Below are 72,089 nucleotides of genomic sequence, written 5' to 3' on the forward strand. Positions count from 1 at the left end.
GCAGAACTATGTAGAGCCAAGCATTTTCTCCCCTAAAAGTTCTCCATTGTGGTTGTTTAATGTTTGTCGGGGGAGGCACTAAAACTTCTAATGTGTTCTGTATACCCCACCCATGTGGTAGGTAGCCCTTGGTAGGACTCTAATACAGTGAGGGATGGAAACACAGAAGCACAGCAAGGCTTTTAACACAAGTGGGCATCCGATCACTTGAGTGGTTACAGAAAAGACAATAATACCCATGGCCCAGAAACTCTGGACCTAAAATGAGGCAGAATAACCAAAAGTTTGTAAACCTAGACAGGAGGTTCTGGTCTGGTTTGGACAGCCACTGGTTGGCAAGCTTCCATCATACTTTCAAACACAATGGGAAAACGGCAGGCTCCCAAGCAGACATTAGTGTATATTCAAAAGAAGGTTCCCCTGGGCAGAGCTCTCTCATTTGGACCCACACTCAGTTTCTGGGTATGAGCAAATTTCAGGAAAGAAGTGTCCTAAGGCTTCTGGCTCTTTTCTTTTCCAGTGGAGCAAATCACTAACAGCATCATCATCTTCAGGAAGCATGAGACCAGGCAGGGCATGACTGTAATCCCAGATCCCCACTTACCAATATAGAGTGCTTTAGATTGAGAGAAGTGGCCTCATGGGCATTGTTTCTTTTATTGTCCACCTATGCATAAGAGAACAGATTTTCAATAATAAACTGATAAAATGAAAACATGGTCGAATCAACTATACGTGTGTAAATTGACAAGCCTGAATAAAAATGCAAGTCAAATAAACCATTATTGTTTTTATTTTTACCTACCTGAATTCTTTAATGCTCTTTTAAAGGCACGCATGTGTCAACATGTTTACCTCTAGTGACCTCTTACAATGTTTCCCTTTACCCTGGAATTGTTCTTCCCATGTTTACAGTGTTAAAGCATCCTTTCCTTGGTAACACAGTAGCTCATTTGTTCATCCTTATGACTAATGGCATGCCATGGCAGGGACGATGAAATGTATCAAGTATTTGGAGGAAGCCAAAATTAGTGGATTTCAAAGTGTTCTTTTGGAATAATGAAAACTAATCGAAAGATGATGGGTAGATAAATAAATGGTGGAATGATGGTTGGGTAGCTGATAGAGATGTTGGGGGCGGAAATAGAGAAAGCAAAAAGGATTTGAAAGAGAGGTAATTCAATAAAATAAAAGGATGAAAATAGAAGAAGAATAATGTCTGGGCAACATTAAAGAAAGAATACCGGGCCATTCTGCAGCTGACATATCTGGCAGTCGTGCCTTCAGGTTCCTCCTCTGAAAGTGAACAGAATGATTCTGGTCCTCCCCAGTGTCCTTCCAACCTACACATCCTTTGCATTGCCTCAACAAATAGAAAAAGAAAGAAAGGGGGGAGTATATGGGACATAATTCACTTTAAAAACTTATGCTGGGGCCTGGAGAAAAGGTCCAGTAGTTAAGTTAAGCACATTTATTCCTCTTCCAGCACTCCCCTGGGACAGTTCACAGATCTTCTAGCCACCATGGTACCTACACACATGACATACCCACAACTACTAGATACACACACACACACACACACACACACACACACACACACATACACAGAATGCTATTTGCCTGAAATCAGCAATCATGAATGATTATCCTTTAATTTATTTTATCTGACAACCTTTCTTGCAGTCATACCAACCAGCTGGGTGAGAAAACATCATGGAAAATGATGCTCCAAAGGAGTGTTTGTGGTCCAGGTTGCTCATCAGCCAGCAGTCTCAGACTGGCTCCACACTCCAGCCAATGTCTCCCATATTACTCACCAACCATGCTAGTCTCTTCTGCTCTGCTTCTGAAACATCTGGTCTTATTAACACACACTCTCTCTCTCCTTTGCAAACTCTCAATGTGGTCTGGGCATCCATGCCTAGATCTATTTTTGTACCCTCATTGATTTCTTGTTCACTCATGTCTTTCACTTCTGCTCTGTATCCCTCTTAGAAATTTTTTATATGAAATGGAATCATTTGTGCCTCCCCAGTCACTCAGAGAAGGACACATATAGGCACCAAACTGCCACTTAACACCAGGGCCAGGCCAGTGGGTCTGCTCACAAGTCTGCCTCCTTTGTTTCTTTCTTTGCCCCATGGAGTTTGAGTCTAGGCTTTCTGCCTGGCTTTAGTAACGTTTCTTAGCATCCCCAAAAGGGTAAAATGGAAACCAATTGTACAAAATCATCCACAATGTGCAGTTGTTGAAGGGAGGGGGCTTTTCAGTCTTTGCTTGGAAAAAAGAAAAACGGCCTGACCCAGTTTTCAACTAGGTCAAGATATGGCAGACTGAGTGAAATCATGAAAGACATAAATGACTCCAGGGCATAGGACCGTGTGACATCACTTCCTTAGTGCCCCGTTGGCAGGCATGTAACTTGCCTTTCCAGCAGAGCTAGAACTTAAGGCCGAGGGGAGGAGAGATGAACTCATAGTTTAAACAGCCCTCCACTTCCATTTTCCCATCCACCTCTCCAGCTTTCCCGAACTGATCATTCCTTTCTGCAATACTTGGTTTTCCCCTGTTTTAATGACTGGGAGGGACTCCAGATGGACAGCCTTTGTGGCGCCTTTCAACCCTATGGCCTCCTTTCGGTTTTACTTTTAACAAAACAAAATGCAAGTAGCACTGGAATTTAGAAAAATCTAGCAGTTTTGTTATCTGCATTTTCTTTGTGTCTGTGTTTGTGCAGGTGCGTGTGCACGTGTGTGGAGGCCAGAGACCAACCAAGTTCATGTGTCACCAGAAAGATGGTCCACCTTGCTCTTTGAGGCAAGGTCCCTTCACTGGCTTGGAACTGGCTGATTTGGCCTAGGAGTTCACCTGTGAGTATGTCCTCTGGGCTAGTCACCGCCTCTTGCTTTTTGGGTGTGTTCTTAAGGTTAGAAGTGAAGGCCTTCCTCATGTTTGCAAGGCAAGTATTTTAAGCCCTGAGCCATCCCCCTGGCTCTCTTCTCCATCTTCTATGGATGGCAACATTTGGTCTTTCCCCCAGTTAATATCTCTGCCAAAATAATCCAATTGTGAAGCCTTTTGGGTCATTCTTATTTTCCTATTACTTTGTTGTGTTGAGCTTTGAAGCCTGAACCCTCTGTTTTCCTATAAACGTTTCTTGTAAAAAGAAAAAAACAAACAAACAAACAAAAAAAACATGAAAGAAAGATAGCTTCGTTTCATTTTTTTCCTTGTGAACTTTTGATTTTCATGATTCTCTCAATTCATTGAGTAATTTCTCTTTTCCTAGCCACACTGTTTTGTTTTTTGTTGTTGTTGTTTTGTTTTTGTTTTGTTTTCATTTCTTTTGACCTTTGTCCTGTGTTCCTTTGAAAAGGGAATGACCTTTAGAGCCTAGCTGCAAATATTTCTTCTGCTTCTTGTTTTCTTCCCCTCTTGCCACAGTTCTTCCTTCTGCCTTTTCTTTTTCTTTTTTTTTCTTTTTTTTTTCTTTTCTTTTTCTTTTTTCTGTCTTTTTTCTCTCCCTCTCTCCTTCCCACCCTCATTCCTTCATTTAGTCTCTACTCTCTCCTCCACATGTGTCTATGCCTTAATTCTTTTATCCAAGTTTCCCTTAGCCTCTTTTTCTGTAGATCTTCCTGATTTTGCCAGTGTCTTGTATTTGCCTGTTTGTTTGCAGAGGGGAAAACTATTTTAAATCTTCCCTTTCATAACAGAAATTTCTATACCTCCAGAAAGCCTGCAGAGACTTCTCTGTCTCTGACCCATTTCCCCATTTTGCTCATACCTTCTTGCCAAAATCACTTGCTTTCCTGGAGTAAGTCTTGCCTCTCCCTCAGTGTCTCAAGAGCTTTATCTAGTCTGTTTGTTTGTTTGTTTGTTTGTTTGTTTTCCTTCCACCTGACCCTGCGAGCCTGGTCAGTATAACTTCACCTGTGCATCCATCAGCCTTCTGGTTAAACATCTTATCAACCTAAGATCAAACTGAAATTGTAAATTCAATCTTCGGAACACAATTCTGGATATAAAAGCTTATGAAACGCATAAATAAATATATGTAATATTAAATAATTAGTCTAAAATTTTCTAGAACCTCCGTAAAAATCAAAGCTCTCCAAACCCCCACACATCCTGTGTTAGCCACTCTCTGCTCACTAGTCCCTTATCATAAAGACTTTCCTGCCTTCCTAGCAAGCACTTCCACACTCTTCTCTACTCACTGCTTTGGCATCTGTGTTGAAATGCACGAATTTACTGTTAACCATTTTCAACTTTCCAAAAAATGAGATTCTTGTAAGTCTTCTGTCATCTTGCTTCTCCCTCAAAGCCATGTTTAAAAGTCCAGGGTGTTAATCGCCTCCATTTAGACTGTCCTGTGTCTGATAGTCTGCAATTCACTTCTCTATTGTAAGCTGCTGGACCAGTTTGGAGCTACTGTAAACAATGCTCCTGGAAACATTCCTGAACAAGAATCCTGGCCCACATGCGCGTGTCTCTCCACAGAGCAGCTAGAAGAACTGCTGAATCACAGCTGTACACCTACTTTTCTACCAAAGGCCAAGCTGATTTTTCCCCCAAGGTGTTGCCACAGTTCGCACTCCCATTAGCAGAGCATGGAATTCCTTTCACTCTACAGTTTGGACAAAAGTGTTGCTCCTCCTTCTCCAGTGGGCAGGAATGGCATTTCCATCTCTCCATGGCCAAAGCTACCAAATTAGCCGGCGTGTAGGAAGACCTTCCACCTATTTGTTCGTTCATGGAATTCCTTTACCCTTATGATCCTTACCAACCTGTTTGGCATCTGACATTTCCCAAGGACCAGCTTTAGGAAGTGTTAGGGTTGAAAGCATATGGACAAACCTGGTCAGAAACCTATGTCCAGTCATTCATAAAATACTTGCTTTAGCGGTGCTGAAGATTTATAGGGGGAAAGTGGACTAACTTTCATACAGTACAGTGTATCTATCACACAGTCAATCTGTCTCTGTCTCTCTCTGTCTCTCTGTCTCTCTCTGTCTTTGTGTCTCTGTCTCTGTCTGTCTGTCTGTCTCTGTCTCTCTCTGTCTCTCTCTGTCTCTCTCTCTCTCTCTCTCTCTCTCTCTCTCTCTCTCTCTCACACACACACACACACACACACACACACTGAACCCAAGTCAATGAACATTAAGCAAGAACTCTATAAGAGAACCACATGTCTGGTCCTGAATTTCCATAATCCTGTGCTCAGGAGGAAACATTCCACTCACTGTACCTTTACAATGTGGTTCTGGGGCCAAGAGGTTTGAACATCCCAAGGACTTCCAAAAAGTTCTGCTAACTTTGGGAGCAAGATACAAAGCTGAGTAGCATATGCCAACCACTTCATGGAACCTCTGCTGAATTCCTCACTGTCAGTGAATTAATGGAGGCTCAGCAGCAAACTTCCTGAAATCATAAGTCTTTAGGTACTGATTTTATTTTTAACTGAAAGGTGCTCAAGAGACTCTACAGATAGGTCTCTCATTACACCTTCACTCTTCGTGGAGGTCATTTCCTATGGCGGAGAAATAAGATGGAAAAGTTCCATCAAACTTGGAAATACGTGTTTCATTTTTCTCACCTCTAGAGTGTGTGTGTGTACGTGTGCGCGCACGCACACACACACAAGTGTCTGTGTAAGACACTGTGCATTATTTTCTATCGTGTTTTGCCTTATTCCCTTGAGACAGAAAGGCTCCCTCTAAAACTGGAGCTAGACCAGCAGCCAGAAAGCCCTGGTAATTTGCTGCCCCCCCTGCCCCCCCCACCCCCCACGCCCCTATCCCCCCACCCCCCCACCCCCGCCAATCTCACTCCTCACAATGCTGAGGTTAAATGTGCATACACTGACCCCTTGCTTGTTTTCCCAGGTGTTGGGAACTCTACACGGCAAGCACTCTTTCCCATTTAGCTATTTTCCTTAACTAGACTTTTTTCAATGGTAGTAAAACAGTGCCCCTCCCCACAAAGAGAGAGAGACAGAGAAAGAAAAAAGAAAAGGAAAAAAAAATCCCTCTACCTACAAATGCTTCCTTTAATTCAGATGTTTATCAAACATGGGTATTACTGCTGTATTGCCTTAAAATGCATTTCTATTAAGGCTTGTATGACACATTGGCTCAAATTCTCATCTTCAAATCTCTTCCATCTCAATGCACATTTAAATGATTCTTCAAATCAAATGCTATGCAAAGTGCCCCTCAGAGAAATTTCTTCCTGTAAGAACTTTATCACAAATACACAGGACAGGAGTATCCCTGCCATTTGGAAATTTGTGTAAATCATCCTAACGCCATCCAAAATCAATATTTGAAGCTTACTGTGTAGGTAGCAGCTCTGCAAACTCCGTCAGCTGTCGATGGATTCCTGTCGCCCGGCTATTCCGATGAGGGAGCAGAACTCAAAAAGGCACGGATCACACTGGGTGACTTCTGCCCTCCCAGCTGCGTTCTGCATTGAGGCAGGGATAAGAGATTTCTCACCAAAGGAGAAGTGTCAGTAGTTAGGAGAGAGAAGCATATCCTCAAGCAGCCGCCATCTTGATCTTCTGGGAACACAGAGGGCTCAGAGCTGAGACCAGACAGCCCACAGCCCACAGCTTCAACAGGCTCTCTAATCCTCGGTTGGCTCACCTGCAAAATGAGTGAAATTAGAAATGCCCCAAATCAACTGGGTTTGACGGTTCTTATCTGTTATCCCCTGCACTCCAGAGGCTACAGCAAGAGGATTATTCATTCAAGTCTAGCCTAGGTTATGCAGCAAGTTTCTATTTAAAAAAAAAAAAAAAAAACAGAGAGAAGCCAGAAGTGGTGGCACCTGCCTGCAATCCCAGCACATTGAGAGGCATAGGCAGGTGGATCTATGTGAGTTTGAGGTCAGCCTGGTCTACAAAGTGAGGTCAGGACAGCCAAGGCTACAAAGAAAACTCCTGTCTCAAACAAACAACAACAACAGAAAGAAAAATCAAACAAACAAATAAAAACCCCATTACACACTTGCCAAATGGCTAAAAATGATTAAAGCCAACAGTAACAAATATTGGTAAGTATGTGGAGCTATTGTACTCTATGCATGGTGAGTGCTATTTAAAATATTATAAATATTTGAAGAAAAGATAGATTTTTTTCCTGATAAAACTAAAAACACAGTTGCCCTATGACTCAGAAATCTCCCTCCTATTTATTTACCCAGAGACATGAAAATATGTCCTCAAAAGAAATTGGGTAAAAATGTTCAAACAAACTTTGTTCACAATGGTTGGAACCTAGAAATACCTTTCATATCCACCAACATGTAAATCTACAAACAAATCATGGGACGTCTATACACTAGGTGCTTTTCAATAGTAGAAACATAAACTGTTAATCCATGCTACACATGCTAATATATATTAATACATGTTACATGTGGATGAGCCTCAAAAACACTGTGCTGAGTGAAAGAATTCAAATAGTCATGGTAGCTCAGGCCTGGCTAATATATATTAATACATGTTACATGTGGATGAGCCTCAAAAACACTGTGCTGAGTGAAAGAATTCAAATAGTCATGGTAGCTCAGGCCTGTAATCTCAACACTTGGGAGATACAGGTTAGGAAGATGGTGAGTTCAAGGCCAGTGTGAGCTACACAGTGAGTTCGAGGCTAGCCAGGAACAAAAGAGCAAGACATTTTTTCACACAAAGAAAAAGAAAAGAAGGAAGGAAAGATTAAAGGGTGAGGGAGGGAAAAAGGAAACAAAATGAAAGAAGAGAAAGGGGGAGAGGAGGAGGAAGAGGAGGAGGAGGAGGAGGAGGACAAAGAAGAAGAAGAAGAAGAACAAGAAGAAGAAGAAGAAGAAGAAGAAGAAGAAGAAGAAGAAGAAGAAGAAGAAGAAGAAGAAGAAAGAAAGAAAGAAAGTGAAGTCTGGTTTCTGCCTCTGTGGAGTTTTGGAACTCATCTATGCCTGTCTTTGCCCCTAGGACTGTTGGTAAGTATTGGACAGAACTTCTAAGTCAAGGAAAGTTACGTAGCTTTGACTTTTATAGAGTGGTACTCTTAATGTGTGTGCTTCACAGCTTAGTTTTTAATACGTTTAAAAGAAATGAGACATTGCAAATAGAAAATTGAGCCAGAAGTTGAAGGGTTTAGGTAGAGTGCCCTGGCCTTCGCAACTTGTTTTTAAATTCATTCTAAACCATGCTGGGTTGGAGGGTGCATAGACACAGGACACAGAGCAAGGATGTATAAACATCCACGCCCAGCACACTGTGCAGTCTCTCTAGCTCGCGAGCACTAGTGTACAAGAAGGAAGGAAATGAACCTAAATACTTATCAAATCTAGTATTTCAAGAAACATTTTAACATAGCATTTTGTGAAAACTTAATGGTCTTTATCTCAAGAATAAATAAATTTAAAAGCCGAGTGTGGTGGCGCATGCCTTTAATCCCACCACTTGGGAGGTAGAGGCAGGCTGATCGCTGTGAGTTTGAGGCCAGCCTGGTCTACAAAGTGAGTCCAGGACAGCCAAGGCTACACAGAGAAACCATGTCTCGAAAAACAAACAAATAAATAAATTTAAAATAACAAATAAACAACTTTACTCAGTGCTTTAGTTTTTTATTTACAGAAACCATCTATTTATATATTACTTTCCTTAATTACTCCATAATAGATTTTTTAAAGTATACAAATGTATAATGCAACAAAAATTTTGACATATGTATTTTTAATTAATAAATCAACATAATTAGCATATCTGCTACCTCAAACATTACTTAACCGTTTGGTTAAACATTAGTACCCTTTAATTTTTGTATTTGCTTTTTTTCCTGTGGGAGATGAGGGAGTACACACATATGGAAGTCAGAGGACAACTTGCAAGAGTCCACACTCTCTTTCTGTACTCAGGTCCTGAAGAGTACAACTCAGGTAATCTGGGTTGGCTGGCAGCAAGCGCCTTTAACTGCCGAACTGTCTCCTAGGCCCTGAAGCCTTTGTTTTAAGAGCACAAGCCCTGTGTCTCAGATACCCAAATGTTGCTATTATATAATATACATATACATACACATTATACCTGAGCTACATAGCAAGAACTTGTCTCAAAACTGGGCGTAGGGCAACGATGAATGACAACATGGGACCACCGTCACCTGCAGTTACCCTTCATCCAAAATTTCCTGCTTTGAAAAACAGCAACTTCCTAAGGACGACAGATTACCTCCCAAGGGCTAAAGGAAAGCCCAGCTTTACAGAATTTGCAAACAAATGTAGAAGAAATAGCAAGATATTTTAACCACCAAAGAAGTAACTGACCCAGGATCATCAGGCTTACAAAACTACCAGTAAAATCATGATGAAAGCAGGATGCGCTGTCTAAGTGTCACCCCATGGGTTAGTATTTGCCAAAGGGATGACACCTCCCTGATGATGGAAAGATCTGCCCTTCACAACCCTGGCAAGCAGTTGAATTAGCATCACTAATGGCAGGACTGGGTGGCATAATGCACTTGGTGGAGCTACGCATACAATCCAGGCCTCTCCCAGGAAATCATGTCAGAAAAGTCTACGGAAAGCCAGACAATTATTAGAATTACCTTACAGCTTGAAGGTAAAAGACTGAAGAAAAAGAAAATGACAACAAAGCAATTATTAACTACTCTTTGTGAGAGCCAGAGTGAGTTGCATCAATGGTTACAGGGTGTAAGTCATTATGGGACCATAAAGCTAATAAAAAGAAGTGTGGAACACCAAATATGGGATATCATCTATATACTAGAGAGGGGTAATATTGCATTTATTAGATGTGACATTGTGCAGATTATACAAGAGAGTCTCAGATCTCTCCATCTCTGCTGAATACTTAGAGGGGAGGTATAACCATTCCTCCAAATGATTTGAAGAATTCAGGTCAACACATCAAAGAAAAAGCACAGGAGCAAGAGGGCAACGTGGTAAAAATGTGTGCAAGCATTGAAGACTGCTTAGCACAACAGTTCTCAACCTGTGGGTCTTGACTTCTCAACCTGTGGATCTTGACACCTTTGGGGTTGAAAAACCCTTTTACAAGGGTTGCCTAAGACCATCAGACACCACAGATATTTACATTATGATTCATAATTCATGACTGTTATGAAGTAGCAATGGAAATAATTTTATGGTTGGGGGGGGGTCACCACAACGTAAGGACCTATAGTAAAGAGGAGCAGCATTAGGAAGGCTGAGAACCACTGGCTCAGCAGATATGCAGTTGGTCACTTACTTTTCTGTACATTTGAAGCTTTTTTGTTTTTTCAAAAATTTCAACAGAGAAAATGGAAAATAATAAAGAAGAGCTTCGTGAACTCCTACTAAAGTCTGAGGTTTCAAAATACAGCAGCATCAAACCACAATACATTTAAAGTAGAATTAAACATCAGTCAAGTTTGGTGCCACGTGCCCGAAATCCCAGCTACTCGGGATGAGCTGAAGTTCCAGGACAGCATGGGTAAGTTAGCCCAGGAAACTTTGCAAGTCCCTGTTTCAATTTTTTAAAAGGCTGGAGAAACAGCGCGGCAGTAGAGCGCTCACCTGCTACATGAGCGGACGGAGGTCGGTGCAGCCCGCAGTACTGCTCCATTCATGAATACATCTGACACCTGGTGCTAAACTCATCTAATAGATCAATATCTAATCATCAGATTACTTTTCAAAGATCGGATCATGGATCCCATCCTGTGTTTTAGCGATAAAATCGCAGCTTCCTTGGGACACTTCCTGACTTGCGCACTCCTGCTCAGTCGGTCAAGTGACTTCCGCCCTGTAGAAAAGTGGCCCTTTGCATCAGATTCCTCTGTGCTCAGTCCGTGGTGGACGCTGTAGATGGCTCTTTTTATATGCACGCTCTCTTTTCCTCACTTTCTGAACCGAGAAGCTAACAGCAGCAGTCTGCAAACTCTCCGTTGGCTAGAGAGCTGCTGTGAGTCAGGATCAGCCGTCCGATGATCGGCTTCAAGACTTGAGATACATACATACATACATACATACATACATACATACATACATACATACATACATACATACAAGTAACATTATACAGACTGAGCAGGCTGTGCTTCTGTATTTGGGAATAGAGAGGTATGTACATACGCGTACATTTATGTAACAACAATCAATGAAAAATTAAGCCATGGATTTGAAAAAGAACACAGAGGTGTACCCGAGAAAGTTTGGAAGAAGGAATGGGATTGGAGACGTGATGTAATTATATTATAATCTTTTTTAAAAGGTAAAAAGATTTGAGATTCAGAAGTGAGATGGCATCACCTTTATCCCTGCCTCCCCTCTTTTTCTAAATTTTGCAAATTCTTTTTCTAGGTTTTCATGTCTGGAGAAGCCACAGAGGGTGACATTTTTTTTTTTCTACCATCCCACATTCACCTCAGCTTTCTGAGGCCCGGATTGCAGCTGGGTGTTCATTTTCCAAGGCTCTGGTCACACAGAGGTGGCTGAAGTGGTGTGACACACGCCACACAGACGCTGTATCTTCTCTGGGTGCTCTGAGCTTCAGATCTGCACTTGTGAGGGATCTGTTTTTTCACAGCTCGAAAACCATCTCTAAGACTCCCAACTGTACACTCCTTCAGCTTTTCCGGTGATTATTCAGTAACCCAATACTAAACCCCATCTTGATTAAAATTCTTAAAGCAGTTTCCATTTCCACCTGAAACTCTGACAGAATTTTGTGAGTCTTGGAAATAAGCATTAAAAAAATTTTTTTAATATATACCACTTTGATAAGACAGAAACTTACCTATGAACTTGCGGGGCGGGGGACACCTGGAACCTGAAAAAAATCCTTAGACAATTGTTGGGGGAGGCGGGCAGAATACATTACTCGACTCCACCCTGGACCCATGGAGTAGGAGTCTCTCCAGGCAGAGTACCGGATACATTACGTTAAACCTCCAGGCATTAGTGACACAACCGACCCAGTGTAAAAGTCTGAAAGCTGTCATGTAAGATTATTAAATGCGAGGTCACCTGGGCGTCACGAAACCCAAGCTGTTACCTGACTGACGCAAGAGTGTCAGTGCTGACATTTTCTTATTTCCCAACCCTCCCTCCTTCAGATGATTACAAACACTGTTGGCAGCAATTTTCTCAGCCCGGCAGGAACTCTACTACTGGAAGCCACCATCACAGAAAGAATGAAGTCACCACTTTCAGAGCTATAAAAGCAAATTCCCCTGGTAATGTGTGATTTAAAATTTGCGTGTTACTTTAGCCTTGCATGTATTACACAACCCTTTGAAAGGATATTTATTAGCTGTCGTGGTTTAAATGAATTTATTTCTTGTCATGGTAAAGTGTCCATAACTGGCTCACGCTGTTGGCACTGTTGGTGCGTAGCTGGTGATCCTGTTTTGGGAGGTCTGGGGACAGGAGCTCTATCTGGTGGGGCGGTGTTATAAAGGAAGGGTCTTCTTTGTATAGTTGCTTCTGGTTCTAGCTGAAGCTCTCTGCTTCCTTGTCAGCTACCCATGACATCCATGGTGGCACAGACAGTGTCACCGCTTATGCCCAGGCCTTCCCCACAAACTGAGATCCCCCGAAATGGGATCCAAGGTCAATTCTCCCTCTCTTGGCTGCTTCTGTGTTGGGTTTTGTCACAGCTTTGAGAAAGCAATTGTTCTGTTAGCTTAAAACACATCCCAGAGATCGCGAATATGCCAAGCACAGTATGAAAGCAGCTCATCATGAAAATATGGAACTACACATGTGGAAACAGACATGAGGATAGCTACTTGATAACAGGGGTCTGTAGTGGAAAGCACAATTTGAAAGCAAGTACATTGTGGAGGAAAGAGAAGTTGCGGGCCCTTGGGTTTGTACTCAGTAACTATTGAACAAAAACAAAACAAACAAACAAAAACAAAAACAAAACAAAACCCAAAAAACAATGTATTTAACAGGACATTCCAGGGTCTTTTCAAATAAATGCCAATGCATGTGCAGTCCCCACTCCATCATTATTTCACATTTACTGAAGCCCTTATTTGAGATGTCTATTGGCCTCATCCCATTTGTGGATCGTATTTTAACATAGAGTCAGAGATCTGACCAGAGCAAAGCAGGAAACCAATTTTTGTAAAGTAGCAAAAACACAAAAAACAAAAACAAAAAAAAAAACCTGGAATATTTGGCGAGACAAGCTTATAGCAGTTAGGGCAGAACGCTGAGGTCACAGCATGGTTCCCCCAGTTATCACCTCTTGAAGCTTCCATTCCAGGAGTGTCTCTATTTTCCGTGTTAGTGAGGACACTTTTTCTCTCATTTATAAAGGTGGGGCACAGATAGACCCGAGTTCATTTAAATTTCTCTTCCCTTCTTTGAGAACTACATAGAGTCCCTTGAAAGCAGTAGGGTTGGACAGTTCATTGCTAGTTAAATAGCACAAAAATAACTTGAACTGACTTTTAGGACTAGAGAACTTACATTCGTATACAAATAACCGTGTTTAAAGCCCATTGGATGTTTTCAGAAGTTCATGGCTAACAGCTTTGTATAAGAAGAGTTAGGCTCTCAGACTTAAGAGTAGAAACTGGGTGCTGCGTCCTATGGCCTAGTAACTGGAGAAGGCCTCCTCAGCACATAAGAAAGAAAGAGAGGAGGGGGGGGAGGAAGAAAGAAATGCAAAAAAAAAAAAAAAAAAAAAAAAAAAAGCTTTCATTCAGCTGTTTGAAATGTAGAACACATGCATTTACTGTGTTGTCGCTAAAGCAGTGAATTCAAGATGCTCACTAACTTAGATGATGTGTACTAAGTGTCTGGCACGTGACAGGGACTCTGCCCAGCCTGGGAATAGTGTGGTGAGCATTTCGGGCATATTACATATATCTGGAATGCTATTAGTGGCCTACAGGATTTCCTTCTGCTCAGATGCTATAAAGATGTAAGCAGTGGGACCACACTGGCCTGGATGTTATTCTCACCTATTAATGGGCAAACAGTCCTGATAGGCACTGTCAGATAGTGAGTCCAGTCTGCCCCCTTCCTTTTCTGTTGCCCAGGATGGATGCATTGGACAGTAAGGTACCAACCTTGGAAACAGCTTGATCCTACCTCATAGAGACAGTTAACTCAGCATCCTTCAGATGAAGAAGGGTAGCTCTTGGGGAAAGAAAACAAAATTCTTACAAACTCCCTTTTAAATGTTCTGCCTTGAGAGCCTCATCCAGATGGGATGTCTGCCAGCTGACTCTGACCACCACAAAAAGAAGACCTATTCACTTCCCTATGGTTTTGGCCCAGACACCAGACTCATTCAATGGTAAGAATCCTTTGGTGCAGATGCCTCGGCTCCAGACCTAATGATCAGAATCACCAGGGATTTAAATTTTTTAGACAAGAATATGGAGAAAGCTATTTAAGGACCACACAGCCCCAAACAAAATCTAACTATGAACCAAAACCAGGAGGCTTGTTAAGCACAGGGAGAGTTTTTCTCCCAGGATGCTGACGGAAAGGTAACCATGTAATTTCTTTGATCATCACTAGAATTAGACTTTTAAAATAGAAGTTACCAAAGAAAGGGAATTGGCATGTGGTACCTTGTTAAAACTGCCCCTACTGTTTGGGTTTTCTCTGAAATGGAAAGATTTCTTCTGCCTTTTTAGATTCTGAAACATTTATCTTAAGTATCCTGCAAATCATACTGCAAATTTATCATGATATTCCATCAAAATTTTAGAAAGCATTCTTTTTGAGAACTCTTCTAATTAAGAAATTAACACATGTATAGTTAATATATGTATACACTATTGAATTCATTAAGACAGATAAAAGTTGCTTGTTAACTGACAGTTTAAAGATTTTAAAAATTATTTTGATTATTTTTTTTCTCCATTTTATTTCCTATGCATACTTATTTTCTCATAATACTTTAAAATAATACTACATATTCTGATGTTTTCTTCTGTATGTTTTCACATGTATCTATATGTATTTGAACACGTATCTGATTGTTATTTCACAGAAATCAACAGGCGGACACTGTTACAGGTGTTGGGAATGCAATGGTGAGCACGTAGGTTCTTAATAAACTTGTCATGGTGGGACATGTTCAAGAGACCAGCTTTTCAATGCATAAATAAATAGTTACAGGCAATAAGCTTGTCAGGCATGACAACATATGGGTGCCTTCCAGGAGTCAGGAATGGTTCTCAGGTTAAATTCATTTCATCCTTCCCATTTTTTCTTTTCAAGTGCAAAGATAAAGACCGTGTATTTACTTATTAAGAAGAAACTATGAAATAGATAACTAGGAAACCCTACTGAGGTCAAGCGGCCAGAAAAGTCCACTCTTGTGGAGACGTTTACTTGCAAATTATAATTCAGAGCGGGGGTTCTCAACCTGTGGGTCCCGACCCCTTCAGTGGGCCATACAATCCTTTCACAAGGGTCACCTATCAGATATCCCGCATGTCCAAATTTTACATTATGATTTGTAAGAGTCGCAAAATTATAGTTAGGAAGTAGCGACAGAATAACTTCATGGTTAGGGGTCACCACAACATGAAGCACTGTATTAAAGCCTTAGGAAAGTTGAGAACCCCTGATGTAGAGGCTATTGTGGGGACAACAATGTGAAATCTGAGTAGTTTAAAGCTGTGGGTTAAGATCTTCCTTATTGCCATGTACAGAATCACGCTGTATAAATGAATGGGGTCAGCTCAAAGGTACCCACAAGTTTTCTGCAGCTGGACTCAACTTCAGGCAGGCTACTCCACATACGGGATTCTGAAGTTGACCTCCTTCCTTGGAGTATTTACATTAGTGAACTTTCTTTTTTTATTTTATTTTATTTTATTTTATTAATTTATTCATATTACATCTCAATGGTTATCCCATCCCTTGTATCCTCCCATTCCTCCCTCCCTCCCATTTTTCCCCTTACTCCCCTCCCCTATGACTATGACTGAAGGGGACTTTTTCCCCCTTTATATGCTCATAGGGTATCAAGTCTCTTCTTGGTATTAGTGAACTTTCTTTGTGGGTTTTTTTTCTCTGTCCCTTTGAGATGTACATTTTTTAAAAGCCATGTTTTACAACTTAGGTATGACTTTCTCCAAGACCCAAGAGTCAGCCTTTGAAATGTAGTCATCAAAACCAGGAACATGGTACTCTAACTGTTCTGTGCTGCCATTTGGAGAACGGTGTCTTGTTCTAAGACATAAAATTCTTTCATCATGAAGTTAGGATGAATTTGCCCTCCTATTGGCAAAAGCCAATCAACAAATGCAGACTGCCTAGACCACCATACCTCAGCCCTGAAACATGCTTCTGTCCTTTGTCTCAGCAAAATGGAGTCCACATTTGGTACCTTCTTTCCTCTACTGTTACAGTTTTGTTCAATTTTGTCCAGTGAAATCTTTGCTCTGACAAGCGTGTTGATGCCCAGACAATTTGGAGGACCACGGATTTACTGCTGGACCAGACCACAGTGAAGGAACACAGTGACCCACAGTCACCTGAGCATCAAGAAGATGAACAAGAGACACAAGAAAACCATTGAAGTGTGGATGTAGCACAAGGGAGGAGAGGGGTCAAGGATAAGGACAGGAAATTGATTCAAAGTTGCATTCTGGGATTCTGGCAGATGGGCTAGGGGAGGAATCAAGAAATTAGAGAAGTGTACTAAATTAAAAGAGAAACAAAGCAGATGTGAGTGCCAAGCAAAGTTGGTACCAGTGAATTTAAATAGCAGGAAGGTAGCAGTGATCCTCAGGAACTGGCCAGTGCAGAGCTTGTCACTCACCACGGGAGTGCATTGCTTGATTTCACTGTCTCAGGCACAAAGGGCTTCCTTAAGATGACCACTACCTCTCGCAGCCCCCACCTTCAGGCACTTCTGCAGCATAGGCTCACACACACACACACGGGGAGCGGGGGGGAGAGCACCATGTGCACACACCCTCAAACATACACACCCAGTAATGTGTCATGAACAAAAGCTGTGCTATATAGATGTTGATTTTCTACCCATCGGTGTTAAACACATCCTCACTTACTTGGCAGTGTTCCGTGTAAATCCTAGCAGAATGGACAAAGCCCAGGTAGAACTTCTGGCCCTTCCCTTAATTATCAAAAACACTTCTATGAGTTTAGGAAATGTCTCTTTGTCCTTCTTAATTGCAGGATAAACATAGGATTTAAGGGTTTTGTTGGTGGGGTTTTTATGGTTGGTTGGTTGGGCTCAGGGGAACGATATTTTATATCTTTGTTGTAAAACAGGAAACATCCCTTTACTCAAATTGACATTGGCACCCACAGTGACTCATGTGCGGGCAGGTTCTACCATCCAGAGAAAGTACAGCTAACTTTCACAGAAGGGCAGGGAGGAGGGCAGGATGTGTCAGGCCCAGGCAAGGTCAGACTAGGCTGTGCAGGATGGCAGAGGAGCAAAACCAGGCAGACGGGGAGGAGCAGGCCAGCTCATGAGTGAGTCCTGAGGGTTGAAACCAAGGAAATAAATCCCTTTCAACATGAACTGTAGCATCTTGGGCCAGATCAGCTTGGGCCCAACCCACCAGATACAAGGAGCCACCACCGGAACTGGGTGATGAAAAAGGGTGAGGATGTGGCCACAATCACAGTAGACGTTATCTGATAAAAGATGACAATGCCACAGGATCTACTTAGAGGCTGTACTTCATTGGCATTCAACAAAATCCCAAAACCAAGGTGGTGTCACTCATTAAAACAAAGAAAGAGAGCTTTCTGACTCCCCAGTACCACCCCAGGATATGGGAGAAAGTACAAACATGCAAATACACATAGTGATACCTTTGGAGTGCTTCATTATGCCAGCCCCTGCCTTGAAGTGCCCAAAAATTGCTCCCAAATAACTCAAAGAGTTCACATTAGGAATTGAAAATCTAGGTGGGTGGTGGTGGTGCATGCCTTTAATCCCAGTACTTACTTGGGAGGCAGAGGCAGGTGGAGCTCTGTGAATTCGAGGCCAGCCTAGTCTACAGTAGAGTTGAAGATCTGGTATCAATCTTGGACTATGGAGTTGGCTGAGTGTATAAAGTGCTCAGTGGGAAAGGATAGGGGCCTGAGTTCAGAGCCTCAGCACTCACATCAAAGTTGGGCCTTTGATTACCCATAGTTCCCTTGCTGTGAGGCTCAGGCAGGTAGATTGTACTGGCTTACCAGGTAAGTCTCGGCCTAATCATGAGCTCTGACCAACCAATGAGAGATCCTGTCTCAAAAACACGGTGGAGAACTAGAGGGGAATGACACCCAGTGTTGACCTCTGCCTTGTCTTTGGCTGAGGTTTCATTATCGCTCACTCTTTGGAGCCCCTGTAGTTCCTGTTTGCTTCACCTCTCTTTCCTCCATTACTAGAGACCCAGCCTGCCTTGACCTTTTAAGTAGTTCCCTGGCTTCGCATGGTCAAGCTCAAGCCTCTACTTAGGAAAGGTAACAGTCTTACTTAACCTGCTATCTCATATCCACTTCACTCCTTGCATGCCTTCTCCTTCGCCTGATATTGTTGCATGGGTGCATGACCATGACTGACATTTCAGGTGGGACAATTCTTCATTGTGCAGAAGTATCCTATGCATTCCAATAGATCTAGCATCCTCGGCTCCTGCCCACTGAATGCCTGTGGTACCCACCTTCAGATATTGTGACAACTAAAACATGCCCCAGATGTTTCCAAATACTCTGAGCTGCCCCCTTTCCAACTGACTACCTCCTACGGTTCCTTCCTACCTCACCCCAATTGTTGAGCTGAGCCATGTGGAACTGCTTTGGTTATAGTCCAAAGGCATAGAACTAGCTATTTAATATGGCTAACCTAAATATTCTATTCTTCTAGAAGCCCTCCCTAATGATGTACAAGTATACCGTATGACAGTCTGAATTAAAGTGCTTGCCACCAGGTATTGTAATAGACAGGCTACTTGTCATCTCTCACCACATGGCTTAACCCTAATGAACTATGAGCAAGTTACCAACTCTTTCATCATCTCATCTCTCTAGCACTTGACACAGTGTCTGGCACATAATGAGACTAATCCTGGGCTGGCTGAACCAACGAACAGGATGCTAGGCATACTTTCCCTGATGACTCAAGGTTATATTACTGGGCATGGAGATGCCTTCAGGACATATTGGGCTACTTATTTTTTTGGCTTTTCATCAAGTGACCCACCTCTGGGCTGCACTGCGTGCGTGTGTGTGTGTGTGTGTGTGTGTGTGTGTGTGTGTGTGTGTGTGTGTCTGTGTGAGCTTTGCTTAATTGAATCATAAGGACTGCCACTAGGGGCAGACCATATGGAAGCTCACTAGTGAGCCTCCAGAATGATGCCATTCTTTCAGAATCTCATTGCTAGATTCTCTTTGGCAGTAAGCATCTTAAGTCTCCCCTTCGGCTACTAAGACAGTTAGGTTCTAGGGCCTGACACTTCTGAGTAGTCATTTCACTTTGGAAAACTGCTTAAAGCTCGGGACCTTAGAGAAATGCTCCCAGCAGAGATGAAGAGTGGCTGATAGAAAGATGAACCAAATGACTTCTCCAAGTATCTTCTAAATGGTTGTTGTTTTTCTATAGTCACAAAGTGTATGGTTCTACTTATTATTTATGTTCCTATCAATAAACATTAGACTATAGGTCTCAAATACAGGACCATTCTAATTTGTGGGGGGGTGGGGGGGGTGGATGACTTCCAATTACAAATATTTAACCTTTCTGTATAATCAATACAGATAAAGCTCAAGCCATGAGGGGAAAGCCAGGCAGAATTCAATGAAGATACATATCATAAAATATTAAACATCTTCAGTATACATCTCAATAATATGCCACTTCATCAACAAGTAACTTTTCAGTTCTTTTATTTTCAATATATTCTCATTATTATTTTCTGCCGTATAAGGTAATTACATCAATTTAGAGACAATTAAATACACAGAAGAAAATTAAATATTTTACAATAGCTTATTGCTTACAAGAAGGTCCATATAATCTTATTCCCTTAAACATGACATTATATATACCTTATAATAAGTTCCCCCTCATAGATTGTGGGACATTAACATTAAATAGCTAAATATAGAAAACCCAGATCTATAAATAACATAAATACAACTCTAACACGAGCTTCAACAAGACACGCTATGATGCAATATGAATCAACTTCATCCATTGGACAAGTCCAGTGGGACACAAATCAGGTCTGTTCAGTGATGTGCAGGTGAAGCCTCCATCCCCAATGTGATCATTTCCTCCTTGGGCTGTGTCCAATTCCATTGCAAAAAAGCATCGGTTTTTACATCTTCTTATTTTTTAGTCTGTAATAAAAGAGGAAAAGTTCCTTTACATACCTTCAATCTTATCTCAATATGAAAAGCAGTCCTTATTTGAGTCTGAGAAAGGATGGCCTTGCCCAGCACAACTAAGCTAGTTTATGGCAAGAACAGGGTATGAATACTTATCTAGAATTTCTAAGTTCAGTATCTATGGTACAATAATGCTAGATGCCATCTATGGATAAAATGCTGCCCTACTGATGTAAGCCAGAACCACTGGTCTCTTTTTAACTAAATTTATTTTTCATGGTTTAGCATCCAACCAAGTGTGAGGAAGTCTATAAGTGATGTAAAGAGGAAAGGTGAGAATCAGATAGCTAGTGCCTATCAGATGCATAGGGAAGTCTAATACATCATGTGAGACAAGTCATTAAGTTAGAATAATCACAAACACAATGATGGTATTGACATGTAAGTACAAAATGCATCCTGTGCTTGCATTATGTATCTCAAATTCCTCCTTCTAAAATTCGATGTCACTAAACTGAAGAACTCCAACAGGCCTGTGACCCACCCTCTGCACCCTGCTTTCCCCCATCATTTGGAGAGAGATTGCTTGCCCTTCGGCAATCCGTACCTGGGAAGGTTCATGGCTTTTTTCACCCAATCCTGCTTTGGATCGGCACACACAGGAGTTTTCCTCTTTGTGTAAAAACTGAAAATCAGAAATTAATGTGTTCATTTGCATTCAGTAAGCATTTAACAGTGTATGTTTTGCATTCAGTAAGCATTTAACAATGTATGTTTTGCATTCAGTAAGCATTTAACAGTGTATGTTTTGCACAGGCCATGCAGCGGAAGCTTCCCGTGATAGTTGAATGTCCTATATACTAAACATTTGGCTACAGAGATGAAAGGAAAGGGGAAAGGCTGATAGTAAGTCCTGAGAGAAGGAATGGAAGGGGCTCCTTTTGACTATCCCTACAATATAACGGATGACTACAATTGCAGAAGAGAGAATCCCAGACTTGTCATTCGATGCTGCCGTGGTGGAGGCTGGTAACATGTATGTACATGGTTAGCAGCTTGTATTATTCCAAATTATAATACCCTATATGAACCATGAGTATTTTAAGTGATGTCCTAATTAGCCCCATTTTCTAGTAGAAATATGCTTGTTTCAAAGATGTCTTCCATGTGTCACATTCAAGAAGTTTATTCTAAAAAGGGGCTCCTGTCCCATGCAACATTTACTTTTTCAAAAAGTAAAAGCTAAACTTCTGATTTATTTTGGTCCTACTTAGACTCTGAAGTACATATAAAATAAAACTACTTGTTCCGTGCATTGTTTCTGATTAAAATTTCAATATGTTAAGAAATGTTTCTGAAATTTCCACATATTGCTGTAGTAAATGAATTAAAGTTTATGAACAACTTACATGATAGCATTGATGTCACAGACCTCGCCAGCCTTCTGTCTTGTAAAACTTGCAATAGCTCTGAAAGGAAGAACCCTCTGTGTGTACCGAAGGCAACAGTCAAAGTTGCTTGCTGCTAAAAGAAAAGTAAAAGGTATTGAGTCCGCAGGAATGAATTGTTATGTCTTTGAAACCTAGGTGGGATCTTGGAATCCAGTTGAATATAATTCCCAGTTATCGTTTTTAAAAATGGTATGCTGTGATGTTTTGGTTCAACTAACATAGTTTATAAGCCCATGGCTTCTCTCGGATCTTTAATAAGAAATTAAAATATTTCATTTCAGCTTGTCAAAATCCCTCAAGAATACCCATGCTGATCCGTGCCACCATCACTTAAATATAAAATCTTCATAAAGAAGCCTTTCACATTCAGAATATAGAGGGAAGTCAAATTTCAATCTGCCCTCTGGCTAGAGCAGGCAGAAGTGAAATCACAAAGAAAATATGATTTTCTAGGAACTACGAAAAAAATTACAGAGGGAAGCATAGTCATTAGGAGTCATGCCAAAGCACTCCGGAACTGGTTGACTTTAAATCCTGTTCATAAAGTCCACCACGTGTTTCCAGGCATGCACCTGTTGCAGAATGTGACATAATAAAGCAATACGTGGGCACTCCTTAGAGTTAAAGTGTAACCGGCTGTGAGGTGCTGGATAAATGTTATCTCAAAGTTGGAGAACAATGTCCTTCAGGCCTCATAGGGACACTGAGGTCAAGTGTCACAGTTGGAACCTTAAGAGTAAGTTATGAACTTTACTAACATTACTTAGTTGTAAGGTTAAAAAAAAAAAAAGGCTGGAAGTGAAAAGTTCCACACATTTCTGAGTGACCACATACACTGAAAATGTCACACTCTTGCACCTCACTCCCAGAAATAGTACTTGGGCCTTGTTCTGAAATTCAAGTGTCTCTAAAAGCCCATCCATCACTCTGCACCTCTGCTAGGATTGACAGCAGAGAAGACACCTGGTTGCTAGCGTCACCTCTTCCTCAGTCTTACCTATGAGCCAAGCAGGCTTTCTTATACATTCCTTAGCAGGCTGCTATCCACAGGGAAGCCTAAATAAGCCCTAGGGGCCAGAAAAGCCTTCAACCGGCCTGTACCAGCAGAAGGGGCCACACTTACCTTCTGACTGGCTGCACAGGTGAGCTAGCAGCACCCATGCCAAAGCAAGGAAGAGCAGAGGCTTGCCACTACAGTACATTCTCAGCTCCAGCAGTGGTCTGCTCAGTGTTGGGTACCCAGTGCCCTGCGAGTGTCTTCTGCTCCAGCGGCAGCCCTACTTATATAGCAAAATATTGGGAAGGTACACAACAAGGCGTGTTCTCACCCGGGGTTTTCCCCCATTGATTAATCGCCCTCATCATGTCATCACAGGGAAAACTTCCTGTCTTTCCCTACTGTTGGGAAGGTGTGAAGGTCAGGTGGGGGCTGGGGAGGGCTGGGAAGGAGCAAATCCTGTTAATTCCTCTGGGTGTAGGAAGAAGAAATACAGCTCAGACTAGTGGCCCAGAAATGGCACCTGGCCAGGTTCAGCTTAATCTCCTTTCTCTCTCTCTCTCTCTCTCTCTCTCTCTCTCTCTCTCTCTCTCTCTCTCTCTCTCTCTCTCTCTCTTCTATCTAAAAGAGGCGAACAGCCTCTGACTGGGAACATTTCATAGTCCTATTGTTAAATGAATTTCCTTCCCACAGCCAGCCCTAGAGGGGAAAGATCGGGTGGGATGCCCGGCATGCTGCAACACATGTTTGTGATTACGCGATTGATATTAAGCAGTCACGAAAAGACTCGGAATAGGGTGAAAGCGGGAGGGAGGGAGGAACAGGAGGTTACAAGTGATGGGATAACAACTGAGTTGTAATCTGAATAAGTTAATTAAATATAAAAAAGAAAGAAATCATCCTTTAAATCTAAAAAGGAAAAAGAAAAGAAAAGAAAAGTTGCTCTCTGTCTTCCACAACTTTAACAAAAAGTCAGGAGAGAACATTTTCTACTCATTCTGCGAGTACAATGTTGACTGACAATACAAAAATGAGAAAAAAACTTCATGAGGGAAAAAAAAACTACAGGTCAGTACCTAATGAAAACAGACACGAAAGGGGCTGGAGAGACTCAGACATTAAAAGTATGTATTGTTTTGCCGATGGCCCTAGCTCAGTTTCCAGCACCCAAGTTGGGCAACTCACCTTTACCTCCATCCATAGAGGAATCCAATGACCCCTTCTGGTCTCACAGGTACAAGAATAATATAAATCTCCTTTGAACATTTTACAAAGGAACAGATATGAAAGTCCACCACAACACACTAACAAACTGAATCTAATCACTTATATAATAGCCTTACTTAAATGTCACACTTAAATGAGATTTGTTATATCAGCCAAGTAGAACATTGGCAACCTCCGAGGGTAGGGAACTGAAGGATATGTACTGCATTTGAGAAACTATTTGATACATTCTAATGCTTGCTCATGATAAAAGTACTCAACAGTCCTGGCACCATAGAAAAACTTCTCCATCTGATAAGGTTGGTCTGTGAAAACCCCAGAGTTAATGTCGTGTTTACAGTCTAAAGGCTTAGTACTTGGTCCTGAGTGCATGAGCAAAGCTGTCTGCTGTCACCAGTTCTATTTAGCACTGTCCTGGACGTGCAAGCAAAAGTAGATAAGCACAAATACAGGGAAGCAGGGAGGTACCCAGACGATAAAGGAAGTAGAAACTGTATTAATGTACAGATAATATGAGCTTTTACATGAATAATCGTTTTTAAATCCTCTAGTATTTAGAACTGATAAGCAAGTTCATTGTGGTGTAAGGGTCAAGCTCACTGTACAAAATCAACTGTATGGCTATACACTATCGGTGAATATTCTGAACACACAAAGAAGAAGATCACTTTTCAACGTCATCAAAAAGAGTGAAATATAAGCTGGTGGTGGTGGCACATGACTGTAATATCTGCACTTGGAAGTTAAAAAGAATAAAATGGCATACATTTGAGAAAAGGGACCAGGGAGATGGCTCAGCAGATAAAAGTGTTTCCCCCCGAGCCAGACCCACAGAGTGGAAGCTGAAAACTATTCCTACAATTTGTCTTCTGACCTCTGTTAGCATACGCACACATTCAGAAACACATGTGTAGTAAATTTTTTTTAATTTGACATAAGTAAAAAAAAAATACTAAAAACTAAAAAAAAAAAAAAATTAAACAATTAAGAACAGCTACACAAATGGGAACATACTCCATTTCCACAAGATTTAATATTATTATGATGGCCCTATTCACTGAATTTATCTGCAGATTCAGCACAATTCCTACGTAAACTCAAACAAGCTTGTTCATAGAACTAGGAAAAATACGGTATTTAAAATAATATGAAATGTAAAGGGATCCTGAATAGCCAATATGATCTTGAAAAGGACAAAAACGAGTGGGACAACGAATCACAGTTTCTGACACCAGCCCTTACTGCAGAGCCACACACTGTAACTGAGAAGTGGGGCTGGTGCAAGGACAGCTGCGGTCAGCGGCAAAGAACTGAAGCAAAGAACTAAGCCCTTCCCTTGGAAGAACCGATTTTTGCTGACTGTGACAACGGCAATTGATGAAAGAAAGTCTTCTCCGCACATAGTGCTAGATAGTCACATGAAAAAACTGATGTCACACTCACAGCATATGCAAAATAGCTCAAAAGGAGTCATGGGCATAAATGTAATTTTAAACTATAAAACTCCTAGAGGTAAACACAGAAGTGAATCTTCCTAACTATAGATTAGGCGATGGTTTTTATATACGGCATCAAACACTCAAGTGATGGGGTAAGAAAGAAAGAAAGTCGGGCTGGAGAGATGGCTCAGAGGTTAAGAGCACCGACTGCTCTTCCAAAGGTCATGAGTTCAATTCCCAGAAACCACATGGTGGCTCACAACCTAGATCTGGTGCCCTCTTCTGGCTTCCAGGCAGGATATTGTATACATAATAAATAAAGAAATCTTAAAAAAAAAAAAAAAAGTCAACTATATAAAGCCAGCAAGAGGGAGGGGGGGTAGCAGGGAGTGAATACAAGCAAAGAGCAACAGTGTTCTTACATAAAATGTTAGAGTAAAACCCATTACTCTGTACCTAAAGAGGTTATAAATTTTACAAAAAACTAAAAACCATTCCAATTTCAACAGAATATATGTGTGTGTGTGTGTGTGTGTGTGTGTGTGTGTGTGTATACCACCCACCAAAAAAAAAAAAAGAAAATATTTACAAATTAAACATATGGTAAGGAATGTTATTTGTATCCATAATATATGCAGAACTTTAACAATTAAATAAACAATCCGTTTTAAAAATTACCAAGAAAGTAGACCAGTGAACTAACTGAGTGAGTTAAGGTGCTGGCTACCAAGCCTATTTACCTGAGTTTGGTCCTAAGAATTTACATTATGGAAGGACAGAACTGACTTGCACAGATTGTCTTCTGACTTGTGCTATGACACATGTGCACACATGTGCACACATGCACTCACAGCTGCACAGACAAAGTAAACGTATTAAACGTTTAATTAATTTTTTTAATGAGCAAAGTACATGAGTAGCTGTACCTCCACGGGGGCCCTGTAAACACCCCAGAAGCACGTGCAGAAGTTTAAGATACTCAGGGCTCTGAGTCACTCAGGAAAAGCAAATCCAAAGCCACCATAACATACCGCATCACACCCACCAGGATGGCTACATCACCAAGACCAAAAGCACGAGCTGCCGATACTGTAGGGAAGTGGGGACCTCACACATGATTACGGGGGGGGGGCTGAGAAATGGAGCAGGGGGTGCTTGGCAACAGTTTGACAATTCCTCAAGTGGATAGTCATAAAGTTCACCCAACCATCCTATCCTTAGATATGCACCCAAGAAGGTGAAAATACATATCCACATAAGGAACTCCACAGATGGCTGTGCTCACAACAGCTAACGGGGAGAAATAGCTCAAGTGTCAGTAGATAAATGCGGAGAAATATTAGCCAGTAACCAAAGTTAAGGAGGCAAGAGAAGCAATGAAAGGCATGAGCCTTGGAAAGCACTGCCCTACGTGGAAAAGCCCATGCTCTGAAGACTACCCACATTCCATTCCTACTATGTGACCTGCTCAGAAATAGCACATCAGTAAGAGTTGAAGGACAGAAGAGTGACTGTCCAGGGCAAAGCTGAGGGAGTGGAAGCCGAGTGTGGGTGACTGCTGATGATTGTGTGCTCTTTGGTTCTTCTTTATCAGGACAGTGGTAATGGCCACACAGCCTGGGGAATACACTAAAACACACCAGCTTAGCTGGTGGCTTTTATAGTATGTCAATTGCCATATGTCAATAAAGATGGCAACAACAAAGGTTTGCCCTGTCTACCTGTGTCTCCTGCCTGCCCCAGCTGACAGAGCCTCTTTCTTCTCTGTCACTACTCACGGGTCCTCTCCCCATCTCACATCTGAATGAATTGGCAAACATTCAAAAAAAAAAAAAAAAAAAAAAAAGAACTGTCATTTTAAATTCAGTATTGTATTGAGATAAATTGGACAGAAAACATACATCTGTCACTCTAAATCTAACCTATTTCATGTAACATGATGACTCTCAGTTGTATACATTATCCTGCAAATGTCATGATTTTGTTTTTATTTATGGCTGTGTAAAATTTATATGATGCACACACATACATACACATACATGTAACATTCTCTTTACCTATTCACATCTTATGGACGTCCAGGCTACTCCCGTTTCTCAGCCATCATGAATAACAACACATCATTGAACATGGTACATAGATACATATATTTCTGTGTTGGCACTTAGCATCCCTTCTATAAAACCGAGAGTGTATAGCTGGGTCACATAGTAGTTCTGTTTTAGCTCAGAAATTTTCAAATTAATTTCTCCCTAGTTACACAAGTTTGCATTGTCACCAGTGAACAAGAGTTCTCTCATACCCTTTCCAGAATTAGTTGGAATAACTTGAAATGACACTGTGCATTTTTTTTTCTCAATATTAGCCTGGATGACTGGAGTGAGAAGGAAGCTCAAGGTAGTTTTGACTTGCATTTTCCTGGTTACTAAAAATATTGAACATGTATTTTAAATGTTTATTGGCTATATTTTTCTTTTTAAAAGTAACTTCGATTGAAGTTGTCCTTTGACAAGTAGCTATCATTGGGATTTTTTTCCTTTAGTTGGCTGATTTTCATTTAGGCTAGGGGAAGTCCTTGAAATTTATTCTATTCAAATAACTTAGACACAATCGCCATAAGTCCTAATTTCTGCATACAGTAGAATCTCAGGAGCTTTCTTCCACTCCCTCCCCAAAAATAGACAGGTATCTCTTTCTGTGGAAGGAGCTTAACGGTGTTCATATACAGACAGCTGAAAGCTGATGTCTGCATTCAGTGTAATCACCTCTAAAAGCAGTATGTACCACATACATAATGCTTGGAACATTAACAGAATTGTTAGCAAAGTGATAATAAGACTTGCATGACTTCCTTCGGTTTCTATGATAGGGGAATGTTAACTTGGCGTGTAATCAAACTGTGTGTCCACCCGATGTTTTCTCTGTCTGGTGAATTTCCATGACACATCTTAAGAAGGAGGAAGTTCCTTTCAAAGCTGCATGGATTGTGCTTTTATCAGATACAAGACGGTTTACTCGGGAATATACTATGAAAGCAAGGACACGTGATGTTTGATTCCTACTAAGGGGAGCTCATTCCTGGGGAAGGAGACCGTCGACTGACAATGTAGCCCACCATAGAGCCTCAGAGAGACATCAAGGATGGTGGCAGAACAAGAGTGAGGTCCCTGTCTCGTGCAGCAGACGAGGCATGTCTGAGCTTCAACTTGAAGGGAAGCTTGAAACTTCCTCTTCACAATGTCAAGTTCAAACATTCTCATCCTTCCTTCCTGGTCACCAAGAAACTGCAAACTTTCAATTTCTAATCTTTCAATGAAAAGGTTCAACATGCACACTGGGGGTGGGGAGATTCCATTCACATGGAAGCAAATCTTGCACTCTTCCTAGCTATGTGACTTTGAAAGACAGTAAGAAACTGACTCTCAGCTCTCCTTCTCATAAGAGGGAATAATAAAATGAAATAATTTCATAGCACATTATAGGTTTTCAACAAGTATTCTCCTCTGCCCCCCCCTCTCCATTTTTCCTTTGTAGCCTCAGGATTCATTCCATGTCTCCTTTTAACTCCATGTAACAACATAGTCACACAGCACATTCAATGCTTATATGATGGTGTGCCCGTAAGATTATATGGAAACAGCAGAAATGTTATTTTCTAGTAATTCTATAGCTATCACAACATCCTATTCACACTCATGTGTTTGTGATGATGCAGATACAGAAAAGCCTGCTGTTCTGATAGTGCATATGATACCACATACAGCTGTGTGTGGTGCAGGAGACTTGATAATAAAATGCTACTGATTTATGTACTTACTGTACTCTAATTTTCATTAAGAAGTACTTCCTACTTATATGAGGAAAAAGAGAGGAGAAGAGAGGACAGGAAAGGAGAGGAGGGGAGGGGAGGAGAAGAGGAGAGAGAGCAGAGAGAGGAAGGAGAGGAGAAGAGAGGGAAGGGGAGGAGAGGAGAGGAGGGGAGGGGAGGGGAAAGGATGGAAGGGAAGGGGAGGAGAGGGGAGAGAATGGAAGGGGAGGGGAAGGGGACGGCAGAGGAGGAGAGGAGAGGAGATGGGAGGAGAGGGGAGGAGAGGGGAGGAGAGGAGAGGAGAGGAGAGGAGAGGAGAGGAGAGGAGAGGAGAGGAGAGGAGAGGAGAGAAACTGTAAAGCTACCCAGTCTTTATGAGGTACTTCAGAAGAGGACATTGCTACCATGGAGAACAACAATTCCATGGTGCTATTGCCCCTGACAACCTTCCAATGGGCCAGGGTGTAGAGGCAGTATACAGAGACATTGCTGATCCTGCTCCAAGCATAGGTGCTAGGGTTTGGATGTAAAATGTACCCCATGCCCTTGTGGTGGTTTGGATAAGAATGGCCCCCATAGGTATGTATATTTAAATGTTTAGGGAGTGGCACTATTTGAAAGGATTAGGAGGTATCACATTGTTGGAGGATGTGTCACTGGGGGGTGGGGGGGGGGTGGGTGGGTATGCTTTCAGGTTTCAAAAGCCAAAGCCAGGCCCAGAGGCTCTCTTTCTTCTTGCTGCTGACAATGTAGAACTCTCATCTCCGGTACCATATATGTCTGTGTGCTGCCATGCTTCCCACGATGCTGACAATGAGCTAAGCCTCTGAAACTGTAAGCCAGCCTCAGTTAAATGATGCTCTTTTTTATAAGAGTTGCCATGGTCATGGTGTCTCTTCACAGCAACAGAATACTGACTAAGTTCCCCCATAAACTCATGTGTTCAAACACTTGGACCCCAGCTGGTGGCTCTGTCTTGGGACGTGGCTGAACTTTTGAGCCCGTGATTCAACCAGTAGATGAGGGTTTCTGGGAATGGGCCTTGAAGACTGATAACTGTTTCTGGTTTCACTGTGAGCTTTCTGTTTCTTGGTCCTGCTAAGATGTGAACAAGCCATGCCTCAAGTTCCTGCCACTACAGAGCCATTTCAGCTGCCATGCCTTCCTGTTGTGACGTACTATGGCCTCTAAAACTGTGTTTCCAAATAAATTCTCCTCCCTTCAGTTGTCTCTGTCAAGAATTTTTGTCACACCAGCAAGGAAAGTAACGGATACAGTATGTGTTTAGATAAACCTGGCCCCATTGTGTGAGAACTGCTCCCAGGTGCTTATGAGACCACAGACAAGAGACAAACACATCCAGAGTCATGCAGTAGGCAACTTATTGGGTACTTGCTAATAGTATCATGGTTCTTGAGATAGAGGAAGCCTAGTGGGTCTCCATAATTTAAGTCACAATATGAGGATTTATAAACCACTTTAAAAGAAAAAAAAAAACTCCTCTAATATCTAATGTACCTGATTTATCCCAGACTAATATCAAAGAGTCAGACATATGCCTGGTGCCAGGGTCCAGTTGCAAAGCTCATAAACTACTGTTATAGACTTTGTCTATTATAGTAAACTGGGCAAGTATTTGGGGAATACCAACCAGGTTTACTCTAAGGGAGTGGTGAAGGTTAGGACTCAAGATGGCTGCAGCTCACAGAAGGGGAAGTCAGAGTAGGTAAATGTGCATGCGTGTGTCTTGCCTGTTCACAACTAAGTTTTAAAATGGAATAATAATAATGATGATGAAGAAAATAATGTTATATTTCTGCACAATCTTATAATGTCTTTGTGTTTTAGGCAATGTTTCTTTACCAAAGTTAAAAGGTTTTAAAATGTAAAAGTTTATAAAGTAAAAATGCCATAGTGTCTAAGGCTAACTTATTCCTGAAAAAAAGGAAGTATTAGTATACAGCTCTTATAAACTCTGCCCAAGTGTATGGTGATGACCTAGGCCTCCACATTCTTCTGCCACTCACTTACCTGGTGGTAGAGCAACTACTGGCCCTGTGAGCTCCATTCATGATACCTGCCTCTTACAAGTTTATCATCTTTTAATTTTTATAGCATCTTTTTATGGTACCTGGAATATGCTTAAGAACACAAATACTTGTCTGCAATAGTCAGTAAAGCCAGATGCTGTGAGAGTTTATAACCTAAGAGCAACAGACTGTGCTTAGAGCCAAAACATATAATCAACTATACATCTGAATTTGTGTAAGGACTCTCTGTATACACAACAGAATCTCCTAACTATGTTTTTCTCAGAACCTAGTTTCATTGTTAAGAAACACATGACTGCATTTAGATTCATTCATCTTCAAAATCTTGCTTTAGTTTCAAGAGGTGTCCCACAAAAAATAAATCTCAGTATCTGCTCTGTCTACTTGAAACAAATATGATCATAATAACGTACACCATAACATGTGCCTCAGGGCTATAAAATTTAGTACAGAAACACACTAGAAACCATGGGTTTTCTCTTTATCTCAAAAACAACTATGGTAACATTGGGTAATATTTATGTGTTTTCTGTCTCTGAAAATGTAGCCTTCATACTAATGCTATCATTTCTTTTACAATATTAGTCTTCCTATGCTTTACTTTCTCTTTTATTAAAGTAAAAAGATTCATATGGATACTGTTATGTTTTATAAATGAGCAAATGACACATTTGCTGGGTAAAGAAAAGAAAGAAAGGGAAAGAAGGAATGAAGAAGGGAAAGAGAGAGAGAGAGAGAGAGAGAGAACAAGAAAGAAGAAAGACAAATCCTTCAGTCCCAATCTAGTCTATGACTTCTCAATAGGCCACTCCTACATTGGTGATGCATGGTTCTTTATTGTCAGAATAGCCCTATGCATTGTAGAATGCTGAGAGCCTTCATATGCCTTCTAGTTATAGCAGCAACCACTGCCTCCCACCTCCAACTGTGACAAACAAAATATCAGTTGTTACTAGAAGAGCAATTGCTCTTTGCAAGTGAGACCCATAATCTCAAAGGAATATTTTTTGTATTTTATTGGATTTCTAGTTAATTTCTTTTTAAATATTATATCCTATTTTTAATCAATATTTTGTAGGTTTTTTCTTGTACATTAAATATATTTTTAATCAGGGGGTCTATAAACTATGCCCTATATACAAACCGAATGAAGCTCATCTCTTGTTTTGTGCATAAAGCTTTATTGGCACACACCACATTCTCTTGCCTCAGCACACCTATGGTAGAGATGAGCACTTGACATGGATTGAGTGGCCTGAAAAGCATAAACTATTTACTACCTATAGTCTCCCCCATCCTGTTCTAGAATGTTGTTGTTAATGAGCCACAGCATTTGATGGTTTGGGACCATCACTTGGGGGAGTTAAGCTATTTACAGGTTTTGCTGCTACAATTTTTTTTTCAGGTAGGCATGTAACCTTGTGTACTTCTTTCATTATTTATACTTTAGGACACATTGTGTTCTCTGTTATTCATGTCAAATGTATAATTTTGGGTGTGCACTCAAGGGTTTCCCTGGCTCAGCATCTCAGACATAAATTCTTTGGTTCTCACTATCACTTATACACAAATTTCAGATGTCTGCTATCAGCAGCACTCAGACCATGTATAGCTCTATGAGTGTCTCTCTCCTCCTCTTTTTCTGTTTCTGTCTCTGTCTCTCTGTGTGTGTCTCTGTCTCTGTCTCTCTCTGTTGGGGACAGTAGGCCATATGGCCAATGTTCAACCATTTTGTCCAAGTCTGTACCTTTAAGTTTCTGTTTCTCCCAGAGCTTGCCTTTTACCAGAAACTAGCTGACTCTGTTATGGTTTAGCAGTTAGACTAACAAAGATATACCAAGATATTCTGTGTGGCAGAACGTTATGACCCTGCCTGGAATTCCCTGTGTTCTGAGATCTCCTGCAGCTGGGTTGCCATAGCAATATGCTTCCCTGTCTTCTGCCTTATAAAAACTGCTGCCTCAAAAATAAAAGTTTGAGAGCTTGATCAATATTCAGACGTGCTCTCTTTCTTTGTGTCTTGTGTTTTGTCCCTCATTCAGGTGATTCTCCTCCTGAGCTTTAGTCGAACCCCTACTGGTCGGGGCAAGTGGTGCCGAATGTGGCATTCTAATGCCAGGTGGTAGTGGTGCACGCCTTTAATCCCAGCACTCGGGAGGCAGAGGCAGGCAGATCCCTGTGAGTTTGAGGCCAGCCTGGTCGCCAAAGCGAGTCCAAGACAGTCAAGGCTACACAGAGAAAGCCTGTCTCAACAAAACAAAACAAAACAAAACAAAAGCATTCTACCACTGAGGTATCCTCTCTGTCCCCAGGGTTATGTCAGAGGAAAATCATGGAGAATGCAAACAGTTGTAGAATTAAAGGGTCTTTTGCCCAGAAAAGCTCTTCTAACTCCTACTGGTCATAAATACTGTAAGTACTTGAACTGCTTTCTGCCCAAGTGTCAGGAGGGCTTTTTTTTTTTTTTTTTTTTTTTTTTTTTTTTTTTTTTTTTTATGTTACTTTGGTAGCATTGGTTCCAAAAGTGAAAATACATGAAAGTTGTTGAAGTTGCCTGTTACATCAAGTACTAGCTTGAAGCCAGTGACTTTCAGTGAGATTCCACATAACCTACAACATTTATTGGTTTTTTTTTTGTAGTTGATATTTTTTATTAAAATGTAATTGCATCATTCCCACTTTCCCTTTTGTTGCTCCAGCCCTTCCTATATACCATCTTCTCTTGCTCTTTCTCCCTAGCTCTCAAATCATGACCTCCTTTTCTTTACTTGTCATATATATGTGTATGTGTGTGTGTGTGTATATGTGTGTGTGTGTGTGTGTGTGTGTGTGTGTGTGTCTCCTAAATATATAAATACAACCTGCTGGTTTTGCTCAGTGCTACTTATGTGTATATGACTTCAATGATGAGCACTTGGAGGAATGTCTCTGGGCAGAACTCTTTCTCTCACTCTTAGCATCCCTCAGTTGCCTGTAAACTACATTTCTACTCTGGTCACATCATGAGGCATTTGTCTTTCACTTTAGTAAAGGTATAAATAGGATTACTAGTTTACTGTCTGCCTGTTCACCAATGTCATTTATTACACTAATTTCTTGGCCCGCTTTATGGCTGTTTGGATGAATTACAAGTGCAGTTAAACTGTTCTTATCCCATTTTTTTTTTCTTCTTGAATAGTGCCAAACTATATAGTTCCTAAAGGAGAACAGCTTGGAGCCCATCTAGATCAATGTCTTCCTGCTTTGACATTAAGGTTATGGAAGTCAGAGAGACATGGAACACTTCCTGTGTAGAACTTGAGGATCAGAACTGAAGCTCCTGACCACCTCCCTAGGTCAATGTGTTATTCCCTACTCCCTCCCCAAGGGTTTATTACCTAATTGTGGAATGGATTATATTACTACATGTCATTAACACACACATTAACCTTGCTACTGTCAGAGAACAACACACATTGTAGCTCCTATTCAGGCTTAATCATAAACAACATATTATCAAACAACTAAATAAAAATAGCATCATGCACCTATAGTCACAACTTCTCAGGAAGCTAAGATGGGAAGAGAATTCCAGAACAGAAGTTGGATATCAGCCTGGGTGACACAGCAATTCCCCGTCTCAGAACAAGTTAATTAAAACCAAATTACAAGGTTGCACTTTCATGAAGGATGACAACTATATGAATTACTGTAATGACTATACTTAAAACAAAATAAACTTCTTGATTTTTTTTTTTTTTTTTTGGCATTTTAGTTTGTAGTCCCATGGAAGCACTGAAAAATTTAGATAATTTGGTTATGAGGTCATCTCAGGAAGCAAGAAGACACACAGGAAAAGAGATGAATAGCTTCCACTGGGCTATGTGGTCTTGTGCACTGTGAATTGAATTTTACTAGAAACTTTTGAGAAAAAAAAAAGAGTTGTCTTGGAACTGGATGCTGAAGAATGAGAGTCAGCACTCTATGCACTGGCTCAACCCCTTCATTAGTGGAGAATTTTTGTGTGGGCCGTAGCCTCCCTAGTTGTGTTCAGTGTTAGGAGAAGGGCAGTGCTCCAACATTCTCCCTCTGCTCAAAATGGAACCAGTAGCTGAAAGGAAGGCACCGAGCAAGAGCAAGCCATTGCCAGCATGGGTGTTGGCAAGGGTTCAAATCAAACCTGAAGCTGGAAGCACATTATGTGTGACTCCAGAGAGGCATACTGACTACAGGCATCTCAAGAGAATTCTTTAAGAGTGGCTTGTTTAGGGGCAATTGTGAATAAAAGAGACATCCTGCACATTCAGGCCAGATGATTCCTCCAAAAGCCCCAGAAAGATAACTCAGCTCTCTGGTTTTACAAAAGACAAAAACAACAACAAACAAAAATCTGCCTTCTCCAGAAAACAACACCTATCCATGGGCTGTTTTCTTGTGATTCATTTATTCTGAAGGAAAATAGTTGGCCCATAAATCCATGATGCTACAAGACCACATAGCTCAGGGGAGGCATACTCATATGCAAATTCAAAGTGTCCCAATTATAAGAGTTACCAATGACTAAAAATGTTGTCATTGCTATAAAAGAGAAAGTCAAAAAATCACTCTTAGGATGTTCAGAGCCGAGGCATGGAGGGACTTGCAAACATCTTGAAGAAAACACAACAATAAAGGATGTCTTTGCAACTTTTCATAAGTTCCTTACAAGGAGTAGCTTGCATATTATCTGACTAAGGAAATGTTATGATGCTCTGCCATAGCCCTTAATAGACTCCTGTACCAATTGATGTGTGTGCAATGTGATGCAGATGTTTGTGTGTGTGTGTGTGTGTGTGTGTGTGTGCACATCTATGAAGAAGCCAGAGGTCAAGTTCAGATGTCTTTCCAGTGGGCTCTTCACCTTATTTTTTGGGTGAGGGTCTCTCACTGAACCCGGAGCTCACCAATTAGTAGACTAGCTCTACAGCAAGCTCCTCTCTCACCCCTTCCCTCAACACTGGGATTGCAGACATGTGCTCCTGTACTTGGTTTTGTTTTTTCATTTGGTTGTTGATTCCATGTTCTAATGCTTAGACGCAAAGGACTTTACCAATGGAACCAAGAAATATGTCACTAAAAGATTGCTAAAATATTGGTAGTAGGTCAAATAGTACAGAAGGCCAGTTCTACTATGAATTGCTGGGTGTTGTTAATGAAACCAAAGAGCACAAACAGTCCATCCAATGATCGCTGGTGCTATCAACTCATGGAGTCTTTAGGATCACTAAATAAAGTGTTTGGATCTGACTCTACTACAACAACAACAACAAAGTATGTTCTCCCTGAGCCTGGTCTATTTCTGACCCTATTGACAGGTCATCCATCTCAGACTGAGTGTCTATATAAAGAGGGAAAAAATTCAGCTCATTCTTCTCTATGTTCTCCATCCTGATTTTGAAGCACTCTGCTATCCTTGGTCCTCCCATCTCCTCGGTTTTTCTTGAAGTTCACAGCAGAAAGGTCTCCATCAATGTCATTAGAGAGGAAGTCAGCAAAAAAAAAAAGTGTTTCAGGCTCATACAGGTGACACACATGTCAAGGTGTCCTCTGCAAGACCATAGAAAGTCATTTGCCAGAAGCCAACAAGGTGAGATTTGAAAAGCACTTGGAAGGAGGGCCAAATGAGGCTGAGGAATGAGGAAAGGGTGGGCCTACCCTGTCTTGTAACTTCCTTAGGAGAAACATAGTTGTGGTAACAGGTAAGTCACAGGTGTCCTCATGCCTCTAGAAACAGTACATGACATCAGTGATTCCTTCGATGTGGGGTTGGTCTTCTTTCTTGTGTCTTTGATGAGCTGTTTCCCATTCTTTACCCAAGTCTATCTCATAAACGGTTGTGAAAGTGTTTATTAGTTTCTCTTCTAGTCAGAGTTTCCATTTCTCCATCTTATTGTATGTCATAGCCTGAGATACTTTTGACATTGGAGGATAACGGGATTCCACATAGCAGAACATATCCAGAGACGCCTAGAAAATTAGCTCAGGAGTTAAGAGCATTCTCTGCTCTTGCAAAGGTCCTGAGTTTGGTCCCCAGCACCCACATGGTGGGTCATACCTGTCAGGACCTTCAGTCACAAGGCATTTGATGCCCTCTTCTGACCTCTGCAGGCACCACTAAAACAATTATACACACAAAATAAGTAAATTATTTATGTACACAGAGAGAGAGAGAGAGAGAGAGAGAGAGAGAGAGAGAGAGAGAGAGACAGACAGACAGACAGACAGAGACAGAGACAGACAGAGAGAGACAGAGAGACAGAGACAGAGACACAGAGAGACAGAGACACAGAGAGAAACAGAGACAGAGAGAGACAGAAACACAGAGACACAGAGACAGAGACAAAGAGAGACTGAGACAGAGACAGAGACAGAGAGGGGGGAGGGAAGGAGGGAGAGAGAGAGAAACCCTTTTTATATTCACTGTGCCTCGATTACTTAGTATAGATTCATTGGCACCTAATTTGTGCCAGAAACGACGCACAAGACAGCCTGTACCCACTTCCTATTTAGACTATAGCAGATAAAACAGAGGGAGCACGTTAAAGCACAAGGGATTTAACATCAAACAATGAAAATGTAATGGAAAAGAACAAAGCAAGGTGGTAAGAAGAGATGCCGGTTTAGATGAGGTGGTTAGGGAAACACTGCATGAAGAAGACGCTCAGCAGAGACCTGAGGCAAGTAAAGGAGTGAGCCATCCGATGGTAGCACATTCAACACCGAGGAAGTGGCCAACACAATGACCTCCAGACGGAGAAGTATGAGGGGCATGAAGGACAATGGAGAGAGTGGGCTGGAGTAAAAGAAGAGAGGGAAGTTGGGGGTAGGAATCGAGGCCCTGAATTAGCTACAACACTTATTGGCCTTGAAAGGTCCTCCCACGTGGTGATCAATGGAATGGGATAGGATCCCACTAGATGTTTTTACGAGGGGCACGATGTGTTCTGATGTCATATTTTAATGGGTCCCTGGCCACTGTGGGCTAGCTATTGGCTAGTGCAGTTTGTGGCACCTGCAGGAGTCGGAGTCGGGCTGGAGGAAGTGAGTCACTGGGAAGGTGCTTTGAGTTTAATAGCCCTGCCCCTTCCTCTCTCGTCTTTCTTTCTCAGCCAAGGTGAACTGCATTTGAATAAACTGTAAGCCAAAATAAACCTAATAAGCTTTTCCTCCCTTAAATTACACGGTGTCAGGTATTAGGCATAGTAGTAAGAAAGAAAACCAGTCCAAGAGGGATCAAGATAAGTGCAAGCAGCTTATATAGACCACTCCGACATGGAGGAGATGGTCAGAGGCAGCTGCCTGGGGGGAATGGATGCCGGCACTGAAATGTCCGTGGAATGTTTGCTGGATATTGAATATGAAGGAAGGGGAAACAACAGCTCCAAATGTGCAGGCTTCTGTAGCTCATGGAACACTGGCACAGCTAAATGAGATAGAGAACATGGAGGGGGTGGATTGCTGGAGAAAGAGAGCGGTCAAGAGTTTGACTTAAGGCATGTCCCGTCGATGACGCTATTAGAAGATGTCCAGAGGTTGGGTAAAGTATCTGTTGTGGGACAACCTGACTTCAGACCCTCAGCACCCAGGTAAAAGCCAAGCATGGAGGCACACATCTCCAACCTCAACATTGGAGGGGGAGTGGGGGCCTGGGAGACAGGACGATCTCTGGGGCTTGCTGGTTGGTCTGTGAACTCCAGGGTTGGTGCGAGAATTTGTCTCAGAAAACAAAATGAAGTAGACTAAAAGAAAACATTCTATGCTGACCGCTGGCCTTCCCTGAGTTCTTTAATGAGCATAAACATTTGTACACATGCACACGCACACACACACACACACACATGTAAGGCTCTCTCTCTCAGCCTAAGCCTGGGAACATGACCCAGACAAGCTTGGAAAAATGACCCAGAAAGAATTGAAGACCAGCTTCAGTTTCTGAGATCAAGGTGGCCAACGGAAATAAACAATTTCAACTAAGGTAAACAATTCTCAGAAAAATACCATCTGGAAACTCCCCAACACCCCTCCCTGCCAAGAATAGCCCCCAAGACCAACGACCCCGGCAATAGCCAATAACATTTAGACAAGCACCTTTAGCGACCACCAGAGCCAATTCTAACATAGGGCACGCAGCCCCTCCTAACCTTTGCGGTTTTAGCCTTTAAGAATAGCTTGTAGCGGTGACTCGGTGTGCCTCCCTCCCGAGTGAGTGCTGAGGCTCCCTGACGCGCGTCAGCAATAAACCTTGTGCTTTTGCATCAACACTGTGGTCCTCGAGTGGTCTCTCGCGGCGACCCCCTACCCGAATAGACTCTAGGGTCCAACACACACACAGAGTTTTACAAGTAACAACCAAAGAGTTGCTTTTTTCCAGAAATGCCAACTCAACATTGATTTTGGTCATTAGCACCCAGACACAGCTGAAAGCGGGCTCAGTCTTGAAGACCATTAATTACTAAAAGGCGACAGTGTAGAACTGCTGTAGATAATGCTTAGTCCTTCCTGATAGAACTTTAAACATAATGCACTGGGTAGCTCATGTCAGCACCATACCGTTTGCTATCTAAAACTCTAAAGAAATAGAAAACAGCTCTTTCTTGACTCCATCTTCGCGATAGCAGCATCGCTGTCCGCGGGTTAGTCGCCAACATGCAGCTCTTTGTCCGCGCCCAGGAACTACACACCCTCGAGGTGACCGGCCAGGAGACGGTCGCCCAGATCAAAGCTCATGTGGCCTCACTGGAAGGCATTGCCCCCGAAGAGCAAGTCATGCTTCTGGCAGGCTCGCCGCTGGAGGATGAGGCCACCCTAGGCCAGTGTGGTGTAGAGGCCCTGACCACTCTGGAAGTGGCTGGCCGCATGCTGGGAGGTAAAGTCCATGGTTCCCTGGCTCGTGCTGGAAAAATGAGAGGTCAAACTCCCAAGGTGGCCAAACAGGAGAAGAAGAAGAAGAAGAAGAAGAAGAAGAAGAAGAAGAAGAAGAAGAAGAAGAAGAAGAAGAAGAAGAAGAAGAAGAAGAAGAAGAAGAAGAAGAAGAAGAAGAAGAAGAAGAAGAAGGAGGAGACGATGACGACGACAGGCCGGGCCAAGCGGCGAATGCAGTACAACCAAAGGTCGTGCCCACCTTTGGCAAGAAGAAGGGCCCCAATGCTAATTCCTAAGTCCCACTGTGATCCTGGCACTCTAATAAAGCCATTTTGCCCAGAAGAAAAAAAAAAAAGAAATAGAAAACAGTGGTAAATGTTAAAAGAGACCCCATCTTTTAGGTCCCAGTTTTGTCCAGATGAGAAGGAGTAACTGCTTTGCTCCTGCCTTTTCTCTTAGGAGTGAAATATGACACTTTCTTAAAAATAGAAATCAAATTGGGGCGGGGTGGGGGGAGATGCTTCTATAGGTAAATGGCACAAAATTTCTCTATATAGCAAAAGCTGGCCACACTATTAGAAACATCATTTTTGTGCTGTGGTGGAAGCAATTTGTCTTTAGATGTTATAAAAAAGAGATTGCTCCCAATTATTTGAGATCATGACTTCCAGTACTTGAGGAAACTGAAGACTTGGGGCTCCCCTGAGGCCCTTCACTGTAATGTGATTCTGATTGTTAATGTAACTGTAACAAGAGCTCAGAAGTTTCTGTAGGAATTTCCCACTGTAAATCCTGAAGCCAATAAGCCTCTTACTGCTGCAAGTGATTTGCATAACCAAGTAAGTCCACTTCCCATGGCTAAGTTTTCCCTTCAGTAAACATAGATGCTGCTCTACCAAAGAGAATTTGTTCTTTCAGAGAGCTGTTTGTTTGTCTGTTTATATCCTCATGTCTTTTGGGATATGATGATGTTTTCACATACTAGCATTTTCAACCCAAGTCTGCATTGCTCAGCCACTAACTGAGTTCCTCAAACCTGACTGGCTCAACCAAGACATGTGCACTGAAAGCCAGACTGAATGAGAATACATATTCTTCTAAAAATCTGATGCCTAATGTCTGTGACTGTGAATAGACCGTGGATGAGCCATCAAGTTTTTCTAGGTACATACAACTAACAGGTGCTCAGCGAGTGATTTGTCATATCGCAAAAATATTCTTGATTTTTCATGCCTGCGATGCATAACATTCATCACGCAAAATAATACCTTTTCGCTTACATATTCTGAAGTATTCATTGTATCTCCTTCAAAGGACTTTCCTTGATGAAATGCTATGCCTCCTGCCTTGGTTAACTTCCTTTAAAATAAATAATAATCAGTGGAAAAATACAGCAAACACTCTGCAATGATGTTACAGTTAATTTCCTGAGGTGGCAAGTTGATGCCAACCTTTATGAAGCGCACCGAGAATTATTCTGAGGAGAGGGTGTCACGATGTATTGGGGACGGTGGCTTTGAGTTGGGGAATTTCCTAAGAATCTAAGAATTATGCATTTATAAGCTTCAGGAATGTCTCCCCTGAACTTTTAAATATGATCTTAATGTACTGGTTAAACAGTCCATCCTGTTCTCACAAAATTTCACCACAGAAGAAAATATATTTCTGAAACTGAATATATAAATCTCCTATAGTCTTTTTATAGAAGTTGGGAAAAATCTATGAAGAAAAATACAAGGAAATTTAGGGTCATTTGTCATTTATTTTGCTCCTTAAACATTATCATAGAGCTACCAAGACGGATCAGTTAGTAACACAAGCCTGACAACATGAGTTTAATTCCTGGAACACACAGTGAAAAGAAACCATAACTCCCAAAAGGTGTCCTCTGACTGGCAGACGCCACCAAATGCACACGCCCATGCATACCTCATACACACCATGATACAGAAATTGCTCTGGTGCATACCCCATTGAGACGTAAAATTATATGAATATAGCAAAAAGAATCATGCTCACCATTCAGAGAATGGAGAGCTAAGTACTAGATTACTTTTAGACTGATGGTTATTCACATGATTATCATAAATTACATGCAGCTCTAAGTGACTCTTTTTCATTTGAGGCTAGGAATCTGGCCATTGGGCCATATCAGCAAATGAACTTTCAATGTTATCATTTTCCACCATTTTCATTTCCACTACATATTTAGTCATGATTCATTTCCCTATGTTGTTATAAGTTGTTCCTTTATTTATTATCACTTGTACTGTGAAAAACATGTTTGCTTGGATTTTTGCACACATTTCTAATTGTTTCCTTAAGATAAACCTAAAATATGGAATGGTGGTGTCAAAACACTTGTGTGTCTCCCATAGCTTGGATACAGCATAATACCTTCCATAAATTTCCTGTAGAATGGGCCCTATTTCCCTGTACAGGTGGCAGTGTTGGTAAGTGAATGAATGTGCTAAGGATGTCTACACAGTCTCCAAGTGGAGTCTTCAGTCGGCTACATGACTGGGTACTCACCCCTACTGTGATATGCCCTGTGGAAACTCACTAATGGCTGGAAAATGGTAATCTTCCCCCAAGTCCAGCATGCCCTGTGATGTAGATGTGCCACACCCAAACCCAGTCAAGTAAATATTTTGCCAACAAAATGGAAGAACCCCAAGAAAAGAGCTTAGGGGAGGAGAAAGGGCAGTCTATCATTCCCGTACTTTCCGAAAGAGCCTCGGGCTACTAAGCATATTTATTCAGCAGACCAAAGGTTTTAATATGTAACTGAGCTATTGCTCCAGTGGTGATGATGACATCATGGTAGCTCCCTATTGTATAGTGGAAAATTCCCCTACACATTTTTCTCTGTGCTGCCAAGAAGCCAGCTAAAAATAACCATCTGACTGATCAGAATGCAACTTACTAAGGAATTCTGTTCATCCTTGTCACGTGGTCTCCCAGAACGTGAGGCTTCAGGATAGAACTGAGAATAAGCATTTGGTCTTTATCAATGCCATTAGCCGAAAGGCCTACGTGTCGACATGACAGTGTACAGTGCCTCCGTACGTTAGTTTTATACAGGTTTGAGGTCATTACACTTCTGTGGGGGGAATGTTCTGATATCCTTTTATTACATGTTTCTCCAGCCTGGAACATCTAAGCCTAATTATTCACACAAGACAATACCAGAACATTAAGGCTGTCATCAAGGGCAGACTTGAGGATGGCACATGCTTGTTATGCCAGCCACGCTGGAAACTGAGGCAACGAGACCCCAACCCCAGGACTTGCCTGGACTATACAGTTCACACCTAGACTGGGAAACTTAATGAGACCCTGTCTCAGAATGAAAATTAAAGATGACTGGGACCGTACTTAGTGGTGGAATGCTTGCCTGGCAGACGTGAGGCTCTGCACTCAATTTCCAGTACTTCAAATTACGTGCATACGTGTGTGCGTGTGTGCATGTGTGAGTTTCTTTTTTCATCTGTGTGGCAAAATATCTGGCAGAGGGAAGGAATAATGTATTTTGGCCCTAATTTGAGAGGAAGTTAAGGCCACAGGAGCTTAAGACAAATGGTCACACTGTATCCACAGTCAGGAAGTGGAGAGCGCTGAATGTCTATACTCAGCTTATCTCTTTTTTATTCAGTCTAGGACCCCAGGCCATAGTATGATAATACCCATGATCAGGGTAGTTTTTCACACTTAACCTAATCTTTTTTTTTTTTTAAATCCCTCATACACATGCCCACAGGTTCATTTTCATAGGGATTCCATGTCTTCTCAAGTTGGGAACCAAGATAAACTATTACTCTGTGTGCGCGCGCACACACACACACACACACACACACACACACACACACACACAGAGATGCATCTGAACACAAAGATCATATGCAAATACCTGGTCAAAAAGTTGAGAAGAGGAGACCAAGTGCTCTTCCCTAAGTGGAACATCTTTATTAATAAACCCCTTACCTCACCATGGCTTACAGAATGAGGAGAAAGGAGCCCTGTGAAATGCTGTCCTCTGCAAATGGCAGGGCTGTTGCACACATGAATTCACAGAGCAGCGGGTACCCACTCAAGATCAAATGGGCCAAAATGCAGGAGATGAGGGAGATGGTCTCCAGGCCCCGCCCCTTAGTAAAAAGCTATTAGCTGCCAAGGGGCGGGAGAAATTACTCTCCCCTGAGAGTGTGCCCACCTGTAGGTTTCCAGCATGCCAGCAGATGGCCTCACACCCATCTACATACAGGCCACACCAAGTGGACTTAATCAGTTATCAAAAAGAAAAAAGAGAAATGACATTAAAGACAGGAATGCGGAGCAAACTGAGGGGGGCGAGGGGAGATGCATATGATCATATTTTGTTTTATTACACATATGAAGTTGTCAGAGATACTAAAGTATAAATTAGCTTTTGAAAAGTCACATGCAAAGCGATTCCTTGAAGTACAACTAGAAGACGAAGTACAATGATTAAAAAAAAAAACAAAACAAAACAAATATTCAACAGTGTAGTCATAAAATGACTATAAAACAACCATAGAGCTATGTGTGTTGTTGCCATCTAATACCTTTGCAGTACTTAGGAGACAAGGACTGCTGTCACATGATGGGAGGAGAAGGATGTGTCACAAACAATGTGTTAAATCATCATAGAGCATAGTGCTTACTTACTTCTGTGTATTGACAAAGCCTGAAGGAGAGTCTCCAACATTGAAGCAGAATTATCCCTCAGTGTAGGAAGCTCTTACCATTTATTTTCTCATTTTTTTCCCTACATCTTTTTTTTTTTAATGTATTGGTGCTTTTATAATTAGAAAAAGAACAATTTGTGTTCAAACACAAAGGCAAAAGAAACCCAGGCCCTAGTATAGGAAGTAAATTACATTTGCAAATATGACCTTGGGAAGCAACTTTTTTTATTTCTGCTTTCGGTAGTTTTAAAATAAAATGGCACTAGAAGAGAATGTGGGGCCTTATTGTCTTGGCGTTCCTCACACCAACTTTTCACAAAAACAGTAGTGCCAACTGCAGAATTCCCACGGGCTCTGTAGGCTTGTGGCTGGCCCTAGGAAAGACATAACCCTGCCAGGAGGACAATGATTGTTCTTTCTCTGGAGTAGGTAGGCTAAGCCTACCTATGGGAGACAGTTTATATGGCTACTAACCTTCTCAGAAATTTAATTGTGCAGTTGCTTTGTCCAGTTAGGAAAATGTGTCCACAAAACAGTTCTAGAACACACTGTTCTATTGGTTGGTGCTGAGTATGACTCATCACCTAAGTATCCATGTCAATAGCTCGCTGTGTGACTGGGAAAGTCATTGTGTACTCTGGCTCTCAACCTACCTGCTAAAAAAAATATGCAAATCCCTGGCCTCTGGACTCTTTTCAGGAAGTAGGGGATATCAAAAGTCATTCACATATTTCAAAATCATAAAATAATTGTATAGCTCCTGCTACCTAGTGACTTCACTTCTTCTCAATAGAAAATGACTCTAAGATCTTGCAATATGAGAGCTGTATAATTCCAACCAACTTATAACAATCCAGCTTAACCAGTAGGTGTTTTCCACCATAGCCTGGTGCTATGCAAGCCTCCATTTTGACCTGTGTTGTTTTCCATGACTATATTCTTCACATAGCACAAGTGAGGCAAAGCCTGCCTTGCATCTTCCTACTACGTGCATCATCATTCAGGACACGTCTGTAGTGGTCACAGGTGCCACTGGGAGCAAATCCAATGACAGAGCCAGATAAGCAATTGGAATGTTCCACCATGCCCTTTAGCTTAAGCCAAGAGGCAGTTAACTTATATGCCTAAAGTCTATACGTCAGTTGAAAGATGAAATGAGTCATTAGCTCCATTCAAAATATGTTAAGATTGCCACTGGAGTGAGGCAGGGTAATGGCATAGCTACCCAGGGAATGATACTAGTTCACTCCCAAGATCAGTCTTTAAGTGAATGGCTCATTCATTGCTTCTGTCTAGGCCTGCCTCATAGAAGGGGGATAAAGTATATAGATGGATCACAACAAATGGTGGTTTCCTCCACCATAAAATCAGTACAATTTTTTCAAAACCTTTTGTGGAGATTTCCCAACAGGATCTGCCCAGTGTGATAAGTTAAGTACCTTCTGCAATGCTTCCACTCTAGCTGGGGACCACTGATGTCCCTCCCTACTCACAGTGAACCCAGCAAACTCTTCAAATGCCAACGTCACACAAAGCAAGACTTCCAGGAAGGAAACTGCTTCAGCCATGAGTCAGGCATCACTGGTGACTCTCACCCAAGAGTAAGCAGGACCATTGGGAGAATAAAAATTTAAGGAAAGTTGTTTTGTGATTCCATGAGGTGGTGTGTCTTGCTATTAGAGTCCATAAGATGGTGTGTTACTAATTAACAGAGATTCGTGATCACTTTCCCAATAACAACAACTCAAACACAGAAGTTCACAAAGCACCCTCAGACATGTCTGCAGTATACTTTTTTACTTGGTGTTTTATTTTAGCATCACTCGTGTCTTGCTTGGGAATTAAAATATTTTTTCCTTACTTCCACTTTTCCTTTCTCTTTCTCTATTCCTTGCCTTTTTTTTTTTTTTTTTTTTCTACTTGCTTTTTTTTTTTTATTGAAGTAGGCCATTGTTTTACACACATAAAGTATTAAAACAAGATACATCTTACCTTCTCTTTTTTCCTATTTTTCCTTCTATCCTTTCTATACCAAATGGTCACCCACAAGAGTAGAATATCCATTTATCTGTTCTAGAAAAATGTTTCTATTATTGACTAAAATGTGAATTTATTTCTATGTCTATCAAAAAATATGCAAATTATTTCTCAGACCCTTCAGAATTTAGAATCAGTCAGAAATATGGAATGACCATTTTAGGCATTACACATGAGAAAACTTGTTTACGGTGATGGCAGCTAATAAAATTATTAGCTAACAGTTTTCTCATTCCTTCATCTCCAGGGAATCCTGACTCTCACTGAATACATAAATCGAAAGCTGAGTACAGAACTGCAAAGAGATGCTTTTAAAAATATCTTGGAGGTTTTTTAAAACACACATACACACACACACACTTTAATTAATTCTTTAAGAATTTCAAACATGCATGCAGAGTATTTTATCATATTTATCTCTACTTCTCCCTGTAACTCTTCCTAGATCCACCTGCCATCCATTTCTCAATTTCATGTCTTTTTAAAAAAATAGCCCAGTGTGTCCAGTTTGTGTTCCCCATATACTCCTGGATGTGGGGCCATCCACTGGCACATGGTCTATCTACCAGGAACCACACCCCTGAAAAAAACTGCTCTCCCTCCCCGAGGCCACCACATATCAACAGCTCTGCAGCTAGGAATGGGGGCCCATACTAGAATACATTAACTGGCTTGACCCCATGCACGTTTTGTGCAGCAGCCACAGACACTGTGTGTTTGTCAATGCAGTGGTCCTGTCGTATCTGGACGACACTGTTTTACTTTGTTCCTCACTAGGGCAGGGGCTATGATATAGCTGTTCCACTGGTGGCTAAGAGCCCAGTGGATGCCTATTGTATGCATTTTGACCATGAGTTTCAACATTAACCATCATCCACTAAACATAGAAAATTCTCTCTTGAGGTCTGAGAGCTATGCTGGTCTATGGATATAGAGACATGAATATAGAGAACAGTTTGATACTATGTCTATTTAGCAAAACAGTAATGATAGGTTCATCACCAGGGCCTGCGAGCTTTCTGACTATGGGTTTTGGATGATTTATAGCCCCTGGAATAGGCCTTAAATGCAGTTAGAAAGTGGTTGTTACCTCCGCAATATTTGTACCATTATTGCACTTGTGGTATATCTTATCATACAGATAATTACCATAGGTTAATATATGGGTTAAATTGTTGATAACTCCCACTCACCCACCCTAGCTGCCTGCATAACATTTTCTAGTCCTATAGAAGCCAGCCAGCAACGGGTACACTTACTGGTCAGTGACAACTTGAATTCTCTATGTCTTGTGATCAAAAAGTATTAGTGTCTTCAGCAATAGGGACTTAGCATCACTTCCTGACCAATCAGCAACAACAGCAATAGCCTGTGTTGCCTGGGGGATGTATCTGGGGTAACATGGCCAACAACTCGAGGAGAGGTATCACATATCTGACACTGGGCTTTTATTTGGCAATCTATGGCCTTTGTAGGGTGGCCTGAATTAAACTCTGCCATATGGATTTATGAAATAATACGTTTCTATATGTCTTTTTCAAATATCCTTAGGGTCAGTTGTATCTTCTTCCCACTGCTAGGAAGATTTTACTGGAGGAGAAAGAGTGGAGGTAGAGATCAGATGTGGAGCTTCCTGTTATAGCAATGAAACAAATAAGGGAGGCTGGCATGGGCTCAGGAGAAGGCACCTGCCGCCAAGCCTGAGGATCTGATTTTGATCCCCAGGATCCACATGATGGAAGGGTAAAACCACCAAGTTGTCCTTTGACCTCTGCCTAAGCAAATATTTAATCTTTAAGAAGAAGAAAAAAAAAGAAAACCCCAATTTTCACAAATCCTAATCACTCAATAACACATAAATAAGAAATGGCTCCACCCCTTCCTCTCTTGGAAGCAGGCTATAAAATACTTATGTCTGTATCCATAGACACATAGACAAACAGTACTCTTAGCCTGACTGGGAGAAGATTATCTTTCATGAATGATGATGAACACAGAGACACTCGGCACTCTGGTGTTAAGAACAAGCAACAGTTTGATGCTCACCACCAAAAGTGACATTGATGCCACCTCCTCTAAGGATCTGCAAACATCACAGAGGAAGGGGCAGAGAGAATGTAAGACCTGGAAGATAGAGAGGAGAGCAGTGAGATGCTGTCTTCTGGGCAGAAGAAAAACAAAAGGGAAAGCTGAAGATATGGGTAGATTGCTATTTGCCTGGCATTCATTGATTCCCAGTACAGAGAAAGGAAGGGAAGAGAAGAGAAGAGAAAGGGAGGGAGGGGAGAGAAGGGAAGAGGGAAAAGGGGGAAGAGAGAGGAGGGGAGGAGAAGGAAGAAGAGGAGGAGAGAGGAAGAAAATATGGTTCTAAACTGTATGTTTCTCACTTTTAAAGAAGATAATTGAGGTGACCAAGAAGCTATTGAATACCCACACTACTAAATACATTAAGAAAACAGAAATTTGTGGTATAGGATTCAAATGTAATTTTATTCTTCAGAATATATATATATTTCTACTCTAATATGAGGTATTGTACCCATATAACTCAATTATAATACAAAGTTTACTTCCAATACTTTGAAAATGCTATTATAGGCTGTTTAGGATAAATAAGTTATACAAGTTGATTATTAGCTGATCAGCTCATGGACATGTTAATTGCTGGTCTACTTTTATCACAAGAATATACATCTTAGGTGCGGTAGGTAGATATGATTCTAAAGAAAGTTAAAGTAGGATAATTAGATAAGATCTTCAAAAATATCAGAGATATGCAGAATATGGCATTTAAAATGTTTTTTTATTATTTTAAAGATTCACTGACAATGAGACAGGTTAACTTCTGGCAACACCCAGCCTTCCGCAAAGAGGATGATGAGCATCAAAGAACCTCATTGTGGAGATGGCTTCAAATGTCACAAATAAGCCACTGGGGAAAATGTCCTTATTTCTACCACAGACATAATTCTGCCTAAAAAAGGGCAAGCTTGGATAGAGGTAGAGTGGACAGCCAAACTCTGCCAAGACAGGGTAAGCAAGTCCTCAATAGTTCCTGCCTCACAATTATGTCTGTCAGATATATTGGGCCAGAAGGCTGAAGAAGATGCTCCAACATTATAGAAATTTGGGTAACTATTCAGGTAGAAAACTGTCTCTGTCATCTTCTCATATGGAAAGCTACTAACCTACACTCCTGGCATACTCAGGTAATCAAGTTTATTTCTTCTCAAGTCTCTGATAGAGTTGAAGACCAGGTAGCTTAGTTTTACAATGAAGTTTAGTTGTTTAGGGGTTAAGATGATTTTAGGTCTAGATAGATGTTTTAAGTTGATAATAACAAGATGTGATGGAGATTAATTTACGTTCAGAATTTTAGATGCACCAAGATAGGAAAGATGTTTTCTTCAAGGCTGTCAGATACCAATAGCTAAAATACTAAGAATGTAACATTTATATAATTCCTGATTGCATCATGGTTCTTCTTGCTATAGGTAGTTTATTGTATATATGTGTAATAATACAGATATATATGTAAAAAATATAAAATGTTAAAAAAAAAACAGAAATTTAAGAATTATTTCTCTGTCCTTATTCTGTCAAAGTGGGACATGAAAATGAGACACATAACAGTTTACCAGAAGATAAAATGAATTTGTTCACTTTCCCCCCCATCACCGTTATCTCAAAACCTGTCATGACATAAGCAAGAACACTGCTTGAGTAAGAAGTAAAATGCACATTCTGGAGATGGGAGGAGTAGACTATTAATTAATTAATTGATATTTTTACTTGATAACTAATGCAAAAACATCTTGGATGCCTCTAAATGTGCTAAAATATCTCTTGGCACCCATGCTTATTTCTCTTATTACGTGGCTTAAGAAAATAAAATAAATTCCACACCCCTCTTCTTGCTTGACATTCCAAAAAAGCTTGCAATCCTCCTACTCTCTGCATGATACCATCCTATGGAAGTTTCCCCAGCACGTGTGCCATTTGGCCAGAGGGCCTAAGGATGCCACCGCCTCCCTCCTTCACTTCAGCTCTTGCAGCCATGATTGCTGATCTTGGTCCTGCCTTTCTCGTGACCTAGTTATCATTTCCTGCAGACCAAGAAGAGACAGGTAGAAAGTAGTCTGTCAGCATCTTGTCCCAACAGATGCTTTAGTTCTTGAATGTCTTCCAGTTCCCAGGAGTGAGTAACAGCCACATAGCATGATTGTACTTGAGCCTTCAGACTCTCTTCTCTAAGCCATGAAACGATGCTCCGCAGGGGTTTGACATGAGCATAATCAAACCACTCGCTCACCAGGGTGTGGAAAAGAGGAGAGTGGGAAGACAATGCCTGGGAAACTAGATGGCAAAAGGCACATTAACCTCAGGCAAAAGTGATAGCCCGGACGGAAGTAAAGGGGTCTGGCTCCGCCTCTCTGCCTCCTGAAATTACTTAAATATCTTGGAGCTAGGCCTTTCAGGTCACCCACTGCTTCCAGAGGCATCTACAACAGACAAGGTTCTCACGAACACCTGTATGCTTGGGAGCCTAGTAGAGGAAGAGAAGCCCGACCTGCTGATGTTCTGTTTGTGGCCATCAGCTGCGATTTGGCTATCCCAAGAACTGCTTAGAAGCCTCTGCTCTATCTCCCCCTGAGCCCTTCAGTGCTCCTAACTCCAAGGTCTTTCTCCAGTGTGTCTTCCCTCACTCCTAGAGCAGCCAGATCATTGTCTTTCTTAGCCATTGTGTCTTATTTATCACTGAAGATGTAATCAGAGGCCTGGTTTTCCAGGCAGTGAGATGAAACAAGATTTGAATCTTTACCGCGAACTCTCACAGGGGTTTCTGTTTTTCACACCACGTACTCACCCTCACCATCATATCCTTGTCTATTTGACGCCTCACAAATGTCTACACAATGATCTAAACACATTGGGTTACTCCCACCGTTATTTCCTATATCTATGAGTCCCTAATTCTTTTTCACACTTTACCTCCAACTCCCATTTTTCTCACTCACCTCTGCTGTCTGGTCTCAAGTTTCAGAACTCACTGTCTGTATTAATACTCTAAGTAATAGCTCTCACCCCAGTGAGAGAATCAAAGATTAGTAGGAAAGCAATACGAAGGAGGAACCAGTCACCAATGTTGTACTTGGTTGGTCACCTTGGGGAAGAAAAGCATGTTGGCATATCACACCAGGCCATCTTTCCTAGGGGGCTATTTTTCTTTTTAAGCAAATCACCCTTAAATTTTTTTATAATAAATTTATTTATTTATTTGTGTACCGCAACACACACGTGGACTCAGACAACAACTTGGAGGAAGGACATGGTTCTCCCCTTCTACCATGTGCGTCCTGTGCATTGAGCTCAGGCCATCATGATTGGCAGCAAGCACCTTTACCTGCCATTTTACTAGCCTCTAGCTCATTTTTAAAATGTCCATCAATTATATAAACCATTAGAAGCTTTCAACGTATTATTGCTGCATCACTGTCACCACAATATTTTGACAGAAACAACTTATGAGAGGAAATGCTTACTTTGTCTTGTGGCTCTTGGGGGTTCAGTTCCTAATGGAATGGAGAGTAGAGCATTACAGGTCAGTTCATGGTGAGGGAACATGTGGCTGAGGTTGTTCAGATTGCTGACAATAGACAGTAGAACAGAGAGAGAGCCCTCCACCAATGGGGGAGCTGGACATAGTCTTCAAAGGCCCTCTTTCAGTGACACCACCAGCTCAGTGTCATATTCCAAAGGTCCCACACTGTCCCATAATACCACCAACATGGAAACAAGCGATAGATAGATAGGTAGATAGATAGATAGATAGATAGATAGATGCATACATACATACATACATACATACATACATACATACGTACATACGTATGTACGTATGTACATAGATAAACAGACAGATAGATCGGTGACAAACATTTTAGATTCAATCCTTAACAACTAGGTTAAATGATCATATAAGAAAATGCTAATGCATGACTTGTAAGCCTATATTTTATTTTACTTTGCTGTCAGAGGTGCTTTATTGAGAAGTGTGGCCCTAGAATTCACAGTATTAACAATAGGCTCTCTCAGAAGGCCCATTTCTCCGTAAGCTTCAGTCCTTATTTGTGCTTGAACATGGTTTTCTCCTGAGCTTGACCATGTTTTGCTTCCAGAAGCTTTTTGACGCGTCTCAGAGGATATTGCCTCAGGACAGGCAAAGCTGGCTAGACCTACAAGGTCAGCTCAGGGTACACAGAGCTCACCTCTAGGGAGAAGCCAGTGCAGATTGTGAACAGGAGTGGGACAGGTCATTTATATACTTTAGGAAGACTTTACTACGGCATTACTATGTGAGTGAGATGGGCTTGGGAGAATGAACAGCATAAAGAACCAGACTGCAATGAAAAGACCTTCTGAGTATTATAGGCTTTTACAAACAGCCAGCCACACACCCTTGGTGACCTCAGCCCAAATGTCTTAGGCCAAGGGCAGCCATGGGGTCTCCTATAATCCCTGGGAACAAGGGTAGGTGTGTCCTCACCAGGTAATGCTCAATTTTAACAATTTTTTGTCAAGACCTTCCTAAAGAGGCTGTGTTTTATTAGTACATATTAATTGCACACTGCTCTGGGTTTCAATGGAGTGTTGCGGTATATCCATGCCCAGTAGTTGATCTGTCTACACACACACACACACACACACACACACTTCCACATTCTCACTCCCCTTCTCCATTTTCATGCTTTCCTTTCTCTTTAATAATAACCCCAGGGAGTTTTTGGTGGTGGTGGTTTGGTTTGGTTTTTTAATTTTTTGTTTTTTGTTTGTTTTTGTTTTTTTTTTTTTTTTTTTTTTACTTAAGCAAAAATATTTTCCCTTAAGAAAGAACACTTTCCAGGAGCTAAATCTTAAGACATAAATAGAAGAGTCATAGTTGGGGAAACTTTACAGGGAGAATGAGATAAAGAGATTTTATTCAGGAATTAGTAACAGAATTTGAAACTCAGAGAAGTGAAAAAATAGTAAGTAATCATTAGCCAGCACAGATAGGGACCACCCTACCATGACCCTGGTCCTAGCTGAGAGGCTAATGAAGTTGCTGGCCACTGCGGTAAGAACAGTCAGTTTCCTTCAGTGGTGTGGCCTGTAGCCGACTGTTTACACTCTATTGGATAGCCCTACACCCAGCTGCATGCACATTGTAGCACTAACTGGATTCAGTGGCTTATAAAATATAAATAAGTAAATTAGACATGGAGTTGGAAAGAAGACATGGGTAGGGTGTTGCCCAAAAAGAGTCAGGAATTTAAAGTGGGGAGCAGAAGGGAGAAATATCATCTAAGTACAGTATATGCACATATGAAATTGCCAGGGAATAAATGCAGTTTAAAAAAATAAATGGAGTACTTTGAAAGTTTTTCCTACATAATGCATTATGGGAAATGAAAAGACCTTGAGTTGTCTCTACAAGAAATCCAACATTAAGATGAACTTTATTTGTAAAAATTTTCAATTTTTATATTTTGAGTTGATATGTGTGTATATTTTTTCAGTGTCATATGAACACAGGCTAGAGATCACAAACTTATTTGCCTTACACTGCCTTCAATAGAGCCTTGAGAACATCAAGTCTTAAGAGTCAAGAAGAAAGTGACAACCTATGTGAATAAGATGAAGTCTACCAAGCTTCAATGGCCTATAAGAAGAAAACCCCAGCACTTGGGAGGCAGAGGCAGGTGGATCTCTGTAAATTCGAGGCCAGCCTGGTGTACAAAGTGAATCCAGGACAGCCAGGGCTACACAAAGAAACCCTGTCTCAAAAACCCAAAAAGAAAAAAGAAACTAACAAAAAAAGAAAACCCTCCTATGTGAATGAGATGAAGTCTACCAAGCTTCAGTGGCTTATGTAAACATGGTACTTATCATGGGGATGTCCGGCACCCCGGAAATCACTAATTTCCCAACTAACTAATCTTGTTATTCTAGTATCTGAAGAATACCTCCCACTCTTAACTCATTACTTCTCAAAACATTCTAATATAAATCCACATTTAAGAGTAAGATGAGGGGGCTGGAGAGATGGCTCAGAGGTTAAGAACACTGGCTGCTCTTTCAAAGGTCCTGAGTTCAATTCCCAGCAACCACATGGTGGCTCACAACCATCTATAATGAGATCCAGTGCCCTATTCTTGCAGGCAGGCATACCTGCAGGCTGAACATTGTATACATAATAAATAAATAAATAAATCTTTAAAAAAAAGAGTAAGATGAATATAGCAAGACATGACACAACATTAAATGAATAAAGCTGGCTACAAATAAAAACAGACAGAGCTCAATAGCCCTTTGATATGTTTAGTTTTGCATTAGGCCCCTCATAGAACCGGTTGCCACTTACTCTCAGTGTGTCGCCTCTGCTGAAGTTGAACCAGAGTCCTATGTCAAAATAAAAAAATGACTACTCAGAGTTTCTCTATGTAACATTTTATTTATATTTGCGTGACTCTTTGGGTACATATATCTATATCTCCCTTATATATAAGAACACTAGAGAATCTCAAGTAACTGGCTTATGGTTCCCAACTAATAATCACGTTGAATCTATCCAGACCCACAGTCTATGGAAATCCATCTCGCTTTCTACCCGTCTCTATTGGCATCAGGGAAGGATAATGAGCATGGCTTGGATCTCTGGGGTCAAGTGATGCTTATTCTAATTGGCTCTCTGGGGAGGAAAGAGTTTATTTGGCTTAAACATCTCAATCACAGGCCACTATGGAGGGAAGTCAAGGCAGGAATCCAAGCAGGGTCAGAAAAGGAGTCATGAAGGAAAGCTGTCTACTGGCTTTCTTTCTTACAGAAGCCAGGACTACCTGCCCAGGAGCATCACTGCCGACAATGGGCTGGGCTTTTGCACATCAATCATTAATCAAGACACGCCCCACAGGCACTCCAACAGGACAATCCAATGGGGGCAATTCTACAATTGAGGCGTCCTCTTCCCAGGTGACTCTAATTTGTATCAATTTGACAAAAACTACCCAACACAGAAGTCATGTCCTGGTCCACAATGCCAGTCTGCAGCTGAATCCCAAGTTCAGCAGTGTCTTGGCTTCTTCCTACACCCATGCTTCTCAATACTTTGCTAGGCTTCTAGCCTTGTGATCTTGCTTTTATGTGTTGTGTCCAAGTGTTAGCAACCTTGGGTTAGCTCGATCTGGTCTTCACTCTCCTTTTTCAGGGTTAGCTGCAGCATTAATGATTAATGAAGGATTAACCTAATGCTTTTTAGGTACCTACGAACTCCTGGAGACAGGCTTTGAGAATGTTCCCATACTCCTGCAATTATAGGTAAAAAGGTTTGTGTGGAGGTTTACATATATAAGCAACGTGCCCCTAGGTTGCTTAGCAACCTCTGACATCATCATCTTCTGCCAGGTGTGTGCCAGACTATAAAAGGGATGACCTGCCACCTTCTCTCTCTCTCTCTCTCTCTCTCTCTCTCTCTCTCTCTCTCTCTCTCTCTCTCTCTCTCTTGCATTTTCTCTATGGGTGCCCCCTATTTCTTTCTCCCTTTGTCCCTTTCCCTTCCCTCAAATAAATGTCTTCATATCATATCCTTTGTGTGCCATCTCATTTTTAATCCTAACAGTGTTTATGTCTATTTTCCTTGAGAGTTAGTCCATTGCTTTCATTAGAGCCTTTAAGGAAGTTAAAATTCCAAAGATCTGAAGAATTGTTTCACTAGGATTTTCTTCAAATTAAAAAAAAATGATGAATGGAATTTAAAAAAAACTGTTACTTGTTATTCTTGGTAATTTTCTAGCCTAACATGAAACGGACTTAGCCCAGAATTTTCTGGAACATACAATGTGCCCAGAACTACTCTCTGTTGCTTCCTATGATAGAGTGCCAGGATTGCTGTTATTTGGGCTACAGATTTCCAGCCCTGGTACCTGCCTCTGTTCCCTCTCAGAAGACCATGCCAGACTCCGCACGTGCATTCCTCATTCAGAAACCTAAGTGATAAAAGTTCCCAGGCTTTATCTCAAGTTTTTCTCTCCAGGCCTGACTGAACAAGCAATTTTCTAAAGCTGGGACCATCGCCAATCAGTTCTTTAAAAAAAAAAAAAAGAAGAAGAAGAAGAAGAAGAAAAGAAAATCCCCCAAAGGAAAATCCAAATGCGTTAAGAAATGTAAAGAATGTGAGTCTAATAATTTATTCTCCATGTCTATTTCCTCCATCAATTCTAAGCTTCCCCCAGACCCAGAAAGACCCGCATGGTATATACTCACTTATAAGTGGATATTTGCCCAATACAGATGTCCTCTGAGAGACTCCACCCAGCCGGGGGATCAGGACAGATACTGGGACTCACAGCCAGACTCTGGGAGAAGTGCTGCGAGTTGTGCAGAAGAGTTGAGGGATAAAAGGGGGGGGGTTGTCAGGAGCTCCACAAGGAGACTATCAAGACTGGCGGATCTGGACCCAGGGCCGGGGGAGCCTGCACAAACTCATGCACCAACTAAGGGAACTAAGAAGAGAACCAGGATTCCCTGTTCAGATGTAGCCAAGGTAGCTCATTCCCTCAACCTTGGGGAAGCATGGGGGGGGGGCAATGGGGGAGGGGGGAGGAAGGCAGGGGAGGACTGCCTCTAACACTCTGGTGCCCGGGATTTGATCACTGCCCCTTGGCGGAGAGGCCCTGTGGGAACACAGAGGAAGAGGATGCAAGCTATCCAGATGAGACCTGATATAAGCTGTGGTCAGATGATGGGGGAGGAGGTCCCCATCTGCTAGAGGTCTAGGGGAGGAGGACCAGGCCAGAAGAGGGAGGGAGGATGGGACCAGGAAGATAAGAGCGAGGGGATTATAATCAGCATGTAATTGGAATAAATTATAATAATAAAAAATAAATTAAATTTTTAAAAAGGCATGTAATGTTGATTTGCGATGAGGATGGTGAAATGTGCAAATCCATACACAGTCAGGTTCCAACACAGTGAGCAACTTCAGGCATCAATAACTCAACATTAAAATCAGCTGAACACTAAGAATCAGACCAAAGTGTTAAAATTACTTTAACGCAGCTTAAAAAAAAAGCTTTTATCTCCAAACTATTCTTTATTAATGACTTAGACATATATATGACATTTTGTTAAGTGAATCAATATCTTTCTAATTCTATACAGCAAGTCTTCTAGCCCTGAAAACAGAAGCATGTGAGCACATTCAGGGGGTCAATTTTCCAGCCTCTAATCCTAAAGTAGATAATATAGATGTGCAGGTTGGATTGTATAGCGTCCAGACTGAAAATATGTATGTTTCTATAAAAGAAAAAAAAAAGCAAATAACAACCAAGTTTGGAGTCACAGGCAACCAGCATAAAACCTCAGGTTCGCCACTGTTCTCACAGCCGTTTCCCAGTAACTGTTTCCCAGCCTCAGAGGCACCCCAGACCCTGAGTAAGATGCAGAAGCTCTGGCTGGTTTAGAGTTTCATAGCCCCCCAAACCAGGAAATGACCCACCTGCAAGATCCTATAAACTCTGCGAAACCCACACCTTACAGTGAAGAGCAGAAACGTCATCATCCTTCAGAGAGTTGCACGCACTCACTGTCAGGAAGGTGTGGCCACAGGGAGCACACACTTCTCCTACGGTGTTGGGGGTTCGCTTCCCCTGTGTGACATGGAAGTGAAACAAAAGCAGCAGGAGGCAAGGTAAGGTGGAGATGATGCTGAACCCTGGTGGGTGACTGCTGCAGGACAGTCAGTCCAGTGGCACATCCAGAGGGTTTCAACATAGCACTTGAAGTAGGAGTGACCACAGGTGGACATACATTAGAATCAGCATGTAGGTTGAAAATCAAACATTTCTTTTATGTAAGATAATTTCTCCTAGGATATAGAGAAATTCCATCTCTTAATTAACATAGTAATGAACTCTTACTTTCTGTTAGGAGTTCTAGTTTGGCCTCCTCCTTCCTTCCTTCCTTCCTTCCTTCCTTCCTTCCTTCCTTCCTTCCTTCCTTCCTTCCTTTTAGTTTGTTTTTTCTGTGTCCTGTGAACCTAAGTCTAACCTAAGTCCTGCTGCCCCAACTCCTGGCATGACCAGCAACCTCATATAAGTGTTTACTCTAACTTCTTTCCACTGAAGCCTCACCCAATGGCTCATAGGTTCTTAATGTCTAGAAGGAAGATAAAGGAGAACTTTCTTTCTCTAGCAAACCGACAGTACTTACATTCCTTTATCAGCAAACCCTGTCCTAACTGATCTTCAAATATTAACTCATGAAACACAAACCTTCCAGACATGGGGATTTTGAGGTGAGCATTCTGCCTGGGAGCCCCATTCCCAGCCCTGGGGATTTTGTATCCACAGCTTAGTCTCCTGTTTCTCAGAAATATGTGGAAACTGTTCACACCTAAGTCTCAGAATTCTTCTTTAAATGAAATTGTCTGATTCTTGTTCTCAGTCAGCCTTCATAACCAGGGTGGATTTGTGTATAAGTGCCATTATATTGAGAGATGAAATCCAAGCCTAGATGACAAAGGAGTCCCAGGTGCAAAATGCAAACCTAGGTCAGCCTGGCTCTAGAATTCATGTTCCTTTAACAGCAGCGTGATACAGGGCTGAGCATAAAAGGAGGATGGACACACTGGTGCTACAGTCATAGCAGGAGGATGGACACACTGGTGCTACAGTCATAGCAGGAGGATGGACACACTGGTGCTACAGTCATAGCAGGAGGATGGACACACTGGTGCTACCGTCTTATAAGGAGGACGGAGACGCTGAGGTTGCTACGGACATAGAAGGCGGATGGACACTCTGGGGCTGCTATGCTGCAACTTCAGCAGTGATGAGCACCCTCAAGGCTCAGGACATTCATAACTGCACTGTTCTTTCTCACACATGGCCTCCTTGAGGTCAGTAACTTTGGGAGTTGTACTCGCTGGCAGTGAATCATCCAGGCAAGGGAAAATAGTGCTAGGACACTTGAAATCAAAGAAATAATGGGTATTCTATAATATTTAATATTATACATAAGTGTAATATATAGCTAAATGTGAATACACAGCGAAGAGGGAATCTAGCAGGAGGCAGCCAAGCGGCTTGTTCAGGATGAGGCTTGTTCCTGGATTAACATGTTAAGAGTCAAGTAAGTTTAAGAAGAAGCAGGAATGGTGCCAGAACCGAGCCCTGACGTAACCCCAACAATGAGAACAGGGGCTCAGAAGTCACAACAGGGACGCGTGACCAGGTTGGGCAACGCAGCAGAGTTCCAGAGATTTCTCCACGAATTGCTATGATCTGGTATCACTTGAGACAATGAAAGTCAATATTGTATGGTCTTGGTTAATTCAACTTCACCAGACAATTTGCCCGTGTGTTTTCAGAGGTGGCTGTATATGCTAGCGCCCAGAGCGGACATACGATGAGTTTCTCACGTACATCTACCTGCACAACTTCGTTTCTGTTGCTTCATAGACGTCTATCATCATCTTAGAAAACACGAGGAAGTAAGAGACAGTTGAAGAAGTTTTTTACATCCTCTCTCTCTGCCTCCACAATTGAAAAGTCACTTCTTAGCAGAGCTAGGCTGTGACTTCCCAAGAGATTCAGGGATCCAGGCCAAGCATAGAAAGCCATGTAACTGGGAGCCCATAAGAGTGCGGCACACACAGGATGAAAGGTACATGCAAACGTGACTTTTGCTTCCCATAACATCGCATTCTATAGTCAGGCCTACACTCCAAAGAGGCAGCCAGACCCTCTCTTCCACTGCACTCAGAACACAGGCAGCAGTTCCACGATGGTTCTGCTGGCTTGTTCCTCCCCTTCCCATAGTCAGTCATTAAAATAAAATGTGGCCTCGCCACACCATGAAAATGAGATCAGCAAAACCCAGAAGCATTCGTGTGTGTTGCAACATATATTCTCAAATACTTAAGCTAAGCAGGGAAGGCCGAACACCGCAGGTACCACAGGAGGGCTGTCTGCTTCATGTAAAATGTCCTTAGCGGACAAGTCCACCGACAGTCATTGGAGCTGGAGGCAGAGGCAGAACGGCACACTTTAAGGAGCATGGGAAGTTGATCTTAATTAAATTGTTTACTCAAATGGTCTACTGAGCTGACAAGATGGCTGAGCAGGTGAAGGCCCTTTGTTGCCAGGCATGAGACTCTGAGGAGAGATGCAGCTCGTACGACTGGTTCTCTCGCCTCCAAGTGTGAACCCTGGCACACACTTATGCCACGCAGAAGCACATGTGTAGACACCAAAATACTAAGAATGTAAAATTTATATAATACCTGATTGTGTCATGGTTCTTCTTAAGATAGTCTATTGTATATATGTGTAATAATATAAATATATATATGTAAAAATAAAAAATGTTTAATTAATTAAAAAATAAGTAGATGAAATGTAACTTTAAAGATTCGAAGTCTACTAGGAAGCTCGCACATGTGTGGCTTCCCTGGGCAGGAGCCCTTCATTGCTGGGGTGTTAATTCTCTTTTCTTTTTCTCCTGGTGGCCCATCCCCTCTGTGGAAAGCAGGTCTTTTCCATCACGTCATTACATTTTTCCTGCCATGTGCACAGTATTCCAGTAGCCATAAGAAGGAAATGGCTGATTCAAAGTGTAATTCTTGAATCTCCCCAAAAGTCCTCCAGTTCAGGAAATGGTCACTGGTGACATTCACTCTCCTTTACCGGAGCAGTTGAAGGTTGAGAGCACAGACACTTGGAATCCTGTAATTCCAAGTGGGGTCGACGTGGAGGGTTCTAAGTCAGTGGGAAACCCACATAAGAGGGCAGTGTGCTTTTCACAACTAGCGCAAACTCTTCCACATACTCCAGTGCTTTTTAAATTAAAAATGAAAACTGCTAGATTCATTTTCTTTTCTTTAGTCTTTGTCTCTCTTGTTACCTAGATCTCCAGCCTAAGGACATTTTAAATATGAAAAATAAATAAAATTTTGAAAAGTGACCTACTTTATTTAAGTTCATTGACATTTCCCTAAGTCAGTGGCTCTCAACCTTCTTATCGCTCTGGCCCTCTAATACGGTTTCTCGTGTTGTAGTGACCCCCAACCATAAATGTATTTCCTGCTACTTCATAATTGTATTTTGCTACTGTTATGAATTCTAATGTAAATCCGGTATGCAGGACACCTGATATGTGACTCACAGGTTGGGACCCATCACCCTAGATCCTTTTGAGGTCAACAAACACAACCACTGCTGTTTCTGATCATAAAACAGAGGCAGATACAACTGACAACTTTAGTTCCCTAGGAGAGCAGAGGACCAGGCCTCCACTCGGGACTTCTAATCCTAGAGCTGATCCATCATGCACCCCACAAACTTCTTACTGCTGACACTACTTTAGAAAACAAACAAACTCTTAGAATATGAGAAAGACATGAAATTATTTACCATTAAAAAAAAAAGACATTTACAATCGGTAGAAGAGTATCAAAGGAAAACCTGGAAATAATAGTTATCTGTTCTTGGGAAACAACTGCTTAATCATAATGATATGAACAGATTTCTTTTTACATAATTTGATTCAGAGAAAAGCTGTGCTTTCAAAGAGAGCAATATCTTACAGCTCATAATCCTCTGACCCCTGTCTCTTTAATACTAGAAGATAATTAATTATACAGAGAATAAACCTGCCCTTAGCGCCAGAAACAGCTTCTGAGGGCAACTGATTCTGTAAGCAAGATATCATAAGTAAGTAAAGTCACCAGGTGCAAGGGCAGGCAGAGGATGGGGAACTCAAAGGTGTTTGGTATTTAAAAATTAACCAAAGTCTGACAGTGATGAGAGAGTTGGGGAAGAGGGCCGGCCATATCAGTAAGCTTAATGTCAGGCATCCCTGTCAAACTCATGGGAAGAGAGACAGGAGACAGACTGGGTCCCCACTTACCACACTGTTGGTATTAGATCCTAGGAAACAGAGCTATGCCTCTGATACACACACACTCTCTCTCTCTCTCTCTCTCTCTCTCTCTCTCTCTCTCTCTCTCTCTCTCTGTATGAGGAAGTCAGTGGGGGGTTCAGAGGTCACTGGGGATGACTGTGGGTTTTACAGGACTTGAAGAGGCAATTGAAAAGTGTAAACTTCATCCACACCACACAACCTAGTGACAGGGGCCAAGAAATAAACAAACGTGACTCCTTAGTTTCCAAATGCATCCTTCTTTCCCTCCCTCTCCCCGTCCACTTCATCTTCTACTCTTTATTCTTTCCATATGGTGTCATTATTGGTTCTTGGAAGATCTCAAAACAGATGATATCTAGAGGAGATGTCAATAATGACCCCTAAACTTATAATTTACAGTTCATGGAACATAAGAAAGGGGGCCTGAATCTAGCCAAATCTTCCAGTATGTAACAAGCAGCTGAAGGCAAGTGTCTAGCCTCAAGTAAATCAGCTAGCTAACAATTGACACAAATCTCCCATTTTTTTCAGGTCTATGAAAAAGAAATTTAAACCTAACCACTTAAAAACCCACTTGTGCCTGCACTGGGTGCCGCACCACATTTTCCAGAAGGTGCAGTTTCCCACTTGAAGGAAGTGAGATAGTCCTCTAAAATCCAGCCGCCATCTTGCTCAGTAGAGCCTGGGATTCCTGCTCTCTGAAGGCATTCAGCTGGGCAAAGTTAGTGCAAGACACTCACATGGATTTGTCCAGGAGCAGGTAGATAGAGAAAAGAAAAGAATTCCAGAAATAAAGACACTCTGAGGAAAATACCCATAATCACCCATAACCAGCCATAACACAAAGCTGCATGGAATTAGTGAATGGCATCATGGCTGCAAATACAGAATCATAATAATATGGTGAGGCAAGTGAAATAATAAATGATTATATGAAAATGAGCTTTGTTAATTAAACAAATGCTTCATTTGATAACAGGTTGGTCCCTTTCAATGGAGCCTTTGCTTTGTAAAGATAACACTTTCAAACATGTAATCTTGGCGTTTAGAATGGTTATGCTGGCCTCATAGTTTGCAAATAGGCTCTGATCTTGTAAGATTTTCCCCTGACTAAACACGAACTTCTGAGTCATCTGTAGGATGTGTGTTAAAGGGAAAGGTGCTGTGGGCTGCCAAAATGATGGATACTAGAGATGCTGAGGTCCTAAGCCCTCAAACCCATGAAGGCCATCTTACCTGATCAAACAAACAAACAAACAAACAAACTTTGCAGATTTGATTAAGGGTTGTCTTGGTTTATCAGGATGGACCCTAAAATTTTATCTCAAGTGTCCAAATGAGGTGGAGGCAGCTGCAAAGCTAACTACAGAAGAAGAAAAGGCAGAGGTGTTAATGGAAGCCAAGGTTGAGAGATTTTATGAGTCAAGAAATACATAAGGCCTCCAGGTACTAGAAGAGACAAGGAATTCTAGCCTGCAGCAGAGGCCAGCCCTACTGTGACAGGACTTCAGCCCCAGGAGACCAGCGCAGGACCTCTGACTTATGGAACCTCCAAAGAGCAAATGTGGGTCATTTTAAGCCACCAACTTGTGATGGTTCCTACAATATCAAAGGGAAGTTAACAGAGGTGGTGGATGGGATTGGTTTTTATCACATGGAAACTATCAAAGTAGTGGCAGTGCTGGCAGTGAGATGCAGGGAAGCCGCCCTGGCCTCAAGCTTGACCCCTAAGACCTTGCTTTCAATTGGCAGAGTCTCCACAACACCTTTCTCACATCACCTCACTAGAGACCCTAAGCATGCTCCCAGGGAACAAAGAATATCAAAATAAGTAAATCAAGTTAGAATATAATGTTGATGTATTATTGACAATAAGTCATCTTGGAAACTTTTTCAAGCAATTTTCTGTACTCTTTTATTTATCATTTTAATTGTTTTATTTTGAGTTAAGTAAAATTACATATGCTCACAGTATGTTTTGATACACATATACATTATAAACTGGCCAAATGAAGCTATTGAGATATACATTACCTTAACAGTCACCTTTTATCTTATTATTTGTGATAGGAACACAAATCTAAGCTTGGCTATTTTCAAATATACAGTTATATGTAAGGCTTTGTTTTGGCCTAAATTAGGGGCTTGAGGGGGTTGATTTGCTTTTTTAAGACATGGTCTCAACATGTCAGTGTGTACCCCAGGCTGACTCAGAATCATAAGCCCCCTTCCCAGCTTTGAGACTATAGGTGTGTTTGACCACACCCACCATAGTCACCAGGGTGTTCAATAGATCTCTTGAATGCACCCCTCTTGTACCAGAAGCTTTGTGTCCGCTTACCAACATGCTCTTTTAAATCACAAACCACTTGAAAACATCCACAGTTCAGGAGTCTATACTATAGATTCTCCCATGAACTGCATCAGCAAAGGAAGACTGTGGCCTGATGGCTGGATCCACAAAACTCATGTGTTGAGACCTAACTGCCAATGAGATACAATTAAGGGGTGGACCTTTAGGGCGTAATAGGTCACAAGGGTTCTACCCTCGTTAGTGGAATAAGTGCCCGCCATAACAGAGACCATGAAGAGCCACCTTGTCCCTTCTGCCGTGTGGGAGCTTAATCAGAAGTCAGCGTCTCCATGGGAGGAGACTCACGGGCATGGGACCTGCCGCCTTCATAACTATTGTTATTGCTGCTCCATATTTTGTTATAGCTGTGTAAATGGACTACAGGAAGGAGCAAAGTTGCATCTTAGGCTTCTGGGCCTTTGTTTGGAAAGTCTGGTATCAGGCAGATTATTCCTGGGTTGAAACTATGTATTCCAATCATTCAAAGGTGTAACATTGCCGGTGACAAAGTTTACTCTTAAAAAACACACAATCTAGTTTGTTTTTAAGTCCTATAATGCTTTAAATACCTTTACAATTTGGTATTAGATCACGCTCGTAGCTATCCTGGGCCAAATACAGCGGGTGGACCACAGGTTGGACATGCCAGGTGGCTTGTGCCAGACCAGATTCCTACTTCTGATCCCTGTTTTGGGACCCTGGCATCAGAGCCTGGTCATCTGCAACAGCCTTGGAAGGTAGGCTGATGCCAAAACTTCCCCGCTCTCATGTCACGTTCCCCTATCCTTAACTATGAACACCTGAGCAGAAGCATTTCAAAAGGTCAAGGGCATGCAGAGAGATAACAAACTGAAGATACTGTGTGCTATCCTTCATCCTTTCTTTACTGGGCATAAAAATGCTTACAAAGTTCCTCCTCTGCATCTGAAGATGAGAAAATAACATCCTGTCTCTGGAGGAACAGTCCAAATGGGGGAGGCGAGGTTAGTATTTCTTGACATAGAGGAACGATACTTCACCACAGGCCATATAGTCTGTGTTTTATTCTGCTCGGTCTTCTTGCTAGTACAAAATATATCAAAAGCTCCCAAACCAACTCTGGTTTCATACGTGTTGTCATGGTTCAGAACCAATGGAGAAACTGAGTCACATAGCACTGTAAAATCACAGCACTTATTTTAAAAACAACAAAAACAAACATGAGGTCAACATGTGTTGCCCACACTGTTTGGCTTTGTTTAGCACCCAAAAGAGAACACCAGTCTCTTAGGGTGTTGGCCACCTCCACTGGCCTCATGGTTTTAACAATGTTAAAAGTGCTTTTACCAAGCATTGTTTTGCCCCAGAGCAAAGAGGAATGTGCTAGAAGACATACAAGCCTTTGTTGCTGGGGTCTATGAACAGTAGTCCATCTTACTAGACCTAGTCATGAGACATGAGGAATTTATTCTTGACAGTTAATCTGGCATTACCAAGTAGGGGACACTGGCTGACTTTCCCCCAGAGAGCACAGAGAGGCAGGGCTAAGGACTGTGGACAAAAGCTGTTTTGCCGAATGAGGGTTCCCCAAGCCTCCCACAGGTCACTCCTATCACCTGCTCGCCCACTGAATAACTAGCCCATTTTCCTGGCAGTCACCAGGGAAATTTATGTAAAATTCAATTTTCTCTACAGAATCAACCCTCTTCAGTGATTTCCCATGAGCTCAGCACAAACTCCAAGCCTCTAACCAGCCCTAGGAGGTCTCCCATAACGTGGCCCCTCCACAATCTCCCAACGAGGCTCCTCTCCACGTGGGGTTCAAAATCTGTAGTCTTTCTGCTTCCTCTGGTCATCTTACAGAACAATTATCTTAATTTCTACTCCACTAGAACCAGAGACAGCCACAGACTGATAATTCACCTTGACTAGGCACCTCCATTACGGCACATAGCGCTTCTGACCATTAGGTGGCAGCACAGGGCTGGTTTGTTTTGTTATATTTTGTTTTGTTTTGAGCCTGACTGGTTAAATAAGCCCCTCAGTAACTTAACTTACTGATTTTGTGTGCCTTATTTTCCTTCTCTGTAAAGTATAGATAACAAAATAGGCTCCGTGAGATTTGTGTGTGGATTACATGAGGCAATATTAACAAGCTCCAAAATTCCCGCAATGAAAGCACAGTTTGAGGGACGCGTTGCCATAAAAGTCTGTGTTTAATGTCAGTCTCCTCTAGCCGACTGTGATTAACCTTTCGTGTTTAAACATGAATAGCAGAAAAGTCATTGCACTTTACAAGAATTCTCTTAATACCATCTCCGGGGCTCCATATTTGTCAGACTATCTGAGTGGTTTCCTGGCTATTTGTAAAACTCCCTGGGTCAATTGTATGTTTAATTAAAGTCTGTGTCTTCTCGTTTCTCTTTCTCCGGCGAATGTTGTTCTCCCAACTCCACCTCCCCCCCCCCCCCCCCCACTCTCCATAACCCCCCACCCCCATCCCAGACTCAGTGACCGAACCTCGTCCCTGTCCTTCTCCAAAGCCCTGTCTGGTTGACAGTGGTTAAAGGTCTACAAAGCGAGTCCAGGATAGCCAAAGCTACGCAGAAAACCCCGTTTAAAAAAAAAAACAAACAAAAACCAGAATGAACATTTCCACATTTCCCCTACTTTACCAATATCCCCCATGGTGGGGAGTAGGGGTTCAGAGCTAATCCTGGAATATCCTCACCATGGATGCTGCCCAGAAGCACACCCTCTGTACCTCCTCTTACTGTGGCTGAGCATGGCTGGGGCTTCTGGCTAGAAAGCACTTCTTCCCTCTCTGACAGGCAGACCCCTACTCTCTCTTCAACATCCCTGTCATAAATGATTCTTTGATACCTCTGTCTCTGTCATATGCCCCCGACACTCTCAAATCACCTCTTCTCCCTACGTTCATTGCATCTTCTATGTGACACGATGGTGCAAATTTATTGTACAACATATACCAGTATCTAACAACAATGTATTTTATCCTTGGCAAAATAAGTCGTTTGCTGACTTGTAATTATTGGTGTTGACATTTGACTTATATGAAAGGAATTTCATTCAATTACTATTAGTTGATAATTTTCTCCTAAAAGATAACCTTTAGTGTTGTGAAAATTAGTCTCTTCCCCATCTACTCAAACAACTATTTTGAAAGCCAGCAGTAAAGAGAAACTGGAGCTTAAAAGCTCAGGATGCTGAGCAAATAAAAGAATCATCAGGCAGAGGCAGGAGTTCAAGGCCAGCCTGGGCCTTGGGCTTCAAAGCAAGAACCTATCTCAAAATACAAAACAAAAAATCCCTAAGGCCTTTCTTCCATCCTCCCACGTTCAGTTTTGCTGTTAGAGAAGACAGGGTGTGTTCAGGGTGGGATAAGGCCCTTCCTATGCAAGCTTACATGACCACTTTTCAACACAAAGCAAGAGCCACTTGAGTGATCTGCTCAGAATGCAATACCCTAATTTATTAGCAAGCCTGCATACTCATTCACTTTGTGTCTGTGCAGGAACTTGTCTAGAGCACACACAAATACAAAGCATTGGTTGGCTGCATTGCTACCTATTGCAGTAGAGTCTACTTTTACAATATAAAGTTTTCAATGGCATAGCAGGAGAGATACACAGATATGCATATTCTTCGTAACACGGTTCGTCTCGATAACAAGCCAATTTTGTCTTAGAAAAATAAGAAGTATGGCTCTACCACAGCGCCTTACAGCCTGAGTGAGAAGTAAATTATAGGAACCAAATCAATGTGAAGCTAAGACCCAGCTCCATCCTTCGGTCTCCCCAGAGTCTCTTCCCACCCTGACATGACCAGATTCCTTCCCCTCCCCACACTCAATGCTCAAATGTCCAGAGAACTCATCCTGGGCTTTCTCCCCAGAACCCCACTGTTGTTTTACCCGACTTAGCGTTTCCCTGTACTTCGTATAAATACGTTTTTGTTTTGCTGCCCCCCCCCCACTTTGTTTTAAACTTTTTCAGGCAAACCCAAATACTATGGAACAAAAGGGAAGGAATACTTATTTGGCCATGGACAACCGTTATCAATGTGACGTATGGCACATCTTGCATGAAAGGCGGAGCCCAGTGCTCATTCATGCACATGACTCTACTTCAGTGTCGGGACCAACGAGATGCAGAAGACTGAATGCAATAGAAGTCATCAGTCTTCCATATTGTTTTGTTAGTGTGTGGTGTAAGATGCACACACCGACACAAATATACACATATTCACCAAAACACCTTAAACGATCGTAAGACCAAGTGGAGCAGCTACGAACTTAACATTTTAAGGAATCTTTCTGTTCACTACAAAAATAGCATCTGAGAAAATTTGGGGGTATTGGTCTGGTAGCTGCCCAAATGAGCAAACTCACGTACCCTAAAATGTTGTAACCTTGACTAAGAACGTACTCCTGTTTGACCAATAAAAAGCCAACACATCCAGGCAGGGCAAATGCAATAGGTGTGGCTGAGGTTCCCAGGTTGTTCAGACGGAGAGCTTCTTGGGAAAGGAGGCGGTCAGAGACCAGAAGAAGATCAGAGAGAGCAGAGGAAGAGAAGGAAGGAGGCTGGCGCCATGGGTGAGGTGGAGTAAGAAGCCCATGGCCGGCATGGATGGCCGATTTGGCCCAGATGAAGAGCATTAGCAAGCATCTGGGATTATGGATAGCTCGATAGAAATTATTAGAACCAGATGGCATGGGGTTTTCGCAGGGAGGTGTAGAGATAGTTTAGGGAATTAATATCTGCCCTGCCCCAGGTGAACCAAGGCTATTTAAAAATATAACAGGTATCTGTGTTTTTATTGATAGATATTGGGTTAGACTAATAATAGGCATTTATTAGACCCTACTTCTAAATTAACTGCAACAGAAAATAGCCACAGAGACGTACTATAGCCCATTAATAAACTTGTCTCTTCTTCCATCTAGTGCCCTTTCTTCTCTTTGTGCTGCATGCCAAGGGGTCAGCACAAGAATGCTGGGTAATTACGTAGTGCAACGTCAACCCTTGTTTTTCAGAATTATCGCTTAGGCAAGGAACTCTCTTCCATCCACTCTCTGAACCAGCTTGTGCTGACATCACAGAAAACCCCAGGCCTGACTAGTCCCCAGCTGACCTTCCCTCAGACAGAAACGGTTCCCAGCTAAGAGGGAACGTGAGAATCTTTGTGGGACGTTGTCTTAAATGTCTTTATGGCTTTTAATAAGTGACTACTGCTAGCTATCAAGTATGTTATAAAAGCAACATTTTGTTTTCTCATCATACTGGAGATTGAAGCCAGAGCCTCCTGCATGCTATCCTACCACTGAGCTACATTGCCAAGAAGTGAGTTTTCAAAATGAGAGAAAACATCTTAGTCACAGTGGAATCTCAGTGAGCAACCTGAGAACCACACCGGCAACAACCTAAAGTACAAAGTGGGGCAGCAACAGCAAGGCCAGCAACGTCCACCTTTGTTCTGTCCACCAGCTGCTTTGGGCTCACCATGTAAAACGTCTTTCCTAGACTCCAGACAGTGGCCCCACAGGGAATAGCGTCATGAAGGCGCAGGGTCCCTTCACAGACAAGTGTGAAGACAGCAGCACCCCTTCCTGCCTAGAGCTATCTGTGGGGCTTAGTCACTGTCTTCACCCAGAAAGTACAAGTTCTGAAACCCATGCATGTCAAGAAATGCTGTTGTGATAGGGATCTTAGCCAGGGAAAGTCCAAAGGAAAAAAAAAACTATTATTTGAACTGAGCACTTGCAGTAATAACATAGCTGCAAAATATGCACTTTCATGAACTGTGGGTTTTTTTTTTTTAACGAAGATGTCTTTTTTTTTTTTTTTTTAATGTATCCTGGTATGGTAGTGCATACTTTTAATTCCAGGACTAGAAGGCAGAAGCAGGTGTGACTTTGTGAGTTTGAGGCCAGCTGAGTCTAAACAGTGAGGTCCAGTATCCATAAGACGGTGGATAAGATGGCTTTAGTGTGTAAAGAAGCTTGCTGGGAAAGCCTGGAGTCCCATATTAGATCCCTGGAAAGAGAGAACCAACTCCGGAAGGGTGACCTCTGACCTCCGCACATGTGCTATCACACACACACACACACACACACACACACACACACACACACACACACACCCCACAAACAAACAAAAATAACACAGCATTCAGAAAAGTTGTTTATATTATGAAAATAAAGAAGAAAAACATTTTAAAACATTGTACTTTCACTTATGATGGATATGTCACTTTATTTCCCACACATACAAACAAGACACTTTGTCAAGGACAAATACAAGAATGAAGGGACAACAAGAAGAGACAGTGTAGTGAGGAATGGGTACAGAAGAAGGGGGAGGAAGGGGAGGAAGGAGAGAGAGAGATTCTACAAACTCTTAAGACTCTTAAGAAGGGATTGCTTTTCTGCACCTACAGTTGAATTTGCCCACATGCCAAGTACAATGTTACGGCCAACAGTGGACCTGTATCACAATGGTGGCCCCATGTGTTTATTTTGTCTAGGGACATCATAGTCGTCTTAGCTTACCCAAGCACAGTCAGCTGAAGGGATAGTTTCCAGACCCTGCAGCACATCACAAAGCAATGAGCATAAGAAGTTCTGACATGAATGTTGAACACAGACCACAGTCTGGATGACAAGATGCTTAAACCCCATGAGCTCTCAAAACAAGAAGCTGTGGTGTGTCTCAGGGAGAGTAAGCCAAACCATTCTTCACCTTGATTTAGGCAGAAATGCCTTTGCTCGGAGGGATGACCTTAAAGGGAAGGCAAAGAGGGACAAGGAAAGAAAAAAATTTTTTTCTTTTTGAGACAGGGTTT

The 72,089-nt window shown here is 41.8% G+C and overlaps 2 protein-coding genes across 3 annotated transcripts; one reads left to right on the forward strand and one right to left on the reverse strand.

Annotated features, from left to right (window-relative positions):
- Positions 1-21,300: 21,300 nt before the first annotated feature.
- Positions 21,301-23,062, reverse strand: Ccl20 (C-C motif chemokine ligand 20). 2 transcript variants are annotated; one of them, XM_051153710.1, is made up of 2 exons: positions 22,903-23,062; positions 21,301-21,852 (listed from the first exon to the last, which is right to left on the reverse strand). In XM_051153710.1, exons 1-2 carry the CDS (start codon positions 22,979-22,981, stop codon positions 21,734-21,736), a joined length of 198 nt encoding a protein of 65 aa, XP_051009667.1. In that variant the 5' UTR covers positions 22,982-23,062; the 3' UTR covers positions 21,301-21,733. The 2 variants fall into 2 exon arrangements, with proteins under 2 accessions (XP_051009667.1, XP_051009668.1); XM_051153711.1 differs by having other exon boundaries at positions 21,301-21,849; positions 22,903-23,056.
- A 16,859-nt stretch (positions 23,063-39,921) lies between these two features.
- Positions 39,922-40,477, forward strand: LOC127196159 (ubiquitin-like protein FUBI). Its single transcript, XM_051153712.1, is given in 3 exon segments — positions 39,922-40,270; positions 40,391-40,428; positions 40,431-40,477. Coding segments are annotated over 3 exon segments (390 nt in total). The 5' UTR covers positions 39,922-39,965.
- Positions 40,478-72,089: the final 31,612 nt, after the last annotated feature.

This window comes from Acomys russatus, chromosome 12 (assembly GCF_903995435.1).
Source record: "Acomys russatus chromosome 12, mAcoRus1.1, whole genome shotgun sequence".
NCBI lineage: Eukaryota > Metazoa > Chordata > Mammalia > Rodentia > Muridae > Acomys > Acomys russatus.

Bases quoted from the DNA above. Each gene is read 5' to 3' on its own strand.
- Ccl20 (XM_051153710.1), bottom strand. From the start codon at position 22,981: ATGTACTGTAGTGGCAAGCCTCTGCTCTTCCTTGCTTTGGCATGGGTG. The intron at 21,853-22,902 runs GTAAGTGTGGCC...CTTTTCTTTTAG, and splicing joins CCTGTGCAGCCAGTCAGAAG to CAGCAAGCAACTTTGACTGT.